The 72,089-nt window shown below is 39.4% G+C and overlaps 1 protein-coding gene, 1 long non-coding RNA gene and 1 pseudogene across 3 annotated transcripts; 2 read left to right on the top strand and 1 right to left on the bottom strand.

Moving 5' to 3' along the window:
* Positions 1–2,775: 2,775 nt before the first annotated feature.
* Positions 2,776–33,420, bottom strand: LOC141275700 (uncharacterized). The gene is made up of 4 exons (XR_012323907.1): positions 29,810–33,420; positions 28,139–28,491; positions 19,614–19,787; positions 2,776–3,592 (listed from the first exon to the last, which is right to left on the bottom strand). It is a non-coding gene; the product is annotated as an uncharacterized lncRNA (long non-coding RNA).
* LOC109547393 (guanylate-binding protein 2-like) lies at positions 14,624–34,124 on the top strand (annotated as a pseudogene).
* A 1,705-nt stretch (positions 34,125–35,829) lies between these two features.
* LOC101337451 (guanylate-binding protein 7) lies at positions 35,830–54,688 on the top strand. 2 transcript variants are annotated; one of them, XM_073787570.1, is made up of 12 exons: positions 35,841–35,984; positions 37,192–37,323; positions 39,388–39,583; positions 42,785–42,912; positions 44,735–44,844; positions 45,049–45,245; positions 46,631–46,876; positions 47,759–48,039; positions 49,279–49,491; positions 51,366–51,468; positions 51,796–51,989; positions 52,863–54,688. In XM_073787570.1, exons 3-12 carry the CDS (start codon positions 39,394–39,396, stop codon positions 53,100–53,102), a joined length of 1,902 nt encoding a protein of 633 aa, XP_073643671.1. In that variant the 5' UTR covers positions 35,841–35,984; positions 37,192–37,323; positions 39,388–39,393; the 3' UTR covers positions 53,103–54,688. The 2 variants fall into 2 exon arrangements, with proteins under 2 accessions (XP_004328049.1, XP_073643671.1); XM_004328001.4 differs by lacking the exon at positions 37,192–37,323 and having other exon boundaries at positions 35,830–35,984.
* The last annotated feature ends 17,401 nt before the right edge of the window (positions 54,689–72,089 follow it).

The raw sequence follows: 72,089 nt of genomic DNA on the forward strand, positions 1-72,089 counted from the left end.
TATCAGAAAATGAATACAACCACCCTGGTTCATTTTGCACCAATACACCAGGGGTCTTCTTGTGCCCCCTTCTAATCAATAACCCCTCCTTCCAGTTCTAAAATAACTACTTTCTGACTTATAACATCAGAGATTAGATTTGCTTGTTTGTGAACTTCACATAAATGGAATGAATATTATTGGGTCCAACTCCTCTCACTCATGACAATCTGGAGATTAATTTTCAGTATTGGGTATAAGTGTAGTATGGTCATTTTCATGGCTATAAGATATTCCATTGTGCAGACATACCACTTATCCATTTTACTGTTGATTTACATTTGGATAATTTTCAGTTTGGCGATGTTATAAATACTTATGAAACGGTCATTCTATATATGTCTCTGATATGCATGTGCATATATTTCTGATAGTAATGTACTTAGGAGTGAAATGGTCAAGTCCATAGAGTACTTATATTCAACTTTAGTATATAATGCCAGCCAGTTTTCCAGAGTGGTTGACTCCATTTTCTATTGCTGTATAATAAACACTCAAATCCTAGTGGCTCAAAACAACAATTATTTCATTTCTTACAAATTTGTGAATTGGGTGAATTGTTCTGCTAGACTCACCTGCTACCCTCATGTAGCTATTACCTTCTACTGGTGAATAGCTGGAGGTCGAGGATACAAGGTGGACTCATCCACATCTATGGGGTCTTGGTGGTGATTGTTGGAAGACAGAAACCAATCTCTTTACATGGAATTTTCATCATTCAGTGGTCTAGCCTGATCTTTATAGAGGCTCAACTCCAAAAGCACAAGTCTCCATTCAGGAGACTTAAACAACTCTGGGCCATATCTGCTGATGTATCATTGTCAAGTCACAAGACCAAGCCTGTATTTAATGTGGAGGGGACTACACAAGGGCATAAGCACCAGGAGACATCTCCTGGTGCCATCAATATCAAAATCAAAGGCTACCCTAGTGGTTGTACTAAATTTACTCAGGAGCAATGTCTGAGCATTCCAGTTGCTCCATATATTAGTCTACATTTGCAATCATCAGTATTGTTAATTTAAGCCATTGTGGTAGGTGTGAACAACAATATCCTAGTGATGCTCACTTGATTTCTCTTATGATTTATGATACTAGACCCTTTTCTAATGTTTATGATCAGTTGGATATCTTCTTTTTGCAGAGTCTAAGTATCCTATCCTTTTTTCTATTGAGTACCTATCATTATAGAAGTTATTTATATAGTTATTTATATATTTATATATGGTCATTTATCATTTATGTATGTCTTCTCACATGCGTGCTTTGCCTTTTTCCTCTATTAATGGTGTCTTATGATAAACAACTTAATTTTATATAGTCAAATCCGTCAGTCTTTACAATTATGTTTAGAACATTTTGTGTCCTAAAAAAATCTTTCCCTATCCTCAAACACTTGAAAATATTTTTCCATATTATTTTCTAGAGACTTTATTGTTTTGCCTTTTATTTTGAATCCCACAATCTCGCTGACTTGCTTTTTGTGTATGGTATGAGGTAGAAGTCATTTCCTTGTTTTTCCTTATGGGTATTCATTGACCCAGGCCCATTCATTTAAAAACTCATCATTTCTGCCTGTAACAGTTCTAAATGTTCCCTGGATGGTCCTTCTGCTCCCGGTTGGGGCATAACGCTTAACCATAAGTCTGAGATAATATTTTAGATGGGCATCCACTATAGCTTTAGCATTACAATTTTTTCAGTCCACACTCGCCCTTCTTATTCCCACCGATTCTAATCTTCCCATTTAGTATTTTATTATGTAACTCTCTCTTCAACTAAAGAGTATGTCCCATTTCAGGTAAAGATTACTTTTATTCATATTTATATTATATTGGTATATATTTGTATATATACCCAGATAGAAACTCAGAGACAGAGAATGGAATGAAGAGCAAAGAAAGGAATTCCACTGAATTCTGTTGAGTTCTATTAAATATCCATAGAACACTGCACTCAACATTTGTAGGGTACATAATCCTTTAAACTGAACAAAGAACATTTAGGTCGACATATTTCTTACCTCCTGATTCTTTTCCTCCTGGGACAGTGGGGATAATAATTACCCATATCATAAAGCATTATTATGAGTCTCAAATTATATATGTAAAGAGTTTGGCCTGGGAAGCAATTGATAAATAAGAAACATTACTGTTATTATTGTTCACTCAGCAAACACAGAGGTATTAAGTGAGGTGGTTGATAGCATGGGTTCTGGAGAAAACTTTTGGGGTTCAAATCATACTTAGTGCCTTGTGATTTTAACAAATTATTAAACCGCTCTAATATTGTGGTAAAAGCATTTGTAATAAGACTCAGAGGGGCTAATCTCTGTAAAGAAGTTGTCACTGGGTATGAATCAAGTGTGCAAAAAAATGGAATCTATCCTCATTATTTTTTATTATTTATTGAGCACTAAGTGCCAGTACCTGGGTTAGGTAAAGAGAATTCCAAAATGTATGACATAGTCATTCCCTCAAAGAACTTACAGTCCTCACTCACTAAACATGAGTAACAAGCTCCACTGTGATTGAGTCTAACCTGACCTAGAAAATTATTATATTAGGTTTTCTCATCCTAATAATTTTCAAACTGGCCCCAAACATGAAGCAAATAACATTATTTTAATTGATCCAATGGACCTTTCTTTCATTTTTATTATAAGCGGTCTCTAAAATGTCTTCCAATAATAGAAGTTAAAGCTTCCAGTTGAAATTTACTCTTTGTTATCTAGATTGCAAATATTTTTTCTCAGTTGTTTCCTTTTTAACTTTGTTTATGTTTCCTTTTGCCCTAACAACATTTTATTTTTTTAATTAATTTTTATTGGAGTACAAGTGCTTTACAATGTTAGTTTCTACTGTACAGCAAAATGAAACCGCAATGCATATACATATATCCCCTCTTTTTTGGATTTCCTTCCCGTTTAGGTCACCACAGTGCATTAAGTAGAGTTCCCTGTGCTATACAGTATGTTCTCATTAGTTGTCTATTGTATACATAGTATCAATAGTGTATATGTGTCAATCCCAATCTCCCAATTCATCCCACCCACCCTCCCTTTCCCCCTTGGTATCCATACATTTGTTCTCTACATCTGTGTAAAGGTCTATAAAGAAACAAATAAACCAATAAAGAAGACAAACAAGTGGAAAAATAGATTAATGATATGAATATAACTGTCATATTCATATAACTTTACTGATAATTAAATAACAAATCAAAACTGTAATTAGTATTTCTTAAGTATTTCCAAATTTAAAAAACGTCAGTCAAATGTCAAACACAAATAAATACCAACAAATTGTCAAATATAAAAATGGCTATTATAATTAAAAAAAAATAAAGTTTCCAGTTGAGAAATCACGTCAAACTCTCTCACTAGCATAGCTCTCAGTGATTCCTCTGCTGAGTGATAGCCTTGGACTCTCAGTTTCATTTCAGTCTATTTCTTTGCAGATGTCGCCTGCTAGTTTTGATTTTTATCCTTGGGTCTCAGAAGAAAATCTGGAAAGTCTCAGGACATTGGAGGAATAAAGTCAAATCCAAATTGCTAGTGAGAGAGAAAAGTGAAATCAGTGAAGCTAAACTCTGATAAAAAACGAAGAGGATGACACTTCTAACTTTCCAATTGAAGCTGCTTTCTTCTCACCTCTAAAGGATCTCTCCACCAGCTAAAATTGAGGCTGGGTGGGAAGAGATTTATAAGAGGCAGTAAATGTTCTCTAAAATGACCAGCCCAAGACAGGCTGCAGCTGAGCCTGATCTGGCAAATGAGTTCATATGAAAGTCTGATTTGGGGCAGCAGTGCCCACTTTAAGTGCCCACTGCTGCAGCTCTGTGTCGAATTAGGTTCCAGCAGAGGTAGAGTCTAAACTGAGAACCAGGAATGTTTCAACATTATTTCTTTCTTGACACTTTCTTAAAGTACCTTATCTTTTTTTTTTTTTTTTTTTTTGTGGTACGCAGGCCTCTCACTGTTGTGACCTCTCCCGTTGCGGAGCACAGGCGCCGGACGTGCAGGCTCAGCGGCCATGGCTCACGGGCCCAGCCGCTCCGCAACATGTGCGATCCTCCCAGACCGGGGCACGAACCCGTGTCCCCTGCATCGGCAGGCGGACTCTCAACCACTGTGCCACCAGGGAAGCCCAATACCTTATCTTTGATAAAACCCACTTAATAAAGCTCAGACTTCATTTCTTTCATTATTGCAAACTTTTCTAGTTCTAGGTAAATAGAAGTTGGGGTCTACAAAAAAGGCAACACATTATTGTAATTTGGGAGCTTATGAAATCTTTGTGCAGCCACTTTTTCTGAGACAATCATTGATTCCCCTTTTATAAAAGTGCTATGCCTCATGTTATAAAATCGGACAGACTATCTTCTTGTGGCAGTCCTAGTGAGCCATTGTTGTAAAAGGAAACAGGTCCTGATCATAGGAAAAAAGGCTTTTTGTTGGCCATTATCCCCTGAAGCGATGGGAAGCAAGATAGCAGGCAAGACTGGCATCTTATTAGATCTAAGCCCTCAGCCAGAGCAAGTTAGAAATAATCAACCATAGTGGAAGTGGAAGTGCTTTCTTACAGGATAAGAATAAAAACTGGCATGCCTGTATTCTGCATTTGCTAGTATCTCAAAAAGTTAACAAATGTTTTATCATAAACATTTCAAGTTACAGGGATTGAGACACTGAAGTTAAAAAGATAATGATAGGGCATTACTAAAAGAAGACTTTCATTTCTTTTAACTTTATAAAATTATCAAAATTATCAAATTATCAAGCCCTGGTTAAAGAGGTCATGATTAAAATCATGTGAATAGATTGGTCCAAGATGGCAGAGTAGAAGGACGTGCTCTCACTCCCTCTTGCAAGAGCACTGGAATCACAACTAACTGCTGAACAATCATCAACAGGGAGACACTGGAACTCACCAAAAAAGATACCTCACATCCAAAGACAAATGAGAAGCCACAATGAGATGGTAGGAGGGGCACAATCACAATAAAATCAAATCCCATAACTGCTGGGTGGGTGACTCACAAACTGGAGAACACTTATACCACAGAAGTCTACCCACTGGAGTGAAGGTTCTGAGCCCCACGTCAGGCTTCCCAACCTGGGAGTCCAGCAATGGGAGGAGGAATTCCTAGAGAATCAGACTTTAAAGGCTAGTGGGATTTGATTGCAGGACTTTGACAGGACTGGGGGAAACAGAGGCTCCACTCTTGGAGGGCACACACAAAGTAGTGTACGTATCAGGACCCAGGGGAAGGAGTGGTAACCCCACAGGAGACTGAACCAGACCTACCCATTGGTGTTGGAGGGTCTCCTGCAGTGGCGGCGGGGGTGTGTGTGTGTCACTGTGGCTCACCGTGAGGACAAGGACACTGGCAGCAGAAGTTCTGGGAAGTACTCCTTGGCGTGAGCCCTCCCAGAGTCCGCCATTAGCCCCACCAAAGAGCCGGGTAGGCTCCAGTGTTGGGTCGCCTCAGACCAAATAACCACCAGGGAGGGAAGCCAGCCCCACCCATCACCAGACAAGGGGAGTAAAGTTTTATTGAGCTCTGCTCACCAGAGCAACACCCAGCTCTAACCACCACCAGTCACTCCCATCAGGAAACTTGCACAGGCCTCTTAGATAGCCTCATCCACCAGACCACAGACAGCAGAAGGAAGAAGACCTACAATCCTGCAGCCTGTGGAACAAAAACCACATTCACAAAAAGACAGACAAGATGAAAAGGCGGAAGGCTATGTACCAGATAAAGGAACAAGATAAAACCCCAGAAAAACAACTAAATGAAGTGGAGATAGGCAACCTTCCAGAAAAAGAATTCAGAATAATGATAGTGAAGATGATCCAGGACCTCGGGTAAAGAATGGAGGCAAAGATCAAGAAGATGCAAGAAATGTTTAATAAAAACCTAGAAGAATTAAAGAACAAACAAACAGAGATGAACAATACAATAACTGAAATGAAAAATAGACTGGAAGGAATCAATAGCAGAATAACTGAGGCAGAAGAACGGATAAGTGACCTGGAAGACAGAATGGTGGAATTCACTGCTGCGGAACAGAATAAAGAAAAAAGAATGAAAAGAAATGAAGACAGCCTAAGAGACCACTGGGACAACATTAAATGCAACAACATTCGCATTATAGGGTTCCCAGAAGGAGAAGAGAGAAAGGACCTGAGAAAATATTTGAAGACAGCATAGTGGAAAACTTCCCTAACAGTGGGAAAGGAAATAGACACCCAAGTCCAGGAAGTACAGAGAGTCCCAGGCAGCATAAACCCAAGGAGAAACACACTGAAACACATAGTAATCAAACTGGCAAAAATTAAAGACAAAGAAAAATTATTGAAAGCAGCAGGGGAAAAATGACATATAACATATGAGGGAACTCGCATAAGGTTAACAGCTGATTACCCAGCAGAAACTACAAAACAGAAGGGAGTAGCATGACATATTTAAAGTGACGAAAGGTAAGAACCTACAACCAAGATTACTTTACCCAGCAAGGATCTCATTCAGATTCGATGGAGAGATCAAAAGCTTTACAGACAAGCAAAAGCTAAGAGAATTCAGCACCACCAAACCAGCTCTACAACAAATGCTAAAGGAACATCTCTAAGTGGGAAACACAAGAGAAGAAAAGGACCTACAAAAACAAACCCAAAACAATTAAGAAAATAGTAATAGGAACATACATATTGATAATTACCTTAAAAGTGAATGGATTAAATGCTCCAACCAAAAGACACAGGCTCGCTGAATGGATGCAAAAATAAGACCCATATATATGCTGTCTACAAGAGACCCACTTCAGACCTAGGGACACATACAGACTGAAAGTGAAGGGATGGAAAAAGATATTCCATCCAAATGGAAATCAAAATAAAGCTGGAGTAGCAATAGTCATATCAGACAAAATAGACTTTAAAATAAAGAATGTTACAAGAGACAAGGAAGGGCACTACATCACGATCAAGGGATCAAACCAAGAAGAAGATATAATAATTATAAATATATATGCACCCAACATAGGGGCACCTCAATACATAAGGCAACTGCTAACAGCTATAAAAGAGGAAATTGACAGTAACACAATAATAGTGAGGGACTTTAACACCTCACTTACACCAATGAACAGATCATCCAAACAGAAAATTAATAAGGAAACACAAGCTTTAAATGACACAATAGAACAGATAGATTGAATTGATATTTATAAGACATTCCATCCAAAAACAGCAGATTAGACTTTCTTCTCAAGTGTGCATGGAACATTCTCCAAGATAGATCACATCTTGGGTCACAAATCAAACCTCAGTAAATTTAAGAAAATTGAAATCATATCAAGCATCTTTTCTGACCACAATGCTATGAGATTAGAAATCAGTTACAGGGGAAAAAAATGTAAAAAATACAAACACATGGAGTCTAAACACTACACTACTAAATAACCAAGAGGTCACTGAAGAAATCAAAGAGGAAATCAAAAAATACCTAGAGGCAAATGACAATGAAAACACGATGATCCAAAACCTATGGGATTCAGCAAAAGCAGTTTCTCTAAGAGGGAAGTTTATAACAATACAAGCCTACCTCAAGAAACAAGAAAAATCTCAAATAAACTATCAAACCTTACACCTAAAGGAACTAGAGAAAAAATAACAAACAAAACCCAAAGTTAGCAGAAGGAAAGACATAGAGATCCGAGCAGAAATAAATGAAATAGAAACAAAGAATACAATAGCAAAGATCAATACAATTAAAAGCTGGTTCTTTGAGAAGATAAACAAAATTGATAAACCATTAGCCAGACTCATCAAGAAAAAGAGGGAGAGGACTCAAATCAATAAAATTAGAAATGAAAAAGATACAACAGATACCACGGAAATACAAAGCAGCCTAAGAGACTACTACAAGCAACTCCATGTCAATAAAATGGACAATCTGGAAGAAATGGACAAATTCTTAGAAAGGTATAACCTTCCAAGACTGAACCAGGAAGAAATAGAAAATATGAACAGACCAAGCACAAGTAATGAAATTGAAACTGTGATTAAAAATCTTCCAACAAACTAAAGTCCAGGACCAGAGGGCTTCACAGGTGAATTCTATCAAACATTTAGAGAAGAGCTAACACCCATCCTTCTCAAACTCTTCCAAAGAATTTCAGAGGAAGGAACACTCCCATACTCATTTTATGAGGCCACCATCACCCTGATACCAAAAGCAGACAAAGATACTACAAAAAAAGAAAATTACAGACCAATATCACTGATGAACACAGATGCAAAAATCCTCGACAAAATAATAGCAAACAGAATCCAACAACACATTAAAAGGATCATGCACCATGATCAAGTGGGATTTATCCCAGGGATGGAAGGGTTCTTCAGTATACGCAAATCAATCAATGTGATACACCATATTAACAAACGGAAGAATAAAAACCATATGATCATCTCAACAGATTCAGAAAATCTTTTGACAAAATTCAACACCCATTTATGATAAAAACTCTCCAGAAAGTGGGCATAGAGGGAAACTACCTCAACATAATAAAGGCCATATACAACAAACCCACAGCAAACATCATTCTCAATGGTGAAAAACTGAAAGCACTTCTTTTAAGATCAGGAATGAGACAAGGATGTCCACTCTCACCACTATTGCTCAACATAGTTTTGGAAGTCCTAGCCACGCAATCAGAGAAGAAAAAGAAATAAAAGGAATACAAATTGGAAAAGAAGAAGTAAAATTGTCACTGTTTGCAGATGACATGATACTATACACAGAGAATCCTAAAGATGTCACCAGAAAACTACAAGAGCTAATCAATGAATTTGGTAAAGTTGCAGGATACAAAATTAATGCACAGAAACTCTTGCATTCCTATACACTAATGATGAAAAATCTGAAAGAGAAATTAAGGAAAGACTCCCATTTACCATTGCAACAAAAAGAATAAAATACCTAGGCATAAACCTACCTAGGGAGATAAAAGACCTGTATGCAGAAAACTATAAGACACTGATGAAAGAAATTAAAGATGATACTAACAGATGGAGAGATATACCTGTTCTTGGATTGGAAGAATCAATATTGTGAAAATGACTATACTACCCAAAGCAGTCTACATATTCAATGCAATCTCTATCAAATTACCAATGGCATTTTTTACAGAACTAGAACAAGAAGTCTTAAAATTTGTATGGAGACACAAAAGACTGAATAGCCAAAGCAGTCTTGAGGGAAAAAAACAGAGCTGGAGGAATCAGACTCCATGACTTCAGACTATACTACAAAACTATAGTAATCAAGACCATATGGTACTGGCACAAAAGCAGAAATATAGATCAATGGAACAGGATACAAAGCCCAGAGATAAACCCACACACCTATGGTCAACTAATCTATGACAAAGGAGGCAAGGATATACAATGGAGAGAAGACAGTCTATTCAACAAGTGGTGCTGGGAAAACTGGACAGCTACATGTAAAAGACTGAAATTAGAACACTCCCTAACACCATACACAAAAATAAACTCAAAATGGATTAGAGACCTAAATGTAAGTCCAGACACTATAAGACTCTTAGAGGAAAACATAGGAAGAACACTCTTTGACATAAATCACAGCAAGATCTTTTTTGATCCACCTCCTAGAGTAATGGAAATAAAAACAAAAATAAACAAATGGGACCCAATGAAACTTAAAAGTTTTTGCAAAGGAAACTTCAAACAAGATGAAAAGACTCCCTTCAGAATGGGAGAAAATATTTGCAAGCGAATCAACAGACAAGGGATTAATCTCCAAAATATATAAACAGCTCTTGCAGCTCAATATTAAAAAAACAAAAAATCCAATCCAAAAATGGGCAGAAGACCTAAATAGACATTTCTCCAAAGAAGACATACAGATGGCCAAGCACATGAAAAGCTGCTCAACATCACTAATTATTAGAGAAATGCAAATCAAAACCACAATGAGGTATCACCTCACACCAGTTAGAATGGTCATCATCAGAAAATCTACAAACAACAAATGCTGGAGAGGGTGTGGAGAAAAGGGAACCCTCTTGCACTGTTGGTGGGAATGTAAATTGATACAGCCACTATGGAGAACAGTTTGGAGGGTCCTTAAAAAACTATATATAGAATTACCATATGACCCAACAATCCCACTACTCAGCATATATCCAGAGAAAACCACGATTCAAAAAGACACATGCATCCCAATGTTCATTGCAGCACTCTTTACAATAGCCAGGTCATGGAAGCAACCTAAGTGTCCATTGACAAATGAATGCATAAAGAAGATGTGGTACATATACAATGGAATATTACTCAGCCACAAAAAGGACCAAAATTGGGTCATTTGTAGAGACATGGATGGATCTAGAGACTGTCATACAGAGTGAAGTAAATCAGAAAGAGAAAAACAAATATCATATATTAACACATATATGTGGAACCTAGAAAAATGGTACAGATGAACCAATTTGCAGGGCAGGAATTGAGACACAGACGTAGAGAACAAATGTATGGACACCAAGGGGGCAATGCGGCAGGGTGGGGGTGGTGGTGTGATGAATTGAGTGATTGGGATTGACATGTATACACTAATATGTATAAAATGGATAACTAATAAGAACCTGCTGTATAAAAAATAAAATAAAATTCATATATTCAAAAATTCAAATAAATAAATAAATAAAATCATGTGAATAAATATATAGAGCAGAGTTCAGAGAGAAAACAAGCTTTGATTTATAAGATAATGCTTCATAGTGGTAGCTTCATTACCTGAGATAATTAAAAGCAATATGCAAGTTGCTATATGTGCAGATAATAAGGAATCAATCTTTAAACACAAAGAAGTTAAAATCTGATAACATAATTGAGTAAATATATAAACAGAGTGTTGATCAAAATTTCAGAAACTGTGACTTGATTGAAAATAAGTGGTGTTTATCTGAAGTTTCTTAGGACTTCAGCCTGGGAGACACAGATTCAAGAAGCATTTAAATTGTGTTCCTCCTGACTACAAAATAGAAGTTTATAAAATTCAAAACTGTAACACCATAGTTATTTACATGAGTTCTTTGTCAAGAATTATAATTGGCGCTGGCAAAAAGTAAGGACCTTTGTTAAGCAACAATGGTTGGGGTCTGAAATGGTTGTATAGTTCCAAGGGGACGCCTTGAGACATAAATTTGCAGCTGGCAGATGTTACCCCAAATACAGCTGCTGGTGTCCTTGTTTGATACAGTTCAGAGAAAATTCAGGTTCTCCGTGGTACAGGGATTTGCCTGAGACTAGATCCTCAATGGCCGCCCGACTTCAGTTTTGTTATGTCTGAACTATGATTACTCCGTTACAATTTCAATTTGTCATCAAGAGTCAGATTCAGATTAGAGATATCAGTCTTGGGTGAAAAACCTGTGAAAGCAGATGCAGATCAAGGATTAAGAACCAGTGAGTGAGTAGACAGGACGGGCTGTGGGAGCTGCAGGGGTGCCTGCCTGGGAGAGGAAGAAGCCACTGGGGAACCTGAGTCCCAGACTGTGCACAGGAACAGACTTGGGAGAGACCAGGTCCAGGACTGGGTTAGGATGGCGTGTGTTCCACATTACATAAATAAGTTTGACACAACATGCTCCAGATGCAGCCTGCCTATTGTATATGCCTGAGCTCAGACAGCTCAGGGTGTTCAGTCCAAGGATGGAAATGTGAAGGTGAAAAGCTTTGAAAGGAAGTTTTGTAATGAAGTCAGAAGATGTGAGGCACAGAGGGAAAGAACCTCCATTTTCTGGAAATGTGATACAAGATGAGCTGGTAGAAGTGCAGTCTGGTATACCCTTCTTCTGGAAAAGTATTTGGCAATATATAACAAAAGTATATACTCTTACCTTTTGACTGAGCAACCCCATTTCTAGGAATCTATTCAGAAGAAACAGTTGCAACAATATGAAAATAAATACACACAAAGTTAGCAGGGTTATTCATTGCAGCATTATAACTGAAAAAAATTGGAAGCAATCTAAATGCCCACACGTAGGAGAGTGGTTAAATAAACTATGGTATATGCACTTAATGGAGTAGGCACCTGTCAAAAAGAATGAGAAAGCTTTTTATGAAGTGATACAGAGCGATTTCCATATATCTATACCATGTGATCTTTCCTGCTAGAAAATGTGAATAAGAAAATATATCTGCTCATTTATGAAAAGGATAACTAGGAAGTATCAACCAGAAACTAATGAGATTGGGTACTTATTCACAGAGGATGGGTGAGAATAGGGTAGTAAAAATAGAAAGGTAGGATGGCAATGGAGTGGTCAGATGAAGAAGAAGTGACATTTCTCTGAGTACACCTTTTCGGAAAACTCTGACTCTTAGACCCATGTAATGTTTTACATACTCAAAAAATAAACACATACTTAAAATTAACCAAGACTTGGGGGAGGCCTAAATGAAACATAAACAGTAACAAATGAAAGTGACTGCATTACAAATGAATAACTATGCTGAAGAGGAGGAGAAAGGAAAGAACAAATCTAAGAATTTCGGAATACAGTGTTTTGACTATATATATATATATATATCAGGCTAAAGACAAAAACCACTGGATCCTAATAATGTACTTTAGTTAGTAAATTTATTTATCACAGAGGCATAGATTAGCAATTTTGAAACTATTGATACTTTATGCATATACTAGGATTGAGCACATAAGCAAATTTATTATGGACAATTAGGGCCGGGGCGCTTTAAGCAAATTTATTATTGATAATTAGGGCCGGGGCTCTCATAGTCAGAGTAAGGAGTTTAAAGAGAGGGGAAAAACTTGAATAATTCCTGTTGTGTTGAATTGGAATTAGAAACACGAGCAGGAAATTAAGATTTTATACAGAAATAAATAGATAAATATAGATTTATGTACACTTATACTAGTATTCATACACACATTTCTTAACTTGGCTCACTGAGGGGACCTAGAAGTAATGTACATATCTAGTGTGATATCTTGGCATCTAAGTTCTGTTACCCAAAGAATGGAATCAGGGCTGCTGGGAGAAATGGCCAATTCTAGAGCTGAAGCAGGCAACATAGAAGACAAATCAGGAATACCCTGTGGTGCCACAAAGTAAGGAAGTGCTCAGAATATGATGGAAGCATGCCCAAAAGACCCAGGAGCCAGGCTAAAGGAGTTCTCAATGAACAAATCTGGGGCAAATTAAGCAAAAAGTACATAATGATAGTAAAGTATTAAACCCCATAGAATAAAATAAAATAAATATCTGTGAGTCTATACTGATACAACTAAATAATTGAATGAGTAAAAAAATAAATAAAGGAGAAGGAACAGCTCTTGTTTACAATAGAACCTCAGTTAGTAAATGTTGAAGGAATGGTGCAAGTACAAATCACCTACAGACAAGCACTACAGTAATAATTGTTACAAGCAAGAATCACTATTAGTGGATGCTAAAATTAGCATTGAAAAATGATATTAGGGCTTCCCTGGTGGCGCAGTGGTTGAGAGTCCGCCAGCCGATGCAGGGGACGCGGGTTCGTGCCCCGGTCTGGGAAGATCCCACATGCCGCAGAGCGGCTGGGCCCGTGAGCCATGGCCGCTGAGCCTGCGCGTCCGGAGCCTGTGCTCCGCAACGGGAGAGGCCACAACAGTGAGAGGCCCGTGTACCGCAAAAAAAAAAAAAAGAAAAAGAAAAATGATATTAAACTTTAAGGAGAATATATTTGCACAGTCTCAAAAATATCTCCCCGAATGGTACTTTTTAATTACAAGGAGGTAATAGTAACTTTACAGTGGAGAAATCTGGCAGACACCACATAAATCAAGTGATCAAAGTTAACATCACAGCACCAGAGTGTGTTCTACGGACATCATGCATCCCTTGATATGATACACTGAGACTGGCAGAACATTGCATCCACAGTATTCTTGCCAAAAGCCCATAACCTCAACCTGATCATGAGGAATCATGAGAAAAACCCAAATGGAGGGATATTTTGCAAAACGACAGGCCAGTATTCTTCTAAAATGCCAAGGTCATGAAAGACAAAATAAAAATGAGAACCTGTCAATGATGAGAGAAGACTAAGGAAAGGTAATGACTGAATGCAATGAAGGGTCCTGAATTGGATCCTGGATCAGAAAAGGACATCAGGGGGAAAACAGGTGACATGGGGAAAAGGTGTGTGGATTAGTTAATAGTATTGTATCAATGTTAAAATCCTGTTTCAACCATTGTCTATGGTTAAATAAGATATTAATATTAGGGGAAGCTGGGGAAATGGAATATGGAAACTCTGTATCCACTGTATATACGAATTTGTGTAAGGCTAAGCTCCTTCAAAATCAAGTTACTTTTAAAAAGAACCAGTGGACTAGTCTATAGGACAGGCTTAAATAGGCCACAGGACTTTTTAAAACATACAAGGAACAAAGTTCAAGGAGAAAACCAAATTTTAGTCCTAACTGCAAAGTCCTCAATCAGCTAACTGACTAGACATTGCTTTCCATCCCATCTCTTCCCTTGCAGATCAGGTGGCACTCTGGACATGGCCTCAGAGATGCACATGCCAGGCCCAGAGTGCCTTATTGAGAACATTAATGAGCGACTGTCAGTTAATCCAGAAATTGTGAAGATCCTGTCTGCCATTAAGCAGCCCGTTCTGGTGGTGGCTATCGTGGGCCTCTACTGCACAGGCAAATCCTACCTGATGAACAAGCTGGCTGGGAAGAAAAAGGGTGAGTGGCACTAGCAAAGCCCAGCTGATTCCCTTCGGTCCACCTACACTCCCAGAATCAAGTTCAGTGATGCGAAAAGAGGACGTTAGAGACCTGGGAGGAATATTGAAAGCTAACTTTCAATACAGTGATGGGCATCTTACATTTACTCTGTGCTAGAAGATAAGAGTCAACTCTTCCTTACCACTTTGCCTTAATTTTCTCTTTAAAGTATAAATATGCCTTTCTGGAAGGGGTAAGGTAGTAATAAAGAAAATTAATACAGATAATAATAAACAATAAAACATTTACTAAAACGTATGTGGATTAACATCAAGCTTATACTGATCTTTAAGGTAAAATAAATATTTCAGTTTGTACTGAATGTTCTAATTTCTCTCTTCTTCTGGTTGCAGTTAAGATCAATACTGATTACGTTTTCATTGGTCTCTTTAAACCTTGATGTTGTTAACTATTATCTCAATTTCAAGATCCATCTGCTATTAAAACTCCACCCTTTCTTAACCCCATGCCCCCTTGCAGGTTTTTCTCTGGGCTCCACGGTGCAGTCTCACACGAAGGGCATCTGGATGTGGTGTGTGCCTCATCCCAAGAAGCCAGAACATACTCTAGTTCTGCTTGATACTGAGGGCCTGGGAGATGTGGAGAAGGTAAAAAATAAATCTTTTAAATCCTATTTATGTCAGATCAATAGCCCTCTTTGCATTATCATTTCCCACTCCTGGATTTGTGCTTCAAGTATATCATACTAATGTCTTATTTTCATTTATTTTATTTACTTGGCTGTGCTCAAGATTTGACCTCAGATCCAATTTGAAGCAAACCAAAGTGAGCCTTATGGGAGAAAAGTAAACACTGAGTATGAGAATGATGGGCTAATTTAAGAATTGTTGCATACCTTGGCCACACATATAAGCATTGAGAGTGGTCAGGAAGGCCCATTGGTAGGTTTGAAACCCATAAAATAATGGCTAATGACTTTTTAAGTCATTTTTCTTTCATATTGTAGGAAAATGTCTTGGTGAGGCTACTGAAGGGGTCTCTAAATCTGATAGACAGTTTACAAACATATCTGACTTTTCAGAATGAGAACCCAGAAAGGTGGTGGGAATGGTGTTATCCACAGCTGTGCTATTTGTAAGAGAAGCAAAGTATAAGATCTGATGACAACATCTTTGTAATACATTATTACTCTTGCTAAAGGGGCATATTTTAACTATTGTCTAAAAAGTTCCTCACCATGACATGTCATGAGAACAGAAATAGGATCACAGTCTCAGTTCAGGAGATAGGTTTGAATTCTATTACATGATCATAATAGCCACCACTATCAAGTGCTTATTTGCTTTACACTCTCATACGCAGTTATGTACAATGCCTAATTTAAATTTCACTACACCATGAATTTAACGTTTTTATATAAATTCATGTACAGATGGATAAAAATTTGCATAGGGAAATGACTAACCTAAGTTTCCGGAGTTAAATAGAGACATCTGGGATCAGTCTCTGTCCATCTGAATTGAAATCATGTGCTCTAAGTCACTCTATGTGGTTTCTACAATGACTTCTAGGGAGACAACCAGAATGACTCCTGAATTTTTGCCCTGGCCATTCTCCTGAGCAGCACCTTTTTATACAACAGCATGGGAACCATCAACCAGCAGGCCATGGACCAGCTGCAGAATCCATTTTGTGGTCCAGACAACATGAAATCTAGGAAAGAACAGCTTTATTTTGTCACCAGTTACATTTGTGGGCAACTGCAGAAGAATTTCGGAGTCCCCTCTTTAATGAATCCCATTATGCTCACCATCCCAGTCTACCTCAATCACCGCCAGAAGCCCAAGCCTTTCTGGTCACACATTATCCTTAGACACTTAGCTGCACAAGGCTCTGTACAAGCCCTATCTGACTTAATCCTGTTGGGTCACAATCTCCTCAGGAGCTTCCTGGGTGTAATCTGAAACTGACCTTAGTACCCAGAGGGCAGGGAGAGACCAAAGAAAATGGCAGATCAGACTGGCAGGTGGCAGGTTTAATAAGCAAGGGAATTTACTTAGAAGTCTTGTCTTAGGTGGCTGGAAGACAAATAGATTTCCACACCCACCCACCAAATTTTAAAAGTCTCTATAGAGACCTTACCTGGGCTCAGTCAGTACACAGTCCAGACGGTCTCAGCACCCCTTACTATCTCAAGGCTGTGTCCTTGTGCAACTTCCAGCATGGGGAAGGCAAGCGGAGTACACATTCCAAGGATAGGGGAGAGGGTGAGCTGCCTGGGTCCAGCCCAGGGGTCAAAACTGCAGTCATGTTTGATGACCTCTCCCTACAAATCTCCATTGCCAAACCCTCAGCATCCCCTAGAACTCATGTCTCATTCAGCAAATCTTTAGATCCTTATCATCATCTCTAAATAGTTCCTTCTGACTGAGTTCTATCTATACTCTCTGGACAGTATTTCCCCCACAGACTTCGCAAGTGGTCTTAAGTGGTGATTTTTTTCTCCCACACCTTGCATGTCATAGGTCCCAGAAAACTTAGGTAACCTCCTTGTTCTTTATCACAGCTTCCAGAGACTTTCTCATTCTCCCATTAAAAAGAGAAACTCCTCTGAAGCACATGTACTGAGACTACACTATCCTTTGGCGAAGTCATCTACCCACTTCCCTGTAAACAAACTTTCATCTGTTAAATATTCTAGCTCCTAGTTCACTGTATTCTTAGAGACTTTAAAAACCAACAGACAGGACTTCCCTGATGGCGCAGTGGTTGAGAGTCCGCCTGCCGATGCAGGGGACATGGGTTCGTGCCCCGGTCCGGGAAGATCCCGCATGCCGCGGAGCAGCTGGGTCCGTGAGCCATGGCCACTGAGCCTGCGTGTCCAGAGCCTGTGCTCCGCAACGGGAGAGGCCACAACAGTGAGAGGCCCACGTACCGCAAAAAAAAAAAAAAAAAAAAAAACACCCAACAGACATTCGTCTAACACTCTGGTCTCTCAGTTCCCTCACCTCCTCATCTTAATCCTCCACTCTCCTGCATTCTTAGCTCTGGTCATTATCAACAACTCCAACATTTCCATAAACTGAGTTTCAAGCATTGTCCTAAATTAGCTTTTGTCAAGGTTACCTTCATGGTCCTCTATCTAATGGTTGGCTCTCATACTCACTGACCTCCCAGGAGCGTTCGATAAAGTTGATGGCTTTTTCTTTTCTGAAACACTTGGTTCTTTTGGTGTCTAAAACACCACAGTTACCTAATATTCCACTTTCCTTATTGGCTATATCTTTTCTGCTTACTTTGTTGCATCTTCTTTCTCTTATTGGCTTCTAAGTATTATAGCTCTCTGATTCTTGGGTTTCTATTCTTTTCTCAGTCCCTAGGCCATCTCTTCTAGCCTCAAGGAGTCCACTAACACCTTTATGTCAATCACCATAACATTTGTATAAGTAATCATGACCACTGCTCTCAGGCACAAAATTGTGTATCTAGTTACAAGTCTCCATTTAGATGTATAAGAAACAACTGAAACTTAGTGTGTCAAAAAACAGAACTCTTAATTTTTTTGACCAAAAGCACTCCTTCACCATCACAGTTTTGGATCAGAGACTTAGGATTCGGGCTTCCCTGGTGGCGCAGTGGTTGGGAGTCTGCCTGCCAATTCAGGGGACACGGGTTCGTGCCCCGGTCCGGGAGGATCCCACATGCCGCGGAGCGGCTGGACCCGTGAGCCACGGCTGCTGAGCCTGCGCGTCCAGAGCCTGTGCTCCGCAGCGGGAGCGATCACAACAGTGAGAGGCCCGCGTACCACAAACAAACAAAAAAACCTCAAAAAACTTAGGATTCATCTTGGATGATTCCTTTCTTTATAACCTGCAAACTATTAGTCACAAGTCCTGTCAGCTCCACTGTCATAGGTATTTTCCCAGGCTGGCTAATTTCCACCACTTCCTCAGTGATAACTCCAGTCTAAACTTCCATCTTCTCTCCTCTGGGTTACCTCTTAACTGCCTAATGCTTCTGCTTATACTCTTGTCTCTTACAGATACAACACCAGCCAGAATGATCTTTTAAAAACAAACATCAGGTCATATCCCCTCTCAGCTCAAAGCTTCTCAATAGCTTCCCATTAAATTTAGATTAAAATTCAAACACTCTCTATGGCTTACAGGGCTGACATAGTCTGGACCCTATCCGTTCTAGGACTTCTGCCCTAGCCATGCTGGTCTCCCTGCTATATGTTTGACACACTCAGTGATTTCCTATCTGAGCGTTTGTAGGAGCTATTTCCTCTGCCAGGAATATTCCTCCAATGAGTTAGTGCATGGCTGGCTCCCTCAGTTCATTCAGATCTCTGCTCAATGATCATCTCAGGATGAATTTACCTGAACCACTACATAAACCAGTACAACATGCAGACATACACAGTTATTCTCTAACCTTTAGCTTGGGTTCATTTTCCTTCAAGACAATTATTAACAAGACTCAGATTTTATTACATTTTTGTTTATTCATTTATCATCTATCTCCCTCACTAGAATGTGTACGGTAGAATTGTCCCACTCATTGCAATGTTATTGGTTCTAAGACAGTGCCTGGTTCATAGCAGTTGCTCAATAAATTGTGGAATGAATGAATAAACTGATTAAGAAAAATTATTTTAGATAAGCTTTGGGAGAAAATACAGCATAAAAGGTGCTACTCCTTTTCTGCAGTTTTCCTATGTTATCATCTCAGCTATGTGACAGAACTGACAGATTGAATCAAGGCAAAATCCTCACCTGGTAAACGTGAGGCCAAAGACTCAGCTGACTTTGTGAGCTTCTTTCCAGACTTGGTGTGGGCTCTGAGAGATTTCTCCCTGGAGCTGGAAGCAAATGGGCAACCCATCACTGCTGATGAGTACCGGAAGCTTTCACTGCAGCTAAAGCAAGGTTACTGGGCCTGATGGTTGGCTAACAAAAAAAAGAGAAAACAATATCACAATGACCATTTCTATGTAGGTGCTGAAAATTATAATTTCGTAACTTTGTTATCCTGGCTGTTCTGTTAGAGGAAATGAAACATTCTTTAGATGAATCAATTGGGTCTAATTTTAAGTTACCTCCTTCTTGGAGAAGAAAAGAAATTTCATTTCTCTATCCCTTTAATTTTTTTGGTCTGATCCATGATTAGTTAATATTTACCTCTTAATATAGGATTTGTGCAAATTACTAAGTTGAAGGGTCATATATTTGAAGGAATCAGCCTGAAATTGTACTACCTCAAATTTTCATTCCTCCAGGTACTGATAAAAAAACTAAAAGCTTTAATGAACCTTGGTTATGTATCCGAAAGTTCTTCCCAGAGAACAAGTGCTTCATCTTTGACCACCCTTCTCAGAGGAAGTACCTCACCCGCCAGGAGCAGCTACAGGAGGAAGATCTGAACCCTGAATTCAGAGAACAATTTGAAGACTTCTGCTTCTACATCCTCAGCCATTCCAAGGCCAAGACTCTCTCAGGGGGCATCACAGTCAATGGGCCTCATGAGTCCCTCTCACTGCCCATACTTGGACTTTCCTATTGCCCACTGTAGACAATAGAAGTGGGAACCATGAGGGTTACTTCTGACAAATACAGAGTCTAATGATGCCAAGGAAAACACACCACAAGTGTCACTTTGTGAATTTTATATGGGAACTAAAAGTATTTCTGGTGTTATCTAATATTCACATGAGCAAGGTAAATAAAGGAAACAAACTAGAATCTAATCCTGGTGTAGTAACCTTCTCTACCAACTTCTCTCCTTATTTATGAAATTTCCTTCCAGGAAAGTTGTATGATTGACAAAGTCAGGAAAAGGCAAATACTCCATGTTTGCAAAGCTTTGCCACTAACCTTAACACAATTCTCTTGTTTATCAATGCAAAAAATATGTGAATTGATTAGGAGTGCCTGCAATGCACCAACCACTGGGCGTAATGGTGGATTAAAATATTTTAGCTCTATCTTCATTCTAGCACGGTGGGATCAAAAGGTACTAAAACAATTTATTTAACTCTAATGATAAACAATGATAAGCACAATAAATTAAAATGATAGCTGCTTTGGATTCAAAGACAGAGAATATTTGTCTCTGAAAGTGACATGTAAAATGAGAACTTGAAAATGAGTAGGAGTTAATTAGAAGAACAGTTCGAATAGCTTTGCAGACAGAGGTAATACCACGTGAGAAGTTCGAAGACAGTAAAGATCTCTGCGACTTCAAGAATGTAAAAGAAAGTGCGATTTGAACAAGAGTAGAGTGAATAAGAGTGGCGTCATGGTTGGAGAAGTATTCAGGGAACCATACCTAAAAGGACTGGTTATGTTTATACTTAAAAAAATCCTTCTGAGTATTTTGTAGATACCATGTTGGAGGGATGTACATGAAGCAATGAGAAGATGAATGATACTGCAATATTTTAATAATAAATAGGGATTATGCTAGGCTAAGATAGTGGCAATTGAGATTGTCAACATGGACAGAATCCACACATATTTTGAATGTCAAATCCATAAACCTTGATGATGGAGGGCATATGGGCGTGGTGTGTGGAAGGAATGATAAGGAAGTGTCAAGTCCGACTCCAGCGTTCTGAGCTTAAGCAACTGCTTGAACAGATGTCATTTACTAAAAGAAATACTTGGAGGAAGAATAGTTTTCCAGAGTTGGTGAAGTTGTTTAGATTTGGATCATTTAGTATTGATTTTTCTCTGATGTATACAAGAAGGAGTATCATCCAGATATTTCAATATACAAATCGAAAGCTTAAAAATCAACTCAAAGCAGGAAGTTAAAACATAGATGGCACTACTTAAAACTATAGAAAGAGAAGGCCCAGGATTGAGTGCCCCAAAATTGCTAGTTGTCTTTTTTTAATTGAAGAACAGTTGATTTACAATGTTTCAGGTGTACAGCAGTGATTCAGTTATATATATATATATATATATATATATATATATATATATATATATGTATACTTTTTCAGATTCTTTTCCATTATAAGTTATCATAAGACATTGAATACAGTTCCCTGTGCTGTACAGTAGGTCCTTGTTTTTTATCAACTTTAAATGTAGTACTGTGTATCTGTTTATCCCAAATTCCTAATTTATTCCTCCTCTCCCTTCCCCTTTGGTAACCATAAGTTTGTTTTCTCTGTCTGTGAGTCTATTTCTGTTTTGTAAATAAGTTCATTTGTATCATTTTTTAAGATTCATCATATAAGTGATATCATATGATATTTGTCCTTCTCTGTCTGACTTACCTCACTTAATATGATAACCTCTCGGTCCATCCATGTTGCTGCAAATGGCATTATTTCATTTGCATTGCTGAGTAATATTTCATTGTATATATGTACCGTATCTGCTTTATCCATTCATCTGTTAATGGACATTTAGGTTGCTTCCATGTCTTGGCTATTGTAAATAGTGCTACTATGAATATTGGGGTGCATGTATCTTTTTGAATTCCAGTTTTCTCTGGATATACACCCAGAAGTAGTATTGCAGGATCATAAAATAACTCTATTTTTAGTTTTTTAAGGAACCTCCATACTGTTCTCCATAGTGGCTGCACCAATTTTCATTCCCACCAACAGTGTAGGAGGATCCCCTTTTCTCCACACCATCTCCAACATTTATTATTTGTAGACTTTTTGATGATGGCCATTCTGATCAGTGTGAGGTGATACATTATTGTAGCCAAAAACTGGTAGTTGTAGGGTGATCAACAACTCCAGTTTGCCCGAGGCTGGCATTTCCTGGTATATGAGATTTTCAATGCTAAAACCATAAATCCCTAGCAAATGTGGATGAACTGATCACACTGCATGGAGCTTGGATGAGAGACTATCTAGAAAGATCCTCTTATTTAGGCCAGACCCAGGACTAGTGGCCGGTACCACGTGTACCCCTACACTCACACACACAAATGCTTGTGTATGCTAAATTGTCTTCTTGATCTTTTTTATATATTAGAAGGGAGATACAGTACAGTATATAAAAGAGAGATACAGTAAGGCTAAGAAAAGATCAAGACTTACTATCTTGTCCCCAAAATATCCTTACTCTAACCCATTCATTCCAACATCTTCCATTTGGGTGAGGGAAGGAGGAGGAAAGGGAAGCTTTAAACTCCTCTGAAACTAGAGGTTAACAAAATATTCCATCACTATTCTTCTCAAAAAATCCTTAAAACTATTGTTTGTGACACTTGAAAAGCATAAAAAAAATACTCTAGCCGTTGATACAAAATAATAAAATTTATATGCTCAGGACTAAACGGAATACAGTTGTTCCTCTCTCTCTCACCAACTAATAGTCACTATTTTTTAAAATTCTCTTTTGTAGGTCTAGAGAGCCTGGTGCTGACCTACATCAATGCCATCAGTAGTGGGGATCTGCCCTGCATGGAGAATGCAGTCTTGGCCTTGGCCCAGATTAAGAACTTGGCCGCAGTGCAAAAGGCCATTGCCCACTATGACCAATGGATGGGCCAGAAGGTGCAGCTGCCCACGGAAACCCTCCAGGAGCTGCAGGACCTGCACAGGGTCAGTGAGAAAGAGGTCACTGAAATCTTGAAGAACTCTTTCAAGGATGTGGACTGAGTGTTCCAGAAAAAATTAGGGGTATATTTGCTATTCTGGTTAATGAGAGGCAGAAAAATCTGGGCCTTTCTTGATATGAGTAGTCCTCCCAAAGACAGCAGACCTCCGTTATGTGTACTCATTTGCAATCTTTACTGAAAGAATAGACTTCCTTTAGACTTAGTCCTAGAGACTATGGTACCATGACCAACTATGGTTATTACAGATATCCTCTTCTGTTAATTTCCACCCTATGGATGCCACATTTTAAGCAAAAAGTAAACTGTAAAATTATATTTACCTAAGATTATTTTAATTTATTTTTTCATTTAAAGTTAGTAAAGACACAGTGTTTTCATGTTCTCTGCTAATTATCCAGGAGGATTCACTTCTTTGTGAAAACCCTAAAAACGTATTGTGTTTAATGTAAAGCAACAGTAAAATATTCAGAAAGACAGGGAAGAGAAATCGATTATAAGAATGCTATTTGAGGACTCAAGTCTGAGTCCTTTCAAATTAAGGAAGGATTGTTGTATGACAAATAATCACTTGACAGATGACAATCCCTTCTCTGGCTTGAAGGGCAGGAGTTTTCAAATTACACCTTCCTGTTTTCAGGGGTTCTGATGAAACTAAATAGTGAAGGTCAGCAGACAATGGACATCTTTCTAGACTAAAGAAACACTTGATATACAAGTTCTCTTCAATAATTTGATGTAGGTGAAAATGCTGTTTGTTAAGCTTTCTCCATACCGAAAATACCTGCAGTACAATCTCCATTACCTTCGTTAGTCTTGTATTGAGAAAATATGCAAAAGTATTATCATTTTAAAGAATGTACCACTAATCATTGACCCTTTTGAGCACTCATGAAAAAGTCACTGGTTTAATACTTTGAACCACTGCATATAATCCTGACGTGGAATCTATGACATAGATAAAATTTCCTGTGTTTTACAAAAAGGAAACCTCATTTCATGAAAGTTGAATGTCACTAAGTCACGAAGTAGTGGAACCAGGAACTCCCTGCAAGCCTGTCTTACTGAACATTTGTGTGGTAAACTATTCCTAAATTAGGGACTTGAAAAGAGAAGTTTCTATATGGAACAGCGTCTATGCTTTGAGAATCATTCTCTGAAGCTAAAAAAGCATGGGGAAAAAGCTTCAGATAATCACAAAGAGAAGTAGATGTATTTTTTTAAACCAGCACTCTATTTAGGGGTATTCTAGAATCTCCCAGCATGATGAGAGGTGTGTAATGTTTATACGCCACATTCTCTGCAGAAGCAGCATTTCCAGTAATCTGTGTGTGGTTAACAACCTCATAATGGCTTACTGTACCTTCTGTACTATTTTTTCACTTCACAGGAAGGGTTAGAAGCAAAGTGAGATGACTTTTGTAAGCAGAACATGAAAGCACCCTCAGTTTATTGCATGGCTTTAATTCAGGATATTTTTGGCCCTGTATACGAAGATGTGAAGCAAGAATATTTTCTAAACCAGGAGGTTATCATCTCTATTTGGAAGAAGCAGGAGCTAAAGAATAAGTACTACCAGTCCCCCAGAAAGGGGATACAGGTAAACTACCTACTGAGTACCATTTCTGGGGACTTGCTGAGGTGACACTTTCAAACTACAGTGGAATCAACCAAAATGTGATTGGTAAACAGTGCCTGTGCTTTTCATTGATCCATTCACTGATTTATCCAATAGGAGAGACTACCATGGGATGAATAACAGATTCTTTCTTGGAAGCACAGATGGAGCCCCCCAAAATGTTTGTAGAATTTCTTCAATAACTTAGTCATTCAATCATCCAACAATTATCTACTTAGTCCTAACTATATGCTAGACCTTGTCAAATTTCTGTGGTTAGTGCAATTAAAAGAAAACAAGTTCTTTCAAAGTATCAGCAATCAACAAATTATAGCTTACAGAAAAAACTAATAATAATAAGAGTTAACACATATAGACCTTATTTTGTTTCAGGAAACAAATGGGCTTAACTCATTCAATCCTCACAACACCCCTATGAAGTACATGTTATTAATGTCCTCATTTTATAAATAAGAAAATTGAGGCACAGGGAAGTAAAATAACTCACCTAAGATGTACAGGTAATAAGTGGTACAGCTGGAATAGAAATCCTTGTAGCAGACTCTCTGCTCTTAACTATACTTCTGTGCTGGTATACTCAGGTTATATCAGTTAGAATTAGGTTTGGGTACATATTATTTAAAAATAAAATAAAACAAGACAAGAATGGCTTAAAAAGGACAAAATTTTCTGTCTTATATACAAGAAGTATGGCAGAGGGAGTCCATGGTGCTATGACAACTCCACAATCACCCTGTTCCCAGGCCACTTCTTTGCTCTGCTCCAGCACCTTAGCACCCAGCCTACATCTTCAAGGTCAACTTACGGTCTAGGATGGCTACTGGAATTTCACCCACTACTTGCATATTACAGATGGAAAGAAAAGGGAAAAACAGAAGAGTTAAAAGTCTCTGGGTCAACTCTCTTTAAGGCGATCTGCAAAAAGTACTATATAACATTCCACATAAGTGGTATTAGTAGCTATATTTTAATCATATGGTCACCTCAGCTACCGGGAGGTTGACTAGAAAGTGCAACATTTTATCAAGGCCCACAATGTGCCCTGGTGGAAAAAATTAAGCATCCTGTTACTAAGGCAAAGGAGAGAGTAATACTACAGTGACTTGAGAAATCACTATCACAGTGAAAAAAGTGCCCTGAAGAAACACAAAGTAGACTACAGGCATGGGAGAGGAAGGATATGTGGTACTATTTTATATGTAGGTTTTTAGAGAAGGCCTCTATCGTGGGGTACTGTTTCAGCAGAATCTTCAAAGGAGTCAGGGAGTGAGCCAAGTGGGCATCTAGAGGATGAAAATTTCAAACAACAGAAACATCCAGAAGGATAAATTGGTTGATGTTCTAGGAATGGCAGGAAAAGCATTAAGAAGGCAGTGAGCAAAGGAAGAGGTGGCAGGAGGTGAGGTCAGAGAGATGCTCAGGGGCCAGAGGCTAAACAAAGTAGTATCCTGGAGGCCACTGAGAGAAGTTTCAATTTTACTTGGAAGGAGTTGGAAAATCAGCAGAGGATTTGGTGCATCAAATTGAAGTGATCTTTCTTAAAGTAATATAACACAACACTAGCTGCCTTGAGGAAAACAGGCTATAGGGGAGCAAGAGTGGAAGGAAGCAGGGAGACCAGTTATGAAGCTAATGCCGTGGTCCAGGCAAGAAGTGATGATGTCTTGGACCAGGGTGTTTGGGAGGAGCAGGTGACAATTGACGGGCCCTGGTTAGTTTTATTTTGAAGTCAGAGCAAACATCATTAACTGATAATGGTACCTGGGATTTGTGAGGGGGAAAAAAAAAGACATAAAGGATAACCATAAGGTTTTTAACTCACACAATTAGAAGACAAGATTTACTAATTAAATTACTAAAATTGGGGTGACTGAGAATGAAGCAAGTTTGAAGGTGGATCCGGAGTTGGGTTTTAAGAAAGCTTAGTTTGAAAAGGTATTTAAATTTTAAAATGGGTGGTAAAATGAAGTTGAATTAAGAGATGTACTGCTAGGTTTTACTTTAACCCATAGTCTCTATTTCCTAATTCTAACTTCTTCTGCATCAATAAGCAGAAGAGACACTGAAGAAATATTTGGATTCCAAGGAAGATGTGGCTGATGCACTTCAACATACTGATCAGTCACTTACGGAAAAAGAAAAAGAGATTGAAGGTGAGAATAACTGAAAACCCTCTACATAGTTGGAAAGCGCTAGAAATGTTAATGTTAGCCACATTAGTCCACCTGGAATATTACTATAGAGCAAAAAATAGCAAGTATAGTTCATAGTTTTAGGGGATTCTTTTCTTAACTAATATTTATGTCAATCTGTCCTCTGATTCCTCAGTGCAAAAATAACAAGAAGTTTTCTTCATGAAATAAGCAAACAAACAAGCAAAAAGTGTGAAAATAAAGCTCTAACAATAAATTAAGATCCTCATATTTCTCCGCTTATTTTTCTTCTTACGTGGAATGTATAAAGTCTAAATCTGCAGAAGCTGCAAACAAAATGTTGGAGGAAATGCAAAAGAAGAATGACCAGGTGATGCAAGAGAGAGAAAACGGTTATCAGGAACATGTGAAAGAACTGACTGAGAAGATGGAAAAGGAGAGGGCCCAGTTAATGGCAGAGCAGGAGAGGGTTCTAGCCCTAAACTTCAGGTATTCAATTGTGTCATCTCCATTCTTTCTACCATTGTGCTGAATAAAAAGCACTGCTTAGAATTTAGAGCATTAGGTCAGTTGAAGGACTTTTCTAGCCCGAACACTAGTAGACATTTCATTCTCTTATTGCTTCTACCCCTGACCATCTCTGGTTACTAAAGGCTATCTACTTGCAGGATAAAATCTCATAGAATTAAATCACTAATAAACCATAGCTATTCATTGCCAGGCACTGAACAGTGGCTTTACAGATATTCTGTGAGCAAATCCGTACGTTATGTTACGGGTACCATTATATTGTCATTTTTCAAAAGAGGAAATTGTCATTTCAGAGATATAACTTTATGTCTGGAAGCATCCTAATGAGTAGGAAGACTTCATGACCGTCTACACAATTAACCACATAATTAAATACCTAGGCTGCCAGTACCTTCCTGTTCTCCAGGCCTTACTCCAAGTCTATGCTGAGTCAGGATGTCTACGCAGTAATACAGTATCAACCAGTGCAGGCTTGATCTTCTCAGCTTATTTCTGTTACCTCTGCCACCAAATTTTGGAGACTTGTACTAAATTCCATGATCAAAAATCTGCTGTGGGGCTTCCCTGGTGGCGCAGTGGTTGAGAGTCCACCTGCCGATGCAGGGGACACGGGTTCGTGTCCCGGTCCGGGAAGATCCCACATGCCGCGGAGTGGCTGGGCCCGTGAGCCATGGCCACTGAGCCTGCGCGTCCGGAGCCTGTGCTCCGCAACGGGAGAGGCCACAGTGGTGAGAAGCCCGCGTACTGCAAAAAAAAAAAAAAAAAAATCAGCTGCATTTCCATGCACTAACAATAAATTACCTGAAAATGAAATTAAAAAAACAATCCCACTTATAATAGCATCAAAAAGAATACAGTTAACCAAAGAGGTGAAAGACTTGAATACTGGAACCTACAAAATATTGATAAAAGAAAGTAAAAAAGACACAAATGCAAAAACATCCTATGTTCAAGGATTGGAAAAATTAATATTGTTAAAATATTCTTACAAAACAAACTGATCTACAGATTCAATGTCATCTCTATCAAAATTCTGATAGTATTTTTTACAAAAATAGAAAAAGCAATTCTACAATTCATATACAACCACAAAAGACCTCAAATAGCCGCAGCAATCCTAAGAAAGAAGAACGAAGCTGGATGCATCACATTTCCTGATTTCAGAACATATTACAAAGCTACACTATTCACAACAGTATGGGACTGGCATGAAGAGAACATGTAGACCGATGGAACAAAATAGAAAGCCCAGAAATAAATCTACACATATACAATCAAGTGATCTTTGACAAGGTTGCCAATAATACACAATGGGAAAATGATAATCTCTTCCACAAATGATGTTGGAGATCATAGAGAACCACATTTAAAAGAATGAATTTGGACCCTTTTCTTACACCATAAACAAAAATCAATTCAATGTGAAATAAAGATTTAAATGGGAGACCTGTAATTGTTAAACTCCTAAAACAAAACATAAAGTTTCACAACATTGGTTTTGGCAAGATTTCATAGCTATGACACCAAAATCATAGGCAACAAAAACAAAAATAAATAATTGGGACTACATCAAACTAAAAAGCTTCTGTACAGTAAAGAAAATAATCAACAGAGTGAAAAGGCAGCCTATAGAATAGTAGAAAGTATTTCCAAACAATATACCGATAAGGGGTTAACCTCCAAAATATATAAGAACTCTTACTACTAAATAGCAAAAAAACTATTAACCCAATAGAAAAATGGCCTAAGAACTTAAGTAGACAGTTCTCCAAAGATGTACAAATGGCCAACAAGTATGAAAACATATACAACATCACAAATTATTAGGGAAATATAAATCAAAAGCACAATGAAATATCACCTTATACCTGTTAGAATGGCTGTTATCAAAAAAAACAAAAGACAACAAATATTGGTGAGACTGTGAAGAAAAGAAAACTCTTGCACAGCATTGGCAGGAATACAAAATGTCTCAGCACTATGGAAAACAGTGTGGTGTACCTTCAAAAAATTCAAAGTAGAGCTACCATATGATCCAGCAATCCCACTTCTCATTATTTACCTGAAAGAGTAGAAATAAGGACATCAAAGTGGTATCAGCAGTCCCATGTTCATTGCAGCACTGTTCACAATAACCAATTGTGGAAATATCTAAATGGCCATAAACAGATTAGTGGATAAAGATGGTATATGCATGCAATGGAATGCTATTTAGTCTTTTAAAAAAGGAGGAAATTTTGCAATATGGAACAACGTGAATGAATCTTGAGGACATTATGAAATGTCCAGTCAAATGAAATAATCCAGTCACAATGAGGCAAATATTGCATGATTATTGCATGATTGCATGATTCACTTATATGAAGTATCAAAAATATTCAAATTCATAGAATCAAAGAGTAGAATGGTGATGCCATGCACCGTAGGGAGGGGGAAATTGGAAGTTACCAATCAATGAGTATAAAGTTTCAGGTGAGCAAGAGGAATACATTCTAGGAATCTGCTGTACAGCATCGTTCCTATAGTAAACAACAATGTATTGTAATATCGTGTATTGACGCATATATGTGGAATCTAGAAAAATGGTATAGATCATCCTGTTTGCAAAGCAGAAATAATGACACAGACATAGAGAACAAATGTATGGATACCAAGGGAGAAAGGGAGGATGGGAGGAATTGGGAGATTGAGATTGACACATACACAGTATTGATACTATGTATAAATTAGATAACAAAAGACTACATACCTATAGCACAGGGAACTCTACTTAAGGCACTGTGGTGAACTCAATGGGAAGGATGTTCAAAAGGGAGGGGATATAGGTATATGTATGGCTGATTCTTTTTTTTTTTTTTTTTTTTTTTTTTTTTTTGCGGTACGCGGGCCTCTCACTGCTGTGGCCTCTCCCGTTGCAGAGCACAGGCTCCGACGCGCAGGCTCAGTGGCCACGGCTCATGGGCCCAGCCACTCCGCGGCATGTGGGATCCTCCCGGACCGGGGCACGAACCCGTGTCCCCTGCATCGGCAGGCGGACTCTCAACCACTGCGCCACCAGGGAAGCCCATGGCTGATTCATTTTGCTGTACAATAGAAACTAACACAATGTTGTAAAGCAGCTATACTCCAATAAAAATTAATTTATAAAAAAAAAAGATAAGCAGGAAATTTGGTTACTTCATACAAAAAAATTGTGAGGTTCAATTGTCCCCGGAACTAATTTTGGTTCCCTGATAATAACTGGATTTTCTTGGTCAGGGAAAAAGGAGCTGACTCTGAACTTTAGTCCTATTTCAAAGTAGCCTTACTCTACTTTTACTTTTAATTTCACTTATATTAATAGAAAATAAAGTCTCCGGTATGGATACCAGAATTTTACATTCATAAACAAGATAAAATTTAAATCTTATCATTTACAAAAATTAATCAGAGGGACTGAGATAGTTAGAGAAGGCGGGGGAAAGAATTCTTGAGTCCTTGCCCAACTTGTCTCAATTCAGAGTTGAATATGTTCTCACATTCTATTTATACAATGACTGGTCATTTTAGGATCTAAGCCTTTATTTCTGATAGCTTGGATAATACTCTAATTTTAGAGCAGACTTTAAATTGTCCAGTGACCTCTTATAAGAAATCAAATCCTATTTGCTGGCAAAGAAAGAGGAGTAATGGCCGTACCATTACTGTGAGGTGAGTGTAAATTCCCACTTCAGCCTCTCTGGATGCCTTGGATGGAGGGGTTCATTGTTACTGCTGGGTGGGGGTGGGTCCCATTAGTCCTCCACTGATAACAACTTGTCTATAAAGGGTGGGAATGCCTAGTTACTTTGACCCATGTGCCCCCCCGACCCCGACTCCAGTGGGAGATGATCTCCTTACTACCAGGTGGTGGTGGCGTTGCCTCTTCTGATAACATGCCAGTGAAGAGAGGAAGGCCAACTTGTTACTATGCAGTATTTATTTCTCCTTCATTTTGAAGAATAATTTCAGTAGATACAGAACTCTAATTTGTTGTTCCTTTTTCTTTCAAGATTTTAAATATTTCACTCCATTCTCCTCTTGCTTGTATGCTTTCAAGCAAGAAGAAAAGTCTAAAAAGTCTGATGTAATTCTTACCTAGTGCCTCTATGAGTAAGGCATTCTATCCCTCTGGCTCCTCTGGCTCCTTTCAAGATTTCCTCTTTGTCTTTGATTTTCTGCAATTTGAATACGATGTGCTTTTCAATTTGAGAAGTTTCTACTGACACACCTCCAAACTCATTGAGTCCTTCCCAACCATGTCCAGTCTATTGATGAACCCATCAAAGTCATTGTTCATTATGTCATCATGTTTTTGGTTTCTAGTATTTCCTTATGATTCTGAGAGTTTCCATTTCTCTCCTTATATTACTCATTTGTTCTTTCATTTCATTATCCTCTTTTTCCATTAGACCTCTTAACATGTTAATCATAGTTATTTTAAATTTCCTGTCTGACAATTCCAAAATTTCTGCCATGTCTGAGTCTGGTTCTGATACTTGATTCGTCTCTTTAGACTATGTTTTTTGCCTCATAATTTTTTCTTGAAAGCTGTCGTGATTTAATAGGTTTAAAGGAATTAAGGTAAATGTGCCTTTAGTGTGAGGTTTTACATTATCTGTCTAGAGGTTAGGTTGTGTTTACCACTTGTTGTGGGTGTGGTGTCAGGAACTAAAATTTCCTTACTGTTTTTGTTTTTGTCTCCCTGTTGTCTTTTGGTTTCCCTAGAGAACTTTTCTACTACCATCTAAATGTGTATGTCTCCCCAAAATTCATACGTTGATAACCTAATGCTCAATGTGCTGGTGTTTGGAGGTTAGGCCTTTGGGAAGTGGTTAGTTCATGAATGCGGAACAATCATGAATTAGTTTAATGCCCTTATAATGAGGCCCAAGAGAACTCCCTTGCTATGGTAGTTATATTTTTAGTCTTCTGAGGAACTTTCATACTGTTTCCATAGTGGCTGCATCAATTCCCATTCCCACCAACAGGATACAAGGGTTCGAAAGCTATACTTTAAAAGTTTTTATCTTGCATTCACTTTAAAAACATTGTGACTATGTAAATAATTCTGGTGGACATTTTTCATTCAATACTTTAGAGATGTTATTCCACTTTCTCCTAGCTTATATAATTTCTAGCAATGTTTGTTTCCAATCGTAGTTTTTGTTCCTCTGTATGTAATATTTCTATTTTTTCACCAGTTGTTTCAAGATTTTCTCTTTATGCTTGGTTTTCATTGCTAGTCTGTGAGGTGCACAGCCATATTTATCTTATATTTGTTTTCCTTAGGGTTCTATGAGCTTTTGATCTGCCATTTTTTGTCTTTTATTAATCTTGGAAAATTCTGGGACATTTTCTCTTCAAACATTTTTTCTGCCTCTTTCTTTACTTCTACTTTATTTTTTTCAATTATGTGCACAATAAACCTCTTGGCATTGTCCTGTGAGGTGTCTTCAGCTATTGAACACTCAGTTATAATTTGTTTTCTCTTTATTTCTGTGTTTCCATGTGGTTAATTGTTATCAATCTATCTCAGTTTCTCTGATTCTTTCCAACAACTTGTCCACATCTTTTCTGTTAATTCCATTAAAATAAGTCTTAATCACTGATACTGTGCTTTAGTCTTATAGCATTTCCATTTAACTCTATTAATAGTGTCCATTCTTTGAAAAATTTTACATATGTTCATGTGTGTTATTCACCTTTCCACTAGATCCTTCAACATAATAATAATAGCAATTTCAAACGCCCTGTCTGATTGTTCCAACATTAGGTTTATCCCTGATTTTTGTTCTGTTCCTTGTCTTATCTCATTATAATGCATAGTTTTAACTGGTATGTATTTTTGTTTGCTTTGTTTTTTGCTTGACTCCATGTTTATTGTATGCTTGGCCTTTGTTTGAGCTGCTTAGAACTCTGGTCCATCCACAGCTGTGGTCTTTCACTAATATCTGAGTAGCAGGATGTGAAAATGAGACTCTTCCTCTCAGAGTTTTCACTAGACCCAAAAGCTAAGTACACTAGGTGACAAATAAGCACAATTTCGAAAACAAGATGCTAGACCACTTTTTCTGGAGTTAAATTAATAGAAACTGAAAAACACTTCATTTCAGTTAAATCAAGTCTCAGTGACTGCCTTCAGTTTAGGAACCCATTTTAATCATTCTTCCTTTTCCAATATTATTGGATTTTTCCTGAAGCAATTACAACCATGGAAGCTGGAAGTGAGACTCCAAATGTATTCTACCCCTTTGTAAGTAATAATATATATCATGTTTCAGAGCCAAACATACCTAAGTGGCCTTACAGTCTTCATCTTGAAACACACGTCTTTATACCCTCATTGACAACAACAAAAAGTTAATGAAAACAGAAGACAGGAGATCAAGAGAGTCAGAAGAAGACCAAGAGTGATACAGAAAAAGAGAGAAATTTCTTGGATCCAGGTAACTGAGAAAGGATTAACTTTATCTGGCCTTAGGTCATGTGCTCAATCTCCCCCTAAATCAATCTCGGTGGCTCAGGAATTATGAGGTCACGCTAATTTTCCCAGCTTGGGTTTGTCTTGAATCTGCCAAGTTTCATCTCAAGATTCTAGAAAAATCTGTCCCCAATATTGTTGCATATACTTTTAGAATTATAACATGCTTTGCACCTTCAAATATGGTATCATTCTATTTTACAGAATAAGCTTAGGGCAATCTGGCTAAGGATTATTATACTTTTCTAGCTGCTTTTGAAGCTAGATAAGTCTGCATATGGAATATGTGTCAAAGCACTTGCTCTTGGGGAGTCTTGGCCATAGAACTTTGAGACTACACTCTCCCTGTCCTTCCTTCCCCTCACTACAGTCTGAAATACAGATGTGGTAGTGAAACCCTGCTCCATAGGGTTAAAAACCTGTAACAGAAACTGGTGACTAACAAATTCTTGAGCTTATCTTACAGAACAGCAGATAAGGGAACAGATCGAAAATCCCTCCTCTTGTAATACAACAAAACTGGCTGAAACAAGGTGAAACCAATACGGCTGATCAGAGTCTGCACAGAATATACTTGCTTGTCCCATAGGTGAATTTTGTCATCACAGCCCCAAATTCTCCAACCTATTTCAAACCAAATCTCCCTGAATTTGCACAGGCGTCCCATGAAGAAGCATGCAACTCAGATAAGCCTGCACAGAACTCCAATTACCTCACCTTTTCCCTACCTCCGATCACCTTTCCCCAAGGTCTAAGACCACCTTGCTTCTTTGTCCCCTAAGTATTCCAAACACCTCTCCTTCTGGGAGGCAGACCTGAGACTTGTTCTCCTGCCTCTTCACTGGGTTGCCTCACAAATAAAATTTTTCCCCGTTGCAAACCTCAGCGTCTCAGTGTTTTGGCTTGCAGCTCCTCGAGCAAAAGAACCTGGTTCCCTAACAGCAGCAGTCAAGTTTTTAAGTTGTAGGTAAGTACAATGCCTTAAAGGATACAGAACAGGATGGAAGGAATCTGAATCAACTCTCAACCCCCAAATTTGCATCCACCCTCAAATTATAAACAGTCCTCCCCCCAACCCCCAACCCCCAAATCTGGATGCACCCTAGTAAAAGAAAGGAAAAGAAAAGAAAAGAAGAACTGTAACAAAATAATAGTGAATATGTCTGGGCTATAAAATCATGGATTTTATACACACACGTAATTTTCTTGCTAAGGAAAAAAAATCACCGCGGTTAAAAAAAAAACAACACTTTTTTAAAAAGGAAAGAGAAAGGAAATGAACAAATGAAACATTTTTCAAGTGAAGAAAAATTCATAAAGAAACCTCTTCTCTCACAAAGACGCCCCTGAGAGACAGTCTGTTGAACTCTCTCATCCTACCATTATTTGGGCCACGTTCACCATGTGGTCAAGGACACCTAAGCCACCTGTGGAGAAGGGACAAAGTTGGGTTTACCCAGCCAGGTGTGGAGGAATCCCTGTCTCCCTGTCTTTCCCCGACTTCATTCGGGTTCCTGCTTCCATTAAAGGAAAAAAAAGAAAAAAAGCCGTGTCCTTATGTCCTTTCGATTTCGATTTTATTTCTCATAAACCCAACCCATAACAGAAAGGCATTTTATAATCGGCTGGTTTTTCAGCTTCTAAATAAGAGTCGGTTTCCAGAGGAGCCAGACGCAGGAGGAACCCTAGGGGCAAGCCGGAGCAGCTAACTTGACCCCGGACGCAACCGCGGCACGTAAGTTTGCTGCTAAACTTTACCTTCCAAGCACATTTCCATTAAATAACAACAATAAATCCCCCAGCGCAGGTTCCACACTGCAGGAGGGGGGGCCGCGGAGGCCAGCGCCGCGCGGAGGGTGTGCGCCCCGGCGGGCGCGTTGCTTGGGCAGCTCAGCGTCTCCTTTTGGATCCGGGGCGGCTGCCAGGCGTGTCGCCGGGATGCGCAGCTCCTCCTCGAGCATCTACGCAGGGCTGCAGCAAAAAGCCCTGCATGGGAGAGGGAGGAGTGCATGCTATATCTTCTGAGGAAAGGGGGCTGAAGTACTTTTCGGAATTGAAGGCCCAAACCCCCGGCCCCTTGCAGGGGCGCTGGGTGCGGTCCCTTCCTCTAGCCCCTCCTCCCCTCCTCGGACATATCCTGACTGCGCCTCGCTGGGCACTGGAGAAACAGGGAAAAGATGGTCCCTGACGTAGAGGCAATTTAAATCCTCAACTGACCCTGCATTATTTTTGTCTTAACATTTGATTTTCCGAATACTACAGAACTGTATTATACGGAATAATTCAATCTCACGCTCACTAAAAAAAAACGATTAATAACTGTTAAGGTCTAATCATGTTTGTTTATTATACATTGTTTTTCATGTGTGGCCCAAACATTAATCGCATCAGAATAATTTCTGGACTTGCTGAAAATACAGGGATTGGGGTATGTTAACTATCACTTTAGATAATTCTCCTGAACAGTAACCTTTGGAAACTGTTGATTGCCTCTGCCATCTAGTAGCACTGTTCTTTTCCACTTGTTTAGTTTTGAAGTTAAAACCTTCTGGTTTTGGTACCTCAGTATACTTTGAATTAAAAAAGAATCTTTGTAGACTCATTGACTTACACAAAGCTTTATCAATATTCAATCTCAGAAATAAGCTCTACAATTTCTCTTGCTTATAGCTATTCAGCTTAAAAATAAAACAGTTATTTTACCAGCAAAAGTGAGTTTATTTGGGAATAGCAGAGGAATTGCAACTTGGGACAAGCAAACTATAGAAAAAGCCACAGGCAAGTCCAACAAAGAAGAACATTATTTTATAGAGAAAAGGAAGGGGCTGGGAAGGTTGGTTTGTAAAGAAAAGTCAGAGTTCAGGGTGATGACAGATTCTCATTGACTGAGTTGCCGGGTAGTCAATTCTTGTAGGAGATGCAATGTACACCTTTTCCTATAGGGGACTGTCCCTGATGACTCCTTTCGGTGGAAGATTTTTCCCCTGGGGTCTGTAATTGACAATTCTTCCTGTAACTGACCTCCAGGCAGTAGTTCTGCATGAGACCTCCCCCTTCTGGCCTGCTGACTCCATGTGAGTGAGGTTTCCTTGTGATGGGCATGGGTGGGGCACCGCCCGAGCTTGTGGGATCTTAGTTCCCTGACCAGGGATGGAACCAGCACCCTCCTCAGTGAGAGCTCGGAGTCTCAACCACTGGACCGCCAGGGAATTCCCCAGGTTTCCCTTTATTAATTAACATATAACACAGTTGTAAAAGGTCATGTTTTACTCCCCCATCTCTGCTCCCAATCCACTATAGAAAAAGACAAGAAATTGTACAGAGGAAGGCTGTTAAATAAATTCATGTTTTTTCTAATAAAAAGATTTTAGATACAGTACCTTATATTTCTTGGCAATTTGCAGCTTACAGAATTCATTGACACTTTATAATGCAATGTCTAATTGCTGATTATTGAAATAGTACATGAATCCAGGAAAATTCTTTTTTCATAATTGATAGCCTATCTGTTACCAGCTATACCGTAATGAATCAGGCAAGAATTGTTGCTTTACCTATAAACTGATAAGAAAATGCAGGCTGTGGAGGTAACTTCCTTTTTCAAGGTCTCAACAGACAATAGTGACTTAAACCCTCCGGTTTGAACCCTGGCAGCCGGACTCCAGAACCTGTACTTGGACATCCCAGGGCAGCTCTGAGTTCTTCCAGCCTGTCTCTCCCTCCATCCGTGTTATCACTTCTCAGCTGTTATCACTGGTCCTCCCCTACCTGCTCATCTTCCTCATGGACTGTGTCCTCCCACTTGCTTGCAACCAGGGAGGGAAGTGTCACTGTTAATCCTCCACTTTCATTCAGAAATTACCCTGTCTGTCTTCAGAGACACTTAATTTTAAAACAATACTTATATAGAACTTACTATGTACCAGCATAATTTTAAGAGCATTGTAAGCATTATGAGATATTTAACCCTCCTAATGACACTGAATTTTACTTTTAGGGTTACCATTTTACAGAAGAGAAACCTGAGGCACAGAGAAATTAATCTTTCCATTCGTCACACAGCTAGTAAAGTATGGGAACATGTGGATGTTGCTTAGTATTGTCTGAGAAAATAAAGGGACAGTTAAAACTCTCTGACTGCTGTCTGTCTCTTGAGATCATGAAACACCCAATCATTGTGACGAAATCATTTAAAGTAGAGCCTGGCCCAGATGTGAGACTGGAAAATATGTAGGCAGACCTTAAAACACCCTGGTTGCTTGCCTCTCTTCCCTGTCAGCTTAAATAAAAAGAAATGTCCTGTAATTTCAGTTAATAAATTCATGCTTGCATGCACAACTTTGTTAGGTACCTTTAAGGTCTGTCCTGTTGTGTTTGAGGGAGAGCTGCATTCTTTGTGTCTCCTTTCCCTCACAGTAACTCCTCTTCCAGCCTGTTCCCACCGATTCAGTGCATCTATCCTCATCAAGGTCACCAATCACATTCATTTTTCCTTTGTTGGCAAGTTTTTCCCTGATTCACCTCTATGTGAATTCAACCCCCAACACTCTAAACACCATTCCCTCTCATTTCCTTCTGATCATTTACCATCCTCTAATATACATACATGTATTTTGCTTTTCCACTTTCTATATTATCTGTCTTCTCCACTAGATTAGATCTCCATGAAGCAGGGATTTGGACCCATTTTGTTCACTGTTTGATACTGAGCCCCTAAAGCAATCTCCAGCACATGGTAGGTTCTCAATAAATGTTTGTGCAACTGATGAGTGACCAAATCATTCTGGAACTCCAGAAATTGTCTCTGGTCATTCCTCATCTCCTTCATGTTCCATTCTGCCTCTGCATACCCCCAAAATGTTAGTGTTCTCATGGCTCCATCATCAATGCTTTGTTCTCTCATTCTATTCACTGCATCACATGGATAAGGTTGCTTTAGGGTTCATGTAAGGATCGATAAGATGATGTACATAATGTATCTGTACAGACCTTGGCACACTAGGCTAAATACTTACCTTTTAGAAGCATACAAAACATAGAAAATTGATATATAAGTTCCAAACGCAGAAGCCTGATGTGCATCGTGAGAGATAACTTGTGGATCTTGTGTTTTACTGAGTCGTTCCTCTGGGTTACAGCTTCCCATGGCATCTGGATCCACCATAATGGACCCCATCCGTCTGGTGGAAAACCAGAACAATCAGCTGACAGTAAATCCAAAAGCACTGAAGATTCTTGACCAGATTTCTCAGCCTGTGGTGGTGGTGGCCATTGCAGGGCTGTATCGGACGGGAAAATCCTTCCTGATGAACCGCCTGGCAGGGCAGAACCACGGTGAGTGTCGTTTAGTGTTGTTCAGGACCATTTGCTTGGAAGCAGTGATAACACAGGCTGTGGATCATCCTCCTCTAGTGTCATGTTAAGAAAGAGCCTAACCCCTCCCACTGAAGAAAACTTCAAATTCTCACCACCAAATTTATAACTTCAAACCCATCTCCCCACAATGTTCACTCTTTTGTCCAGTAATCAAGTGTTCCCAACCCCATGGAAACAGCCACCTCATTCGTCCTGATCCATTGCCATCTGCTCAGGGGCTCATCTTCAACCGTTATTCCCTTCCTTTCTCCTTCCTCACTTTGGCTTTAAACCAGAGTCATTCCAAGCAGCACACAAATATTGTTCAACATGTCTTATTTTTAAAAAGGGATGGAAGGAAGAACAGACAGTAAAATCCCTATATCCCATATCTCATGCATTCTTTTTGGCTTAATTTCACAGCAAAACTTTGATAAACTATACCCCTTCTCTTTGTCTAACTAGTCTTTTGTAATACGTGAACTCTAAAACATATGGAAGAGTGCATAAAAATATATATACATATAATAAAGTTGATAAATATGAAGCGATCATCTGTTCAATCACCGCCCAGATCAAAAAATAAAACATCACCAGCACCCAAAAGCACAAATCACACCCTCTCACACCCTCCCTAGAGCTCACCAATGTTTTGATTTTCATGGTGCATTCTTTCGCTCTTCCTATTTAAACATGGTTTTACAATCTATGTAAACATTTCTTAAAAATACCTTAATCTTTATATAGGGAATTTCATTCTGATATTCATTGGGATCTTGCTTCATATTCTCAATAAGAAGTTTATGAGGTTCATCTAGCTTGTCCTATGTGTCTGCAATTATTTTCACTCGTTTGTACTTTGCAACTGACAGAGGATACCACAGTTTATTCATCCATTTGTTGCTGATGAACAACAAATGGTGTTCTCATGATTATTCTTCCATCTATATCCTGGTGCACGTGTACACTAACTTCCTTATGTTATACCCAGAAGTGGAATTGCTGAATCAAGAAGTATTTATGTCTTCAGCCTTTCTAGATAATATCAAACCTTTTAAGCTTTTTAAACCTTTTAAGCTTTATCAAACATTTAAAGCCGTTTATGCTTTATGTCAGTTTATATGCTTATTAGCAGTAATTTAGAATTATCCACATCCTTCCAAAATTTTGGTAAAAACACTTTTTAACTTTTGCTGATCTGGTGTCTGTGTAGTTGCATGTTATTTGCCTCACTACAGATAAGCTTAAGCACCTTGTCACATATTTGCTATTTGCATTTCCTATTTCAAAAGGGTTTTTTTTTCCTACCAAGTTGCCTGACTTGTTTCTTGTTGATTTTTAGGACAATCCGCCTATGTCCTGTTGGGCAGTTCTAAGAAGACCACACACCATTTCTTTCTTAATGCCTTCCTCTGTGGCCCAGCGGCTCAGCACAATTAGTGGGTAGAACCTCAGTCCACTAAACTCTAAGGATCCTTGGGAATATCTCATTGTCTCTCTCCCTCAAACTATCTCTGTCTCTGTATCTCTCTCTCCCCCATCTCTCTTTTTTCTTTCTTTCTCCCTCTCTCTTTTTTGCTTCGTAATCTCTTATTGGCTTCAAACAAAACATTTTATGTTTGTCTTTCTTTGAGAGGAACTTGATCACCAATCAGGGAGGACACTTTTCCTTGACAGCCTAAATTAATAAATGGGTCATTTTTGGAGGGATTAAAGATTGGAGAACTCTCAGAAAAAGATACATACAAGGGGTTTCAACAACATTCTTGTTTTTCTACTTGAGATTACATCAGGTAACAAGGAGGTGATTTCCCTTACTGAGGAAATACCTAACCTAGTTTTGTTTTAAAACACCTGAATTGTGACTCACCACCCCAGTCATATTACAGGAAGAACAAAAACAAGCAAACAAAGTTAGCACCCAAAGTCGGCTAGCAGAACCAGGTCACTACTCTTTCTCCTTGTGATGACTTCTTGCCTGTTCTTCACCCCACATAACTTGCACTGATGAGCTCCAGTTACACCTTGTCTTTTCTACCTGGGGAAGTTCAGATTTTTCTGTATTAATCAGCAAGCAGTCAAATACCATCACTATGTAGAAGAGTGCAGATCATCTCAGGTCTTACACCCTCTCTGAGCAGAACGCACAGGATGTGGCAATCGAGGGGCCTGAGCCATGCTGAACAATGCTCCCCTAGGTATTTCATCATGTCCATTTCCATTCTCAGTTGAAGGGAGCATTGGCACATGGCATATGGTCAAAATCTTGGACTGTTGGACGAGATCCATTACCTGCAGCTTCCAAGGCACATACGTCATATCCTCTTCCCCTGTGGGCTTAAGCCTTTGGAAAGAAAAGCAAGCAGTTCTCACAGGTCTTTTCTGCTTTCCCTTCTATTATATCACCACATGAGTCAGTGAACAAAGAATTCATCCTTTTTTGAAGAGGAGAACAGAAAGGAGGAAAATACAAGGAGGAAGTGGAGGAAAAGAAACTAAAAACAACTGATCTATCAGTCCACGTCCTGAAAGGACACAGATAATCCATTTAAAGGATAACTGAAGATGTTTAACGGAGGGACAATTACAAGGGCACCAGCAGGCCAGAGGGAACCAATGAAGGTACAGAGTAGCCAGAGAGTGGCAGGAGCAATGGCCAGGTAGCCTTTATAACTCCTGTAGTGTGAAGAGGCAATGTGTAGATTCCAGAATGTGGCAGAGACCAGAGTTACCGGTTGGAGCTAAATGAAAGGACATGTGACCAAAGTAGAGGAACAGAGACACTGGGACACTGTGGCTCACCAGGGTGGAAGCCAGGGGGACAGGAGGCTGACTTCTGATCTCCTGCTTGTACCTCTCACTGGCAAAAGTCCATCAGAAAGTGGGGGAGAAGGGAGCTCTTCAGTGGCAGATAAATATAGAAAGGTTAATAGAGCTAACATTATTTCTGGAATGTGACACAGTTGGAGCCATTAATATTAGGAGGTGAATAGGGGACACAAAGTGCTTCTTGAGAAGGTTCTGAATGTGTACAGAGGTTGGATTTTCTGTCCTTGTTGAAATGGAAGCACCTTCCTCTGAGACAGGCACTCACCTTCCGACAAGTTTACCCAAAGTAACCGCTGGGCAGCCTGGACTATCTGCTCTTACTGTGTACTGCTTTCTTTTCTTTCTTTGCAGGTTTCCGTCTGGGCTCCACAGTGAGGTCTGAAACTAAGGGCATCTGGATGTGGTGCGTGCCTCACCCCTCCAAGGAGAGCCACACCCTGGTCCTTCTGGACACCGAGGGCCTGGGTGATGTGGAAAAGGTAAGGCGGGGAGTCCAGTAAGCTCTTGATACTCCACTGACGCCTCAATTTCCCACCTCAATTCAACTTTTATAACATGTTCCTATAAACTGCAAATCCAATTAAGAATAATGAGGCTAAAATCTCTTACCTTGAATTTATTCTTTAATAAGATCAATACTTTCGTTATTGGGGATAGATCGCCTTATTTTTAACAGTGGGGTGAAAGATACAAGTTAACAAATATTTATTGGGCATCTGAATTCCAGGGCTTTTCTACCACAGTGAGTGAGGTATGGGCCCAGAGCTGAGTTGGGAACATAAGAAATATGCAGTCGTATCAGTACAGGGAGCCATGGACAAAAAAAGTGAGACCTTACCCCAGCTGTTCAGGTTCAGGAAGACATCCTGGTAGAAGCTATAATCCATGGAGTCCACTGGCTCTACAGGTTAAGGTATATGGGGTTAGAGGTAGGAATCATGAAAATATGTTTTCAGTGAATAAACTATTTTTAAAATCTCCAGAAAAGCTTCCACTATACCAGGAACATTTTATTCTGAGTTTCGGGGCTCTGAAGATGAATCCTTCAATGAATTCTATAAAAACATGAGCTAGACCCACCATAAAAATGTAAATGGGATAATAGTAGGTATTTTGTCTTCACAGTGTTACTTGCAATCAGTCTTTTCTCCTTATTTCTATTAATCTGCGTCTAAATTAAAGTAGTAGCAGTGAATCTTTGGCTTTCATCACTGCAGGCAAGGGTTGGGGCATGCATCAAGAAATTGTGAATTTTAAAATCCAGATTTGAAATATTCGATAATCACCTCAGTGTCAGCCCAAGATGGTCTACTGATTCCTACTAGATTTTAGTTTGTATAATCTTCTTCTTGTTATCTAACTGCATTTGTCAGGGAACTAAAGCACACCAGATTGCAAACTGACAGAGAGGAACTGCGTGCTGTCCTTACTACATGTAGTGTATTTTGGTAGTATATATCATCTGTTCCAAAGTCACTCATGACTTGTCCTGAATCACATTTTCAGCCTCATCACCGATTACCACATGGGTAACCACTACTTCAGTCAAATAAAGTAACCTTATAATACCTCTATATGACCACACTTTCTGGCAATTGTGATTGGCTTCGGTGGGTCCTTCTACCTGCATGATCCCTATAGCTCCACAAATCCACATTCTGTCAAATCTTTAAAGCCCAGCTATTTTCGTCTTAATACCATCGTATCACTGTCAGACATATTCACTTCTTGCTCTGAATGCACAGAGTACTTTTTCTGTTTTTTGGGAATTGCCCCTTTGTCTTTTACATTATAATACTTGGTTCCATGCCTGGTGGTTTATCATCTTGAATGTATTTAAATGTTCCCAGGTATATCTGCCCCTCCATCTCTCTAGGGCAGGGACTCTCATATGAAACTCTATATCCACACAAGCAGATGCAGTATCTGCTGTTTTCTAAATGCACAAAGAATAGATGATGAATTTAATTGAATAGCACTAGTCCCTATTATAGCCCATGATCAAGAAAACAAGTGCAAAGGAATCATGGCCCACTTATTACTGCATAACTTCTGTGTTCCAGGCACTGTATTAAACAGTTGACACATTTCACGTCGCTCCCTTCTGTTAACAGCTAATGAAACTGAGGCCCTGAGAGGTGTCAGTGTCAACACCAGAAAGATTTGCATTTAGCACTGTCTTGAAAATGTATGTTATTTGCCTTACTATTGAGTTACAAGACAGATGTTATAGTAAATGAACAACTGAATGAGAGAATGAGGAAGGGTGTCCTCAGTCCCCTGATGCAATGTACTTTCTAGGGTGACTCCAAGAATGACTCGTGGATCTTTGCCCTGGCCGTGCTTCTGAGCAGCGTCTTTGTCTACAACAGCATGAACACCATCAACCACCAGGCCCTGGAGCAGCTGCAGTATCCTTCCAGGAACTGAACCACCATGTTTCATTGAGTTTATGGGAATAGCAACTGACACTGTTTCTTCTTTCCCATGACTCCTTTCTCATGGCTGATGAGAAGGGAAAATGGAGCAAAAGGGAATGTTGATAAAACTTGTTTGGGGTTGAGATCTGGAAATTGTGTTGGAGGGCACTTCTCATTCCTTAGCTAAGATCCCAGCTACGTGACTGAACTAACAGAGCTAATCAGGACAACAGCCTCTGCCAGCTCTGATGAAGTACAGAACTCAGCCCAGTTTGTGAGTTTCTTTCCAGACTTTGTTTGGGCTGTACGGGATTTCATGCTGGAGCTGGAGTTAGATGGATACCCCATCACTGAAGATGAGTACTTGGAGAACGCCTTGAAGTTGATTCCAGGTATCAGAGTAGGGCCAGGGTGGGGGAAGGTTCAGTAGGAGATGGGATCAACAGAGCTCTGACATTCAGCACTTGATGTCAATCTTGATTTGGGGTTGGATTGAGGCCATGCTAATGGTGCTTGGTGAATGACTGGTGGGTGTGGCTTCAGTCGTTATTGTTACTGGGAAAACCCCAGTGACCAGAGCTTAAGCTCACAGAGGAAATTTATAATCCAATATTAGACCAAATGATTTTAGAAAAATGGACACCATGGGAAAAAAAGGCTCACATACTTATATTACATATTAAGTCTAAGTGCTTCTCCTTTCCTATTTGAGAAATATAACCCATCAAATTGGAAACACAGAATCACAAGATAAACAAAAGAACTAATTTTTGAAATACCTTTAACACGGTGTATCTTACCAGCATACGTAGCTACATCCTTCATATTGATAGATAGGCTATTTATACAATAAAGAGTTCAGAAAAAAAAGCATTGCCATGTCCTTCCAGTAAGACTGTCAGACCCATAATATGTTCTTCCTCATAGTATCACACTCTTCATTCTAGAACCTAACACCGTATATGTCATGTTAATATAATAAATTAGTTATTCAGATTATTTTAGCAGAGAGGATAATGGGTGATACCTAGAAGCAATATTCATTTTTAAATTGAATCATTTATTCATTGTTTCAAGAAATATTTGTTGAACTACTGATATATGCCCAGAATCCCTTTGTATGATAGTCACGTCCAATGTAAAATGATGCAGAGGTTGGATGAGGTCTCCTAGTTTCATTTAAGCTAACCTTACCATGAGATGGTGTATGCTAAAGTAATCTCCAAACATATTCATAGTATGTGTACATTTTTACTCTGATATATAAATCTTCTCTTTACTGTCCTGAGTATCATTTGTCTTCCACGGGTTATTTTATCAGCAATATCATAAATATCTTTATGTCTACCATTACATTACTGACATTACATTACATTACATGCCATTTCTGACATGGGGACTGTAATGTCAGAAAAATATTTCTGACAATTTCTTGGATTAGTCTATCATTCAAGAAACATCTAATAAATAGTTGATACACTGCACGCCATGGAAGGGTAAGGAAAATAATCAGTAGTTTCTTCACTTGGAATGGATTCCTCCCCTTCGTCCTCAGAAGTACTTCCTTCACTCTTAGCTCTGTACAAAAATAAAGCGGGAGGCGGGAGATTTTCCATGTCCTGAATAGATTAGCATAAGGTTGATTTGCGTGATTCAATAATAGGAGATACACAGGCACAGTAGTTACAGTGATGCAAAGATCCACAGAAATGAAAGTCCTCAGCCCCCTCACCTGAAAGCTGTTCCTTCAGTGATTGCTCTCTTTCCACTCCTGCAGGCAGGAGTCCCCAAATTCAAAATTCCAACATGCCCAGAGAATGTATCAGGAAGTTTTTTCCGAAAAGAAAGTGCTTTGTCTTTGACCGGCCTACAAGTGACAAAACATTATTACTCCATATTGAGGAAGTGCCAGATAAACAACTGGATGAGAATTTCCAGAAGCAATCAAACCATTTCTGCTCATATATCTTTACCCATGCAAAGCCCAAGACCCTAAGAGAAAGAATCACTGTCACAGGAGGAGGTGAGTCTCCTTTGCTACAGCATGTCTCTCTGTGGTTCAGTGTGTGTGATGAAGTTGTGATTGCACTCTGGGTTTGTCAGCAATTGTGATTTCTTCTCTGTGTAACTTGGAAAGATGTATGTTCATGCAACACATGTAAATGCATGTTTCTTCATTAAAAGAAGCCTATGTAAGGCTACCAAATCTCATGAAAATATTACACTAATGATGTAAAAGTTAAAGATTGAAATCTTCATGGTGATGAGGTGTCTGACGGGATAAGTGTTTCGAGTGAGGATATGCAAGATATTTTGTGAATTTACATGAATCGGAAAATGAATAGTAGTCCATGAATCCATGTAAGCTCATTGAGAGTCTGAGAAACAAATGTAAATACAATCTTATGTACAGGGCTGGCTTCACGGACATGAAACCTGGACAGTCACAGTGTAATGTGCTGAGATGGGCCCTGCTTGGTTTAATGTTTGTGTCACTGCCCTGAAATTCTTGATGACATTTTCATCAAGGCATTTTCATTTACAAATAGTGCCCACAAGTAATGTAATTTACTTACAGGTTTATTGTATAAAAATGGGAAAAGTGTTCTGGGAGACCCTTGAGCATATCGTTTGAAATCATCTGGCTAATATTGTAATGGGATGAATTTGAGAACCATAAAAGGTAGAGTGAATAGGAGACACAGTGATGTTATTATAAAGAAGGGGTTCATAGAACAAAAAGGAGGAGGCTACAAGAATGAAGAAAATGAGGAGAAGAATAGATAGAAGAAAAGAAAACTTCAAATTCAATAAAATTTTAGTGATTTTTAGAATGCTAATCTCTAAAGCTATTAAAACAGGTGAGAATTCTCTCTCCATTTCATAAATATCATGTCTCAATCAGGGTTGGGGACTCTGGTGGTGGCCTACATAGATGCCATCAACAGTGGAGGAGTTCCTTGTTTGGAGAACGCAGTGATAACTCTGGCTGAGCGTGAGAACTCAGCGGCCGTGCAGAAGGCAGCCGACCACTACAGTGAGCAGATGGCCCAGCGACTGAGGCTCCCCACGGACACACTCCAGGAGCTTCTGGAGGTGCACGCAGCCTGTGAGACGGAAGCCATTGCAATCTTCATGGAGTGCTCCTTCAAGGATAACAAGCAGACATTCCAGAAGAAGCTGGTGGTAATGCGCTCTGGAATATATCCTTCCTGATTCCTTTCTTCTGGAATGATACCTAGACTCCCCCTTTTGACACCATGGTTCATGTGCTTCTCATCATATAAGGAGTTTAGATTCTAGTGAGTGATAGGGCTCTACAGGCTACAGTCCATCTCTTTTCTAAAAGTTGGGCTTTTAGTTTCTGTTGTGGCAAAACAAATTACACTGTGCTTAGCAGCTTGAAACAACACACATCTATTAGCTTATAGTTCTTCAGGTCAGATACCAGCCCAGGGTCTATGGGTATTCTGCTCCCTGTACCATAGCTGAAAACAAGGTTCAAGTGGGCTTGGTACTCACATGGACGCTCTGGGGAACCCCCCTCCATCTGCAACCCAGCAGTGGTGCATGGTTTCCTTCTTTTGTTTCTAATCTCTCCGACTACCTCTTCTGCCACCAACTGGAGAAAACATCTTTTAAGGGGCTTGTGATTAGGTAAGGCCCACCTAGGTAATCTCCATTTCTTAAAGTCAACCTGTTCCATGTAATATAGTCTAAACACAGAATAATTGTTCATCATCTTCACAAGTCTAGGAACTATGCGGAGTGTGGACACCAGCAGAGAGAGCTCTTGGAGATCATAATTCTGCTTACCATTGGCACCTTCACTGAAAGTTTGACTTTCAGTCTCCCTTGACCATCCTATAATTTACGAAGATCTCTTAGTACATACAGAGTAAAACCAGCTCAATTGTAATTTAGAAGTACAAGCAAAAAAATTTCTGTTCCTATAATTTCACACACTCAAATCCTCAATGAAACAAGAATTCAGAAAGAGTTCAAAACTCTGTTCAGTGTATACTTAATTCATTAGTAGGAAGTTGATTTGCTAGGTACATATTTTTATCCATAGCACCCAAGTTTGAAGAGGAAACCCTACTTCCATTCATAATTGTACTTTCATTGTTCATTGTTGATGGATGGATCACTATTAGTGCTACTACTGTCAAAGTAGTAGTTTGCCTCTGCCAACTGCATCATTGCACACATGTTGAGACTGAGCCCAGGGGATTTAAGGGACTTCATACAAATCACACAAAGAGTTTGTCAGAACTGGAACTAAAACTAGACTCCTGACTCCACATCTATTATTCTGTGTCTCATGTACCTGATGCTGTCAGACTACTTCTTCCAAGAGGATCACAGTTGGACCTTCCCTCTAACAGCTTCTTTCTATTGGATTTCCCCATATTTCCCTGACAGGACATCATGGAGAAAAAGAAGGACGTTTTCATGATCCAAAATGAAGAGGCCTCTGTCAAACATTGTCAGGCTGAGCTTAAGAAGCTTTCAGAATCCTTGATGACAAGTATTTCAGGAGGAACTTTCTTTGTCCCTGGAGGACACAGTCTCTACTTAGAAGCAAGGAGCAAGTTTGAACAGGACTATAAACTGGTTCCCAGGAAAGGAGTTAAGGTGAGGGGTAATGGGAGTGGGAAAGAACAGAAGATTGGAGTCAGAGGGTCTTTTTGGTTCATTTGGTTGCCAGGTCCTGCTTTGTGCAGAGGCTGCTGGTCACAAGGAGGCTGACTGTGGAACCCCGGGGGGCTCTGGGTCTAGTGCTGCATTTCTGGTGAGCAGAGTAAGTGTCCAGGAGACCCCAGGACTGTTGCCTGCGCACTGGTGGGTGAGGCCAGGTCCTAGGGCTAGTGCCAACTTTCTGGAGGACAGAGCCAGATCCTGGAGTCCAGTTGCAGGGCCCAGGAGTCCAAGAGCATGTGTTGGATCACAGTTGGGTACAGCCAGTTGGGCTGCTGGATCTGGGGTGTCTTGAAGCTTCTGTTGGCCTCATGTTGGTCCAGGCCTGAGCCCAGCTGGTCCCAAGGCAGGATATAGCCTGCTAGTGGGTGGGCTGGCCCTGCAGACTGAAACTGAGGTTTTATTGCAACTGGTATCTTCCTCCTGGTGTGTAGAGCTGGGTCCCAGGGTCTCTGGCTAAAGGGCCCTGGGGGTTTCAGGCCTAGTGCCTGTGGCCTGGTGAGTGGGACCAGGTCCCTGGCCCTCTGGTGGGCAAGGCCATGTCCAGAGGCGACGGTGGGCTCAGGAGGTCTGCTGGTGGGTGCGGCTCTGTCCATGCCCAGTTAGTTGCTTAGCCTGAAGCATCCCAGCACTGGCGCCTGCAGACCACTGGACCAGGGCAGGGCTGGGTCTTGGGGCTAATAAGCTAGGGGAAATATTCCAAAATGGCGAATGCCAGCACCAATGTCCATGTGGTAGATGAAGCTCCCAAAAATGGCTGCTGCCAGTGTCTATGTCTCTGGGGTGAGCGGCAGTTGCCTTCTGCCTCTCTAGGGGACTCTCCAGGGTCAGCAGGTAGGTCTGACGCAGGCTCCTATCAAATTACTGCTTCTTCTCTGGGTCCCGGAGCATGTGAGATTTAGAGTGCACCCTCTGAGGGTTAAGACTTTATTTCCCACAGCCCTCTGGGACGCCTGAAAGTTAGCCCCATTGGCTTTCAGAGCCAAAGGGTCTGGAGGATTGTCTTCCTGGTGCTGGATCCCTGGCTGCGGCGCCCAGCGTGGAGCTCGGACCTCTCACTTCTCTGGGAGAACCTCTGAGGTTGTAATCATTCTCTGGATTGTGAATAACCCACCCGGGGGTATGGAATTTGACTATATTGAGACTCCACCTCTCCTACCCATCTCACTGTGGTTCCTTCTTTATATCTTCAATTGTAGGAGATCTTTTCTGATAGGTTCTGTCTTTTTCACCAATGGTTGTTCTGCAAATAGTTGTGACTTCAGTGTGCCTGTGAGAGGAGGAGAGCTCAGGATCTTTCTGCTCTACCATATTGCCAAGATAATCAATTTAGTTCCCCCCAAAAAATGAATTAGGTACTGCTGTCATCCCCACTATAAAACTGAGAAATATGAGGTGTGGAAAATTTACTAAGTTGCCTAAGATCACACAGTCATCAAGTGGTAGGGCTGATAGGGCAAATGTAAGGTCTTGGCAGTCATTCAAAACTCAGAATAAAGCTTAGGAAAGCTTCCTGGAAGAGGCAATAGAAGCTACAAGTTGAAGTATCCATAAATGAAATTGTAATAAAGAAAGAGTAGATGAGCATTAGTCGGAAGCCAAACAATGTGCAGATATAGGAGTTGCACACAATGGAGGGTGGGTGTTTGTAGAATTGCACATAATTCTGGCGTCTGTAACCATTTTGGGATCCTACAAAGGATGGAGAAGTTAAAGGGTCCAATCTGTAGGTTTACTGAACAATAATTTCCTCAGCAAGACACTACATCTTTTGCTGCCTGACAAGTCTTTGCTCCTTGTTGTGTCCTCAGGCAAATGAAGTCCTCCAGAGCTTCCTGCAGTCCCAGGCAGGAGTAGAGGAAGCCATCCTGCAGGCAGACAAAGCCCTCACTGATCGGGACAAGGCCTTGGCAGGTACAGGGGAGGGCTGAGCTCACAAAGGGAAAGGTGGCTCTTGTGCTTCCCTTTGGCAGGTGTGAAAACAAACACTTCCTCACACGGCAGCTTCCTCTCCTTCTGTGGAACCTCTCTGCTACATCTGGAAATAACCAGGGGAGTTTGGGTTGCATGTACATCCAATCAGTGCCTTTGCATCACATGCTAAAGCATGTTTTCTGATGTGGTAGTAGGAATATTCAGATTCCTTCCCACCATTTTAAAGTCATTTTATCTCTGAGCTAAGGAGGTGACAGCTCAGCATAACTGTTATATTCTTCCCTCTTTAAAACTCTTGTGAAACAGTTGAGTGTGCTAAGAAGCATGCAGCTGAGAGGGACCAGCAGCTGCTAAGAGAGAAACAGAATGAAGAGGAGCAAAAAATGGCGGCACAAGAGAGAAGCTTCAAGGAAAACATGATCCAACTGGAAGAGAAGATGGCTAGGGAAAAAGAATACCTTCTAGGAGAGCTGGAAACAATGCTGAACCACAAGCTGAAGGTAAGTCTGGATGGGCCTGGGCAGGGCCTGATGGACAAAATGCTAGCCTCTCAGGAACAAAAGAACAGAAATTTGACCTTAAGTCAGATCCCAGAGGGAAATCCAAAGACATATGATTCTCTGTAACATCAAAGAGATGTGGGTCGCACTGAAGACTTACCTCTGTAAGACTCAGCACCTTCTGTAGTGTTAGGGTTTGGCGCATACAAATAACATGGCCCAGGCTCCTGGACTGCTGTTTGTGGTGATTATAGGCTTGCATTTGCCCCCAAGTGAATAGCACCTCAGTCCTAGAGTCCTTAGAAATTTTGGTACAACCATCAGAAACCTGGAATAGTTCCATCTGCTCTTGAAAGTATCAGATTGTGCCTGGTATGAAATACTGGATTCTGAAAGCTCTAAAATTTGCTGCATTCATTTCCAGGTCTGCCTGATTCATTTTAAATACCTAGAGTAAATGCATTCTTTGCCTCAACCTGGAGTTTGATAGACAGTGTCCTAAAGACAGTCAGCAGTGCCATTTTTGTGACATATGTGTGGTCATCCTACCTCAATGAAACTGACAAATATTTAGAATTCACCTACATTCCCTCCCAAAGTGCATTATTAGGGCTGGAACACAGTCCTGGGGTAGTTTTCAGGTCTGACCTAGGCCCATCTTTTCTGTGCCCAGGGAGATGGTGTTGAGGGAACTTGGGAAGCTCTAAACCCTGGATGCTTTCACTACCCAGGTCCAAACATTTGCAAATGTTAGACAAATGTCAAAAAGCATCTAAGGTATTATAGAAGTAGACACACGTACTTATCTGCTGTAGTTGTTTGATACAAAATCTTGATTTGGGCTATTTTCAAAAGGGACTCTCCTTTTTACAGATGCAAGAAGAACTACTTACAGAAGGATTTAAAAAGCAAGCTGAAGAGTTAAATAAAGAGATAGAACAACTAAACGAAGCCATTGACATAACTAAAAATAATAAGTCCATAAATATTTCAGAGGTCCTTGATGTGGCTAGCATGGCATTAGTTGCAGTACTACCTGGGCATTATAAATTATTTGGTATGGGAACGAAATTTCTCAGTGAGGCTATGAAAAGGGCTGAGAATCCCTATTAAGTATATCTTGAAAGGCTTCTTATGTTTTAATAGTGTAACACTGTAGCTCATTTTTTAAATATGTTTTCATGACAGTTTTGTTGAAGAGGAGTTTAAAAATAAAAACTGATTACCAAAGAATTACTAAAGTGATTACCAGGGCCTGAAATGCAAAAAGAACAAACAATTTTGAGAATTAGTTAAGTTAAAGAAATGGAAAACAAGTTGGAGGATAATGATTAATTATAGAAAAGTGTTAAGAAGAGCTAAAAAACAAATGGTAAGAGGAAGAACAGTCGTAATCTATGATACAGTCATGGAGATCAATTCATTAAGTTATAAGGAGCCCTTATAAATCAGTGAGGAAAGAGCAACAAACACAATATTTTAAATGTGCAAAAATATACCAAGAGAATAAATGTGTTCAATTTTACTGATTATAAATGATGTACAAGGTAAAATTAGGAGGTACCTGTGTCGCCTCTCAGATGGGCCAGGAAGTACAGTTTGGACAGGGCACCAGCTAGCAAGAGTTCCAGGAAGTTGGCGGTCTCTGATATTTGCTAGGGAGAGTGCAAACTGATGCAAATATATACCAAAAATTTAAATGCAAATACTGCTGATACAGAAGTCCACATTTAGGAATTTATCTTACAGATTTATTTACCCAAGTTAAAAATGGCTTATGTAGTAGTATATTTGTTGAAGGATTGTTGTAATTCCAGAAGATTGGAAACAACTTTCAAGTCTCTCTGTCACATACTGGTGAAGTAAATCCTGAGACACACTTCCAAAGGAATACTCTACAGTCACTGAAATGGAAAGGGAAACTCTTATTTGTGCTAACATGAGAAAATCTCAAGATGCAGAAAGTGTGTATAGTTGTATTACCAATTTAAAAAAATAATGAGGGGGCTTCCCTGGTGGCGCAGTGGTTGAGAGTCCGCCTGCTGATGCAGGGGACATGGGTTCGTGCCCCAGTCCGGGAAGATCCCACATGCCGCGGAGCGGCTGGGCCCGTGAGCCATGGCCGCTGAGCCTGCACATCCGGAGCCTGTGCTCCGCAACGGGAGAAGCCACAACAGTGAGAAGCCCGCATACCAAAAAATAAAAATAAATAAATAAAAATAATAATAATGAGTATATGCACATATTATCATCTATCTTTGGAAAATACAAAAGAAATTGGTATCCATGAACATAACCAGGGCTCGAACCAGTGTCCCCTGCATTGGCAGGTGTATTCTTAAGCACTGTGCCACCAGGGAAGTCCCAGGATGAAAGTATTAAACACTACTAGAAATAACATGCCAGCTCAACAGGAAAAATCTACTTATTACAGCCAGAAACAAAAAGTATAAGATGTGCATCCTAATTTTCTTGTCATTTGGGGCTCTTGGTAAGGCCTGGAAATTCTAGTCCCTAATTTATTTACAGATAAAACGTCCCCTGGGATGTTGGCTAAAATGTTCCCTAAATACTCAGGTTTATAAAGATGGTGATTTCAAAGGAAAATTTCTCTTCAAGTTCAATTCAGCATTTTAGGAATTCTTCTCAGCTGTCTAATGCTTGACGCTTGTACTTAGAATAAACTGCTTATAATTCCACGATTGGACAAATTCTCTTGATTCAGGGATATTGCACACAGGACACAGACTTCACTAGACACCCTGGCTTCCTCCCCCTGTGCCCCTTATTTGCTAACATCTGTTATTCCTTACGGTCTCTGATTTCCTGAGACTGGGTGTGGTGTCCCTCCTCTGGGCTGCCATTGTACCATGTTTCCCTCTGACCACAGGACTTTTTATATAGTTGTGAAACTGAAATGACCTATTTACATTTTGTCTCCCCTACCGAGTCATGATCTCATCTACTTGATGATCCTCACTGTATATTTAGCTCCCACCACAAAGTCCACCACATAAGCCCCAGGTGTTCAAACAATGCACGTGAATAAATACATGAGCTTCCACCCATCAGGGCCCCAAATTGCCATTTCCTTCCTCTATTAACTGCTGCCTAGGGTTCTCAAGATGAAGTACACAGTTTTAGGAACTAGTACTAAGAGGAATCGGGAAGAAAGCACATGCATGCCTGTCTGAACCTGCTGCTCTTCTCCTTGAGAGAGGGACACTCCATGTGCTCTGAGTTACATAAACTTTTCTCCCAGGAAACTTAGCCAGCAATGAAGCCAGCACCTTTGGCTCACAGAACAATGATATTGTTTAAAAGAGTAAAGAAAGAGCCAGTAATTGGCAAAGCTCTCATTGTCACCATAATTGTCACCTGTTCAAGGAGCTTCCGTTGAAAGAAAGCTAAGCTTTCGGTACGAGGATCAATTTCTCACTGAACATGACACCCACAGGCTGACAGACTGTGGAATCTATAGGACGGCTCTGCTTTCTTAAGGGTTGTGAGTTATGCTCAGTTGCCATTTCTCTGGAATAAGTCCTGCAGCTGGTCCAGTCCCCAAAGGCCCTCTGGTGTCACCTTTGAGGTGGAGGAATGCCCTGAATACCGAATGTCTGGATGGTCTGGAAAAGGGGGTGAGGGGGCAGTAATGAGTTCTGCTTCCCCATCAAATCTCCCCAACACACATGACAAGCAATGTAAATAAGAAACATGCACACAAGTCGGTGCCATGAAGTGATCATGGTTTAGAGAAAGGAAGGGATCAGGAGTGAGGGAAAGGACAATTATAGCAGAGTGAAAGGAATCTTCGCTACTTTGATGTTCAGTCATAAGTGGGCATCTTTTGGAATAAAGTTATATACATCTCAAGAGAAGGCTTCAGGTGAAAGCATCTTGCATACTTGATAATTAATAAATAATTGTTAAATTACTGAAGGAATCAAAGATCTATACAAGTACTTGTTCAACAATTTTGTAGGAAGGCAGCATCACAACCATGCTTTCACACAGTATTTTGGAGCAGGAAGAAGTGAGCTACTCTGGACACTTCTACTTTCCTTTCCCCTTCTCCTCAAATTTGTGCATAGCCTGTGTCACAAGTGCTCTCTCACCTGTTAGCTGGGTATTGTACAGTCCTCACAGAATGGATTTATTAAGGAGATTTATTAAGGAGATTCTTCAGTGTTACAGATGGGTTACAGGAACTCATTAGAAATGCAAAAAAAATAGAAGAGACTTCTCTTCAAGAATACAGGAAGTAGCTTCTTAAGGAAGCAAGACTGACAAGACAGTGTCAGGGGGTCTCCTTCGGTCTCTTCAGGCTTAGGTTAAATTCTGCTCATTGTGTACATTGAGTGTAACACAGGCAAGAACGTTTAAACAACCAGCGTGCAGCCTGGGGAAGTCCTTCTGTATGAAGCAAAGGCACAGTCCATGGTGGATGCCACGAGCAGCTGTGGCAGGTCCAATGAGCTTGAAGTTCTGTCAGGGTTTGGGTCCTCTCTGGAGTGCGGAGAAGCAGGGCAACAGGAGCGAACCCAGGAACATGCACACTTGGCAGGAGCCACTGCCCCTGCCCTACCTTATGTCCTGTTCATACAAGGGGGTTGAGACCTGTTCAATTCTCTATTTTAAGCCACACTGACTTCATTATTATTATTGACTGTTATGCCAGCTAGCAAACTCTTTTTGTTAATTCAGAAAAGAAGACATCCTGTACAAAAATCACCTTATCTTAAGACGTTTTATTCTAGATTTGGTAAATTCACATTCTATAAACCACCCTATGGGTATAAATTGGAGTCAGCATGTAAAACTACGCAGCACACCTGTATTCCTGAACTATTTTAATGTTAATTACCACATGGAAAAAAGTAATTATTTCCAGTTCCAAGCTGCTATTGTCTTGAATCTTTGTCTCCTACTTGGTCACTAGAATAAAACACCTTTATTGTACCCTCCAACTTCATCAATTGCCTCTGGTTTCCCGGATTTCTGTCCAAATCAAGAGGACTAGTAAAATCTCTCATTGTGGTCACATTTCCTATGTAACCTACCTGATTAAGATAATTCATCTGTGTACATTGAACACTATGTGTGACCAACTTTGTACAGTGTCATTGCTTCGTAAATACTCATCTAATAAATGAATGAAAGATGGATTTCAATACCAAACACCTAGCAGAAATTTTTTCTTGAAACAAAAGATTTTTGTTTTTCAAAAGATAAGTAATTTACCGCTGTGTATGTGTTCTATGACTATAAAACAATTCAAAATCATTTTAAAACTTCACTAGTCACAGAAAGAATAAAAATAGTAAACTAAAATCCCAACCATGAGCTAGAAATGCTGTTACTACTGAAACATATAATGATCAAGGATTTTTTATTAGTTTATAATTTTTTTCATAAATAGAACAATTTTGTACCTATTATGAATGGAATTATTCACAACCAACATGCCTAAATTTATCTATAGACAATAACTTTGGTCATATGGAAAGGTATGTGCACTGTAGGCAGGAAATTCATTCTTGTGTATTATTGGTGAATTAAAAGTCTTAACAAAAAAATCCTCTCCATAACAATATAAATGGAAGGAAATTTGTTATATTATTGAATAAGCAGTACCTAGTACAAGCATATAGGTAGATTGAAATGACTAGAAAGAATAAAATAATGTTACTTATATATGCAAGCATATATGAATCCTTTTACATTGCACAATTTTTAGCCAGTATATAACATGTTTTCTTAGAATCAATTGTATCCTGTTTTCCCATAAGTAGACTGGACAGCACAGTTTGCTGTTATATGATGAACTTTTTGTACCTACCTTCATAGAGTTCAATCTATGCTAACTTGGGAACTGAGGTATCCATTGTTTGGTTAATTGCCCTCACCTAAAAGAATAATCTAACTTCTCTTATCTCTCTGAGAAGAAATGGTTACAGCCAGGATTGAGCCTAGGTTAAGCTCCCAAGGTGTCAGGGAGCCTGGAGCTCTAACTTTCTAGGTGTTCACACTTCAAAAAGGATGGAGCCCAAACACTTGGAGACTTCTCTGGGTTGTTAAGCTGCCAATGGTTTTAATTAGTTCCTGGGAAGTTTTACTGACATTCAAAATTTTAGAGAAAGTAGATTGGTCCAGCAACTATGGAAAACAGTAGGGAGTTTCCTCCAAAAACTGAAACTAGAACTACCATGTGACCCAGCTATTCCAATTCTGGGTATTTACCCAAAGAACACGAAAACACTAGTTCAAAATGATATATGCACCCCTATGATCTTTGCAGCATTATTTGCAATAGCCAAGATATGGAAACAACCTAAGTGCCTGTCAACGGATGAGTGGCTAAAGAAGATGAATAGTTTATACATAAAATAAGTGCTACTCGGGCCTTCCCTGGTGGCGCGGTGGTTGAGAGTCCGCCTGCCAATGCAGGGGACGCGGGTTCGTGCCCCGGTCCGGGAGGATCCCACATGCCACGGAGCGGCTGGGCCCGTGAGCCATGGCCGCTGGGCCTGCACGTCCGGAGCCTGTGCTCCGCAGCGGGAGAGGCCACAGCAGTGAGAGGCCTGCGGACACCCCCCCCCAAAAAAAAAAAAAAAAATAAGTGCTACTCAGCCATAAAAAAGAATGAAATTCTGCCATATGCAATAACAAGGATGGACCTTGAAGGTATTATGCTAAGTGAAATATCGATAGCTCAAACAGAGAAAGACAAATACCATACTATTTCACTCATATGTGGAATCTAAAAAAAAGCAAATGAGCAAATAAAATAAAACAAAACATACATACAGCAGACAATCTGTGGTTACCAGAGGGAAAGGGAGTCGGGGTAAAAAAAACTGGTGAGGGGGTCAACTGTAGGATGATGGATGGCAACTAGACTTGTGGTGGTGATCACTTTGTTGTGTATACAAATGTCAAATTATAATGCTGTACACATGAAAGTTATATTAAAAGAAGTGGGGAAAGGACTCTTGCCCAATTGTGTCCGAAGAAACACTCTAAAAAGGGAATGGGTAAACTGCCCTTTTTTCAGGTTACAAACATAAAGAATTCACCATTATTTACCTTTATGTCATACACAGTTCACAAAAAGTTTCAATTGTCCCTAGAATAAATTTTTGTTTCCCTGACATAAAAAGCAGATTTTATTGTTCAGGAGAATAAGCAGCTAATCTCTTAGCATTAGTCTTATTTCAAGTAGTCCTGCCCTATTTTCATTTTCAATCTCACCTTTTTTTTTTTTTGCGGTACGCGGGCCTCTCACTGTTGTGGCCTCTCCCGTTGCGGAGCACAGGCTCTGGACACGCAGGCTCAGCGGCCATGGCTCACGGGCCTAGCCGCTCTGCGGCATGTGGCATCTTCCGGTACCGGGGCATGAACCCGTGTCCCCTGCATCGGCAGGCGAACTCTCAACCACTGCGCCACCAGGGAAGCCCCAATCTCACCTTTTTTAACCATGAATCAGGTTTCAAATTTTGTTCTGAAATTGACACCAGAACTTTACATTCTTGAAGAAAGGTGGGGATGAACTTTAGACCTTAACATTCACAAAGTGTTAATCAGACAAAAGAAAGGAAAGGCAAGGAGAGAGACAGGCAGAATTCATGCATTCTTGCCCAATTTTTCTCATATTAGAGTTGAATAGAGTCTTAAATTCTATCAAAACAATGCCTTGTCATTTGAGAATTTGACACTATTTTCTTGAAAGCTTTGGCAAGAAATTAACTTTAGATCAGGTTGATATTGTCCAGTGACTAAAAAGAGTCTAATTTCTTCACCTGACTGTGACATAGAAGCAGCAGCAGTTCAGGGCATGTTTTAATTGTTCTCTGTTTTTGAGAAAAAGTATTGATAATTGGAGGCCTCAACTGGCCTTTCTATTAGTGTAAGTTTTCTCCCAAAAGATCTTTAAATTTTTAAATTAATACATGACAAGGGAACTCAAAAATGCTCAGTTCAAAAGTGTACCATAGGTGAAATATCACAAAATGAACACATGCCAGTAATTATTACCCAGGTCAAAAATAAGAACACTCCCAAACGCAGTTTTCTTATACCCCTTTAAAACATTAACTCCTCACTTTAGCTTGTAGATAGTTACTACCTGACTTTAACATCAGAGATCAAATTTTCTTGTTTGTGAACTTTACATAAATGGAATCAAACAACAGGCATTCTACTGTGTCTGGCTCCTTTCACTCAACATTACCACTGGGAGATTCATTCATGTTGTTGGATATAACTGTAATTTTGTAATTTTCATACTGTAAGTCTTTTATAGAGATTATAAGGAGTTATAAGTTATACTGTGCAAACATACTACAATGTACTTCTCTAGTTACTGTTGGTTAACAATTTGGCTATTTTCACTGTTGAAGTATTATAAATATTGATGATATGATCATTATATGCATCTCTTTGGTGTACATGTGCATCCATTTCTGATAGCAATATATTTAAGAGTGAAATGGCCAAGTCCTTGGGTGCTTATGTTAAACTTTAGTATTAATATATAATGCCAGACAGTTTTCCTAACTGGTGGACTCTACTGTCTGTTGCTGCATAATAAACACCCAAAACCTACTGGATTAAAGCAACAATTATTTTATTTCTCGCAATGTTGTGAGTTGGGTGGGTAGTTCTTTACCTGGTCTCATTCACATGGCTGGTGGGACCAGTTCTTACCACCTGGTATCATTCATGTGGCTGCATTCCACTAGTCAATCAGTAGGAGGTGGAGGACCCTGCATTGCCTCATCCACGTGTCTGTGGCCTCAGTGAGATGGCCTGAAGACTGAGACCTCTCTCTTCACATGGACTTTCATCATCAAGTCATCTAGTCCACATTTTCTGAGTCAGCCATTGATTGATTCCCATTTTATCATGGTATGCTTCATGCTATGAAGTTGAACAGACCATCACCTTGTCCAACAAATCTTGTAGGCCTGTTGTAAGAGGAAATGGGTCCTGATCATAGGGGAAAAAATGGCTCTTTTACCGCTTTCCTCTGAAGAGTTGGGAAACTAAATAGGGGACGGGATTGGCATCCTTTTAGAAATAAGCCCTCAGTGTGAGCAGGTCAGAAATAATCAACTCTACACTGGAAGCAAATCATTCTTCATTATAGGGTAAGACTGAAAACCAAGGTGTTATGTTTTGTGTTTATTTGTATCTCAAAGAGCTGACAAATACTGGATCATGATCACCTCAAGTTATCAAGATTGAGACATTGAAATTAAAAACACACAAAAAAGACTACTAACAGAAGTCTTTCACTGCTTTTAACTCTACAAAAGTATCAAAATTATCAAATCACCTAGCCCTGGTTAAAGACGCCATGCCTACAATTGTGTAAATAAATACGCCATGTAGACTAGAATTCAGAGAAAAAATAAGCCATGATTCATCAGAGAATGTTTCATGATGGTAGCTTCATTACCTGAATGAATTTAAAGCAATATGCAAGCTAATACATATGGAAGTGATAAAGAATAAATTTAAAAAACGCAGAGAGATCAAAATCTGAAAACATGATTGAGTAAAAAATCAACAGAGTAAGAGTCACACTGAGGTATCAGGCCTGGATGAACAACGTGCATGCAGAAACAGAGCAAAGATTAAGGACCAATGAGTGGGAAGACAAGATGGGCCTTGGCAGATCCAGGGGGCATCCTGTACAGTGAGAGGAGGAAGCCACTGGGGTGTCTGAATCCCTCCATCTGACCCAGACCCTGCCCAGGGACAGACTTAAGAGAATCCAGGACCAAGGCTTGGTTAGGACAGTGTATGTGTTTCGAAGTACAGAGATATATTTGACACATTTCTCCAGATGAAGACTACTGATTATTGACACTATATACCTGACCTGAAAAAGCTCAGTTTTGTTCATTCCAAAGATCTAAATGTGAAGAAGTAGAACTTCCAAAGCAAACTTTGTGATGAAGTTAGAAGATGTGAGATACCAAGGAAAAAAATTCATTTCCTGGAGAATGAGATGCAAAAAAAAAAAAAAAAGGATGGGAATCCAATGTAGCACATCCTTCTGGAGAGGACTTTGTCCATATCTAACAAAACCATACCTTTTGACCCTGCCATCCCACTTCCAGTAATCTATCCTGGAGAAAGGGCTGCAACAATATGAAAATAAATATACACAAGATTTGTAGGTTTGTTCATTTCAGCATTGTTTGTAATTGCAAAATACTGAAAACAATCTAAATGTCCATACATAGAAAAGTGGTTAACAAAAACTCTGGCATATCCACACAGTGGTGTAAGCAGCTACAAAAGAATACAAAAGCTTTCTATGAATTTATATGCACAGCTTTCTATATATCTGTACTGTGAGAAATTTCATCTTAGAAAAATGTGTGTAATAAAACATACATGTATCTGTTCGTCTGTGGGAAGGAAATACAAGAAGAATAAACTGGGAACTAACAAAAGTGGGTGGCTGTATAGCATGAGTGGGAATGGTGTGGATAGAATAGAATGAAAGGTGATGTTGGAATAGAATAGTAAACTGAAGAAGTGGCATTTCTCTGAGTACACCTTTTTGGAAAGTTATGACTCTTATGAACCATGTTTCTCACACTCAGAATATAAATTATTCAAATCAATCAATGTGATAAAGGCAAATTTGAGTGCAAGCAGGAACAAATAACCCTGACTGTATTATAAATGAATAAGTTAACCACACTGGAGAAGGTGGAGAAAGAAAGAACTAATCTAATCAACTTTGGAATGCAGTGTTCTGACTATATACGTAAGGTTAAAGACAAAAAGAAATATACACTGATAACGTACTCTGGATAGTAAATTTACTTATCACAGAGGTATGTATCAGCAATTTTGAAACTACTTTATGTATCTATGTACTAAGATGGAACATATAAGCAAATTTATTATGGATAATGAGAGCCAGGTCTCTCATGTCAAGAGAAATTAGTTAAAAATAAAGAAAGAGAAAAGCTTGAATAAACCTTATTGTATTTTATTGGTATGGGAAATATCAGCAGGAAATCAAGGTTATATGTAGAAATGGATAAAGAATAAATATAGATATGCATATTCATGTTAGTATATATAAATGTATTTCTTCTTAACTCTGCCCTCTGAGAGAGGCTAGAAGTAATGCACACACCTAGTGTGACATCTTCATGTATAATTTTGTTATCCAACATAAGGAATCAGGCAATACTGGAGAAATGTTTAATTTCAGTGTTGAAGCAAGGCAGATTCTAGATGGGCCTAGGATGTCTTGTGGTGTCAGAAAGTAAGGAAGTGCTCAAAACATGATGGGAGCATGCCCAAAATAGCCAAGAACCAGCTTGAAGAAGCTCTAAATGAACAAATATAGGACAAGTTGAGCAAAATAAATAAATAATGATAATAAAATATTAAACCCCACAGAATTAAACAATACTTGAGCCCATACTAAATTAACTAAGTAATTGAATGAGTAAATACTTAAATGTAGGAGAAGGGACACCCTCTTCCCTAAAATGAACTTGAATCAATAAATGTAGATGAAATGATCAGAATAAAAATCATCTTTAGACAAACACCACAGTAATAATTTTTCAAGCAAGAATCACCAAGGTATGCTAAAAGTAGCAGCTTTAAAAATTGATATTAGGGCTTCCCTGGTGGCGCAGTGGTTGAGAGTCCGCCTGCCGATGCGGGGGACGCAGGTTCATGCCCCGGTCCGGGAGGATCCCACATGCCGCGGAGCGGCTGGGCCTGTGGGCCATGGTCACTGAGCCTGCACGTCTGGAGTCTGTGCTCCACAACGGGAGAGGCTACAGCAGTGACAGGCCCGCGTACTGCAAACCAAACAAACAAACAAACATTGATGTTAAAGTATGATGACAATGCACTCTCATAGTATGAGTATTTCCCCAAATAGTACTTTTTAATTAGAAAGAAGTAAATGATAACTTTACAGTGAGGAAACGTGACAGACACCACCTTAACCTGTGATTAAAGTTACAGTCAAAACTTCACAGTAAATCACATTAACAAATCATTTGCACAATGTACTGAACATGGAAGAACATCACTTCCAAGTCATTCTTGCCAAAAATGTATATCTTCAATCAAATCATGGGGAAACATCAGAAATACCCAAATCAGAGATTTTCTACAAAGTGGTTGACCAGTACTCTTCCAAAATGTCAAAGTCAAGAAAGGCCATGTAAAAGTGAGAAACTGTCAAAGAGGAGAGAAGACTAAGGAAACCTAATGACTAAATGCAATGAGGGTCCTGGACTGGATTGTAGGAGCAAAAAGGACATTACTGGGGAAAGTTGTGAAATGCAAATAAGGTGTACAGATTGGTTAAAGGTATTGTATCAACTTTAAAATCCTGTTTCAATTATTGTTTTATCACAGGCAACAAAAGCAAAAATAGAATAGTGGGACCACATCAAAGTAAAAATCTTCTGTACAGGAAAGGAAACAATTAACAAAGTGGAAAGGCCTCCTAAAGAATGGGAGAAAATATTTGCATACCATGTATCTGATAAGGAGTTAATTTCCAAACTATGCAAAAAACTTCAACTCAGTATCAAAAAAACAAGCAAACAAATAACACCATTAAAAAATGACAAAGGACTTGAATAGGCATTTCTCTGAAGAAGACAGAAATGGCCAACAGGTATATGAAAAGATCCTCAACATCATTAATCATCAGGGAAATGCAAATTAAAAACCACAGTGACATATCACATCTCACCAGTTAGGATGGCCATTATCAAAAAACAGAAGGTAAATGTTTTCAAGGATAGAAGAAATAGAAACCTTTGTGTACTGCTGGTGAAAATGCAAAATGGTACAGCCACTATGGAAAACAGTATGCAGGCTCTTCAAAAAATTAAAAATAAAACTATTTCTTCTAGATTTTCCAGTTTGTTGGCATATAATTCTTCATAAAAGTCCTAGGATCCTTTTTATTTCTGTGGAATCAGTTGTATTGTTTCCTTCTTCACTTCTGATTTTTATTATTTGAATCTCCTCTCTTACTTTCTTAGTCTAGCTAAAGGTTTACCAATTTTGTTTGTATTTTCAAAAATAACTCAGTTTTGTTGACATTTTCTATTGTGTTTTCAGTTTCTATTTCATTTATTTCTACTCTGATCTTTGCTATTTTTTTTTGTTCTTCTAACTTTAGATTTAGTTTGTACTTCTTTTTCTAGTTCTTTGAGGTGTAAAATTAGATTGTTTATTTGAGATATTTTTTCATTTGTCTGCTAATATAGATGTTTATCTGTAAACTTCCCTCTTAGAACTGAATTTGCTGCATCCTACTAGTTTTTGTATGTTGTGTTTTCCTCTTTGTTTGTCTAAAGATATATATTTTTTAATTTCTCTTTTTGTTCTCTGATTGCAATGGCTAGGACTTCCAAAACTATAATAGTGAATAGTTGAATAATAGTGGCTAGTGTGGATATCCTGTCTTGTTCCTGATCTTAGAAGAAATGCTTGCAGTTTTTTACCATTGACAATGATGTTTGCTGTGGGTTTGTCGTATATGGCCTTTATTATGTTGAGGTAGGTTCCCTCTATGCGCACTTTCTGGAGAGTTTTTGTCATAAATGGCTGTTGAATTTTGCCCAAAGCTTTTTCTGCATCTATTGAGATTATCATATGGTTTTTATTCTTTAATTTGTTGATGTGGTGTATCACACTGATTGATTTGCAGATATTGAAAAATTCTTCCAGCCCTGGGATAAATCCCACTTGATCATGGTGTATGATCCTTTCAATGTGTTGTTGGATTCTGTTTGCTAGTATTTTGTTGAGGATACTTATGTCTATGTTGATCAGTGATATTGGCCTGTAATTTTCTTTTTTTTGACATCTTTGTCTGGTTTTGGTATCAGGGTTATTGTGGCCTCTTAGAATGAGCTTGAGAGTGTTCCTTCCTCTGCAAATTTTTGGAAGAGTTTGAGAACGGTAGGTGTTAGCTCTTTTTTAAATGTTTGATAGAATTAGCCTGAGAAGCCGTCTGGTCCTGGACTTCTGTTTGTTGGAAGATTTTTAAACACAGTTTCAATTTCAGTACGTGTGATTGGTTTGTTCATATTTTCTGTATCTTCCTGGTTCAGTCTTGGAAGATTGTACCTTTCTAAGAATTTGTCCATTTCTTCCAGGTTGTCCATTTTACTGGCATACAGTTGCTTGTAGTAATCTCTTATGATCCTTTGTATTTCTGGGGTATCCGTTGTAACTTCTCCTTTTTCATTTCTAATTTTATTGAATTGAGTCCTCTCCCTTTTTTTCTTGATCAGTCTGGCTAAAGGTTTATCAATTTTGTTTATCTTCTCAAAGAACCAGCTTTTAGTTTCATTGATCTTTACTACTGATTTCTTTATCTCTATTTCATTTATTTCTGCTCTGACTTTATAATTTCTTTCCTTCTACTAACTTTGGCTTTTGGAAAAGAAGAAGTAAAACTGTCACTGTTTGCTGATGACACGGTACTATACATAAAAAAACCCTAAAGATGTTACCAGAAAACTACTAGAGCTCATCAATGAATTTGGTAAAGTTGCAGGATACAAAATTAATTCACAGAAATCTCTTGCAGTCCTATACACTAACAACGAAAGAACAGAAAGAGATATCACAAAACAATCCCATTTACCATCGCATCAAAAAGAATAAAATACATAGGAATAAATCTACCTAGGGAGGCAAAAGACCTATACTCAGAAAACTATAAGATATTGGTGAAAGAAATCAAAGATGACACAAACAGTTGGAAAGATATACCATGTTCATGGATTGGAAGAATCAATATTATGAAAATGACTATACTACCCAAAGCAATCTACAGATTCAATGCAATCCCTATCAAATTACCAATGGTATTTTTCAGAGAATTAGAACAAATAATTTTACAATTTGTATGGAAACACAAAAGACCCTGAATAGCCAAGGCAATCTTGAGGAAGAAAAACAAGCTGGAGGAATCAGGCTTCGTGACTTCAGACTATACCACAAAGCTAAAGTCATCAAAACAGTATGGTACTGGCACAAAAACAAAAATATAGATTAATGGAACAGGATAGAAAGTCCAGATATAAACCCATGCACCTATGGTCACCTAATCTATGACAAAGGAGGCAAGAATATACAATGGAGAAAAGACAGTCTCTTCAATAAGCGGTGCTGGGAAGACTGGACAGCTACATGTAAAAGAATGAAATTAGAACACTCCCTAACACCATACACAAAAATAAACTCAAAATGGATTAAAGACCTAAATGTAAGGCTGGATACTATAAAGCTCTTAGAGGGAAACATAGGCAGAACACTCTCTGACATAAATCACAGCAATATCTTTCTCAGTCTACCTCTACCTCCCATTAAAAACAAAAATAAACAAATGGGACCTAATTAAACTTAAAAGCTTTTGCACAGACTTGGGAGCACCCTCCTTGCCAGCCCCTCCTCGGGAGAAGGGCTTCACACCAAGCTGACACACTTTGTCCCTGCACAGCCCCCGTCCACCACCCTGTGGCTGCCCCACTGGCCGAAAAGTTTCTCCAGGTGCGGAATTCCGGGCTTGGCTACCACCAGCATGGAGTGTGAGCACCAGTCTGGAGCCAGCCTGCCTGATGCCTTGGAGCAACAGATATGTCAGAAACTGAAGCAAGAAAGTACTCGGCAGAGGGCAGAGTCAAGATGGCAGACTAGGAGGATGCAGAATTTGTGTTTCTGCACAACTAGGGCACCTACCAGGCACTGGTGGGGGACCACGGACAACTAATGGGTTGGGAGGAACCCCCAGCGACTGGGTAGGACGTGGGATGTGGGGAAAGTGAAGGGGGAGGAGAAGTGGAGGCGGGATGGGACTGGTGCCCTGAGGGGCGGCTGGGGGTGGGGGGAAGGGATCCCACGCCCAAAGTGGGAATTGGTGGACCACTGGGAGGGCAGAGGATCAAAGGGAGTGTGGCCAGGTTCCCCCTGTACACTTGGCCCCTGGGAGCCTGTTGAGATCCCAGGCCTGATCCTCTGCCCAACAAGGCCCCCTCCAGCCACATGGGTCCTGAGGGAGTGGGAGGGAGGGAAAGGGGAGCAAAAGTAAAGGCCAGACCTACAGTACGAGCACCCCTGAGGGGTGGCTGGGGGAGGGAAGGAGTTCCTACCCCAAGTGGGACCCACCCATAGTTAGGGGTCCAGCAGCGATGGGGGAGATGGTGGGGGGGTGGTGCCGAGGAATGGAAGGGAATGCGGCCAGCACTTTACCGGTCCACTTAGGCACTGGCGAGCCTGTTAGTCTCCGAGCCTAATCCTCTGCCCTTGGACCCTCCCTCCTGCCGCACAGAGCCCAAGCCCCGCCCCTACACCCCCACTCAGGGCCCTACCTCTACACTTGGAGACCCCCTCTGAGACCCCCTCCAATGCACTGGGCCTAAACCTCACCCACACACCCTCACTCAGGGCCCTACCTCCAAACTCCAGAACGCCACAGTCCAGAGGCCCTCCTTTCCACGCGCTGCCTCTCCCCTTCCACGCAGGTCCTAAGCAGAGGCCCCACCCCACACTTGAATGACACCCCACCTAGGCCCTGCCCCCAAGGCCATTTCCGGCCGCATGGGTCCTGGGCCTAGGCCCCGCCCCAAGCTCAAACGTCACCCCCTCACCTGCCTAGATCCTTCCCCACCCTAAACCCCACCACTGCCTAAGTTCCACCCCTGCCTAAACTCTGCCCCCATAGCCAAGGCTTTTTTTTTTCTTTTTTCCTCTTTTAGATTGGGGTTCTCTTTCACCTTGTTGATTCATTGTTGTTGATTCATTTATATTTTTATTTTTCCTAATAAATCATTTATTTTTCTGATTTTATTTTATTCTTTATACTTTGTTATTGTTTTCTCCTTTTGGCTTCTTTCCCCGGCCACCCTCCCCCGCCATTTTGGGTTTTTTTTCCTTTTTTCTGTTATGGTTTTATTTTACCTTGTTGCAGTTGTTTCAATTATGTTTTTGTTTTTCTTAATATACTTTTTATCTTCCTAATGTTATTTTGTTTCTTATTCTTTGATATTATACTGCTCCTTTTTTTTTTTGCCATGCCACGCAGCTTGCAGGATCTTGGTTCCCAGGCTGGATGTTGGGCCCAAGCTCCTGTGGTGGGAGCTCTGAGTCCAAACTGCTGGACTAACAGAGAACCTCAGACCCCAGGGATTATTAATCAGAGTAAGGCCTCCTGGAGGTGCTAGTCTCAGCACCAAGACCCAACTGTATCCAACTGCCTGCAAACTCCAATACTGGACGCCTCAGGCCAAACAACCAGTAAGACAGGAATACAGCCCCACCTATCAAAAAAAAAAAATTAAACGAAAAAAATATGTTAAAGACGAAGGAGCAAGGTAAAAACCTACAAGACCAAATAAATGAAGACAAAATAGGCAACCTACCTGAAAAAAGAATTCAGAGTAATGATAGTAAAAATGATCCAAATCTCGGAAACACAATGGAGAAAATACAAGAAACATTTAACAAGGATCTAGAAGAACTAAAGGGAAAAACAAACAATTTTTTTTGATGATGAGCAACATCAATGATGTTGATGAACAACACAATAACTGAAATTAAAAATACTCTAGAAGGAAATCAATAGCACAGTTACTGAGGCAGAAGAACGGATAAGTGAACTGGAAGATAAAATGGTGGAAATAACTGCCAGGGAGCAGAATTAAGAAAAAAGAATGAAAAGAACTGAGGACAGTCTCAGAGACCTCTGGGGGGAACATTAAACACACCAACATTAAGATTATAGGGGTCCCAGAATACGAAGAGAAAAAGAAAGGGTCTGAGAAAATATTTGAAGAGAATAGAGTTGAAAATTTCCCTAACATGGGAAAGGAAATAGTCAATCAAGTCCAGGAAGCACACAGAGTCCCATACAGGATACATCCAAGGAGAAACACACCAAGACACATATTAATCAAACTATCAAAAATTAAATACAAAAAAAATTATTAAAAGCAGCAAAGGAAAAGCAACAAATAACATACAAGGGAATCCCCATGAGGTTAAAAGCTGATCTTTCAGCAGAAACTCTGCAAGCCAGAAGGAGGGGCAGGACATATTCAAAGTGATGAAAGGGAAAATCCTACAACCAAGATTACTTTACCCAGCAAGGATCTTATTCAGATTCGACGGAGAAATTAAAACCCTTACAAACAAGCAAAAGTTAAAAGAATTCAGCACCACCAAACCAGCTTTACAAGAAATACTAAATGAACTGCTCTAAGCAGGAAGCACAAGAGAAAGAAAAGACCTACCAAAAAAACCCCAAAACAATTAAGAAAATGGTAATAGGAACATACATATCGATAATTACCTTAAATGTAAATGGATTAAGTGCTCCAACCAAAAGACATAGACTGGCTGAATGGATACAAAAACAAGACCCATATGTATGCTGTGTACAAGAGACCCACTTCAGACCTAGGGACACATACAGACTGAAAGTGAGAGGATGGAGAAAGATATTCCATGCAAATGGAAATCAGAAGAAAGCTGGAGAAGCAATTCTCATATCAGACAAAATAGACCTTAAAATAAAGACTATTACAAGAGACAAAGAAGGACACTACATAATGATCAAGGGATCAATCCAAGAAGAAGACATAACAATTGCAAATATGTATGCACCCAACATAGGAGAACCTCAATACATAAGGCAAATGCTAACAGCCATAAAAGGGGAAATCAACAGTAACACAATAATAGTAGGAGACTTTAACACCCCACTTCCATCAATGGAGAGATCATCCAAAATGAAAATAAATAAGGAAACACAAGCTTTAAATGACATATTAGACAAGATGGACTTAATTGATATTTATAGGACATTCCATCCAAAAACAATACAATACACTTTCTTCTCAAGTGCTCATGGAACATTCCCCAGGATAGATCATACCTTGGATCACAAATCAAGCCTTGGTAAATTTAAGAAAATTGAAATCATACGAAGTATTTTTTCCAACCGCAATGCTATGAGACTAGATATCAATTACTGGATAAAACCTGTAAAAAATACAAACACATGGAGCCTAAATAATATGCTACCAAATAACCAACAGATCACTGAAGAAATCAAAGAGTAAATCAAAAATTACCTAGAAAAAAATGACAATGAAAAGATGACAACACAAAACCTATGGGATACAGCAAAAGCAGTTCTAAGAGGGATGTTAATAGCAATATAATCTTACCTCAAGAAACAAGAAAATTCTCAAATAAACAATCTAACCTTATACCTAAAGCAACTAGAGAAAGAAGAACAAAAAGAAAACCCCAAAGTTAGCAGCAAGAAAGAAATCATAAAGATCAGATTAGAAATAAATGAAAAAGAAATGAAGGAAACAGTAGCAAAGAGCAATAAAACTAAAAGCTGGTTCTTTGAGAAGATAAACAAAATTGATAAACCATTAGCCAGACTCATCAAGAAAAAATGGGAGAAGACTCAAATCAACAGAATTAGAAATGAAAAAGAAGTAAAAATTGACACTGCAGAAATACAAAGGATCATGAGAGATTACTACAAGCAACTAATGCCAGTAAAATGGACAACTGGGAAGAAATGGACAAATTCTTAGAAAAGTACAGCTTTCTGAGACTGAACCAGGAAGAAATAGAAAATATAAACAGACCAATCACAAGCACTGAAATTGAAACCATGATTAAAAATCTTCCAAAAAAAGCCCAGGACCAGGTGGATTCATAGGTGAATTCTATCAAATATTTAGAGAAGACCTAACACCTGTTATTCTCAAACTCTTCTAAAATATAGCAGAGGGAGGAAGAATCCCAAACTCATTCTATGAGGCCACCATCGCCCTGATACCAAAACGAGACAAGGATGTCACAAAAAAAGAAAACTACAGGCCAATATCACTGATGAACACAGATGCAAAAATCCTCGACAAAATACTAGCAAACAGAATCCAACAGCACATTAAAAGGATCATGCACCATGATCAAGTACTGTTGACCCCAGGAATGCAAGGATTCTTCAATATACGCAAATCAATCAATGTGATATACCATATTAACAAATTG

The sequence above is a fragment of the Tursiops truncatus genome, chromosome 1 (genome assembly GCF_011762595.2).
Source record: "Tursiops truncatus isolate mTurTru1 chromosome 1, mTurTru1.mat.Y, whole genome shotgun sequence".
In the NCBI taxonomy this organism is placed as follows: Eukaryota; Metazoa; Chordata; class Mammalia; order Artiodactyla; family Delphinidae; genus Tursiops; species Tursiops truncatus.

Coding starts and splice junctions, on each gene's coding strand:
- LOC101337451 (XM_004328001.4), top strand. CDS start 39,394: ATGGCATCTGGATCCACCATAATGGACCCCATCCGTCTGGTGGAAAAC. Junction 39,584..42,784: donor CCTGGCAGGGCAGAACCACG/GTGAGTGTCGTT, acceptor CTTTCTTTGCAG/GTTTCCGTCTGGGCTCCACA. Junction 49,492..51,365: donor TTCCCAGGAAAGGAGTTAAG/GTGAGGGGTAAT, acceptor TTGTGTCCTCAG/GCAAATGAAGTCCTCCAGAG.